This window comes from Borostomias antarcticus, assembly GCF_949987555.1.
Source record: "Borostomias antarcticus genome assembly, chromosome: 10".
Classification (NCBI taxonomy): domain Eukaryota; kingdom Metazoa; phylum Chordata; class Actinopteri; order Stomiiformes; family Stomiidae; genus Borostomias; species Borostomias antarcticus.
In genome coordinates this window covers 17,857,663-17,929,751 of record NC_140243.1, presented here as the reverse complement: position 1 = coordinate 17,929,751, position 72,089 = coordinate 17,857,663, and the positions used below count along the sequence as shown (strand labels likewise).

The 72,089-nt window shown below is 42.9% G+C and overlaps 1 protein-coding gene across 1 annotated transcript; it reads left to right on the top strand.

Moving 5' to 3' along the window:
- Positions 1 to 45,579: 45,579 nt before the first annotated feature.
- On the top strand, positions 45,580 to 57,791 carry rspo1 (R-spondin 1; the record flags this gene model as incomplete). Its single annotated transcript, XM_084444550.1, has 5 exons — positions 45,580 to 45,676; positions 48,354 to 48,545; positions 52,517 to 52,660; positions 53,376 to 53,585; positions 57,613 to 57,791. The coding sequence occupies 5 exons, from the start codon at positions 45,580 to 45,582 to the stop codon at positions 57,789 to 57,791; spliced, it is 822 nt and encodes a 273-aa protein (XP_084300676.1).
- Positions 57,792 to 72,089: the final 14,298 nt, after the last annotated feature.

Genomic DNA, 72,089 nt, shown 5'->3' with positions numbered 1-72,089 from the left:
TAAAATTGCATTTCTTCCTCCGAATTTCATTTTTGTTTCAAAAGTGTGTGAGCTATTGCTGGGACAAAAGGAACACATTTATCAAAGGGAAGTATTTTTCAGGCTGGATGTCCTCTGCTTCTGTTTAGCACACACACAAAAATGCTCGACTGAGCAGAAGGAAGCAAAGCGAAAACAGCATTTTTAGTTCAAGCTCATTTCATGTTTTCCTAACAATTTAGATAAGAGTGGGAATGCAATTGAAGTTAAATTGTTGCACGTCACGGCTCATACTCTATTCCTGTCTATCTGAAAACATTTAATGACTTATTTTTTTTGCACTACTGGAGTAATGTGGTAGGAGCATGCTTTTTCAGCTTGAGATCTCAAAATGGAACAAACTTGAGCTAGAACTGTCTATTATTTCAGTGGAATAAATCATAGTGTTGAATAGTTAATATACTTGATCCTTGGGGATGGGTTGGATGAGTGTAAATAATTTCACTCCGCTTGTGAGGTAAGGTAATTGAAGCTCCACCATCCGGGCAGGTTTACAAAGCAGTTTGTCAGCACTCCCAGTCTCTGCAGCATTTAAGTCATATCTGGGAAGGGAGTCAGGTCATTGCGCTCTTGAGCAAAGAGAATAGCAGCAGACCAAGCTAAATGAAATCACTGAAAAAAACAGCAGGAGTGCATTCTCATATGACAGTAGAGGATTCTGCATATATTCAGTTATTATAGAACTATATGAATATAAATGAGTCCGAGTGAGAAGTTCTGAAAAGATGAGATGTGGAACTAACCCATCTCTTTTCTTTTTGGGTCTTTGTGCTTTCAGTCTCGGAGAGAGGGAGGGAGGGAGAGAGAGAGAGAGAGAGCTTGTTTATTTCATTTCTGTCTCTGTGGAGGGTCAAGGAGTCAGGTCACAGCATCCTTCTCTCAGGTTGGTATTCCTTGGATGGGTTTGTCTCCCCCTGTGTGGAGTTGTCCGTGACTGGCATCCCTGAAGGAAGAGGAATCCAGGCAATCTCTGCTTCCCAGCAGCACTGTTGCGATAGTCTGTGTTCAATAAGGACGTTGTTGAACCTCATTCAGATGGCTATCAGAGTTACTGAAAGCAGTGCCTTGTGTAGATTCTGTGTATTCAAATTATGAACAGTTACGCCGGTGTGTCCTATATCGGATGCTTTTTACACTGATTCAAACCCCATGTCAAAGATGAAGGTCTTGAAGGTCAATTCAGATGTAGAGGCAGTTGTGGTATCATGGTACTGAAGAGGTGCTATCGTGTGTGATCAAAGATGGTAGTATGTGTGGTGCAGAGTTTACTTAGAGCTAATTGTCTGCAGTGGCCTGTCTACCTGTGGACCCTCCTGGGTGGTAAGAGACAGAGAAACCAGATCTGTTCTGTTTCTCCTGATGACAGCTACAGGTTAAGAGCAGGTCAGTAATGTTACCATTCAAAGACAACATTAAGGATTTGTCAAATCAACAGCTGGGCTAAGCAAAACAAATCACAGAACAATCAAAATCAAATGGCTCCAGTCTGTTAGGCCTACAGGGAGACGGTTTGTGGCCAACAGGAAAATGAAGTTCCAAAATACAGAAGGGAGGCATTAAAAAGACCCTTCTTCACAGCAAATATGAAAAATCTAAAAAGGCCACAGCAGTAACAAATTTAATCTGGTAGTAAAGCTACAATGCCTAACAAGCATGATGATTCGTCATAAACAATGCCATTACCCGTTAGTCCCTCGCTGTTGTTCGGCTAGGGCCCTAATACACTGTGGCAGGAATTATAAACATTTTCTTTTCATCGAAAACATTTGAGCTTCCCTCCACTGCTAGACAAATACCAGATGCAGAGGATTCTACAGGCTAAAAGGTGCTTGCCTTTTTGAAATTGACAACATGCAGAGAATGGAAAAGCAAAACTGGGTGAGCCGCATTAAAGCTCTTCATCTAATAATTGTGTGTGTGTGTGTGTAGGCTACATTTGTAGATAATTCTTCAACTGGGCTCATTAGCAGTGTCTCTGCTTTGAGTCAGAGTCGTAGCCGACCCTGTGAGAGAGCGCACAGCCTTCGACCGACCTGACTAAACACAGAGAGACGAATTGCAACGGTCTAAGCTCTCTCTCAGATAGCCGCGCTGCGAAGAGGTTGCAGTAGAAAAGCTCCTCTTATAACAAGGGTGTTTCGGGGCTTAACTGAAGTGCTGTTGAAGTGCTGACAAAGCCACAAATACCTCATGAGCCATTTCATCAAGGTAGGTGGAGGTTCGCCACACTCCGACAGGGTCACTAGCATGTTTGGATGTATGGAGAAAACAGTGGGATGAGATTCCATATTTGGGTGGTTGACACAAACTCTGATATCCACAGTAGCTATGGAATATGAAAACACTGAGCTGATCCAAACCCCACCAGTTCCACCACCTCAAACCTCTGCGTTGGCTTGCGAATGTGTCATTATGTAGCGTTTGAAGGTACCATATGCTATCATAGACTGGTTTTGCTACAGTATTAACCCCAAATCCACAAGATCGTTATCTCATCTCATTTCCTTTCCCATCTGTCCACACTGGGCTAACAGGCTGAAGCAACCACCCAGCCTCTGAGTCTGCCGATACCACCCCTCATTTATTTGAGGGCAGGCCGCTGCCAGTACAGAGGGACTAGACAGGTTTGGAATCCCATGGAAGTAGACGGGGGAAAGATTAGAACAAACAGTGAATCACTGAAAACAAAAGACATCCAAAGTTGGAACGACGCGGCAGAGATGGACTGTCTGCCACACGTATAAAAAGGGATTTATTTCGCTAATGTGTTTTACCCTCTGTTTATTTTGCCCCACCCTCCAAAATAACATCCAGTTGTTTAGCTCTCAGCTTGCATTGACCAAAATGTTCACACCGAATATATCACGGTATCTGTTGGCAAGAGATATGGGAGGGGTTGTCCGAGTCCACTCTCTTAATGAATGGTGTTTATGAGTGCTAATCTGTGGCATGTAAACCACCATTTTGAGCTGAGATAAGACACAATAATGTGGATATTTATGTATCCATCAATGGGGCCAGGCTATATGAGTGTCGTACACTTATTGAACCCTTGCCTTGTTTGCACATAGTCTGTGATCTACAGTTGTCCAGTGACCTCTGCGTTAGACCCCGTGGTGGGAGGAAAACGTTGTAGGCTCAGGAGGAAAAGCAGGCCTCATCCTGGATGCTGTGACATCATCGTAGTGAACCACTACATAAAAAAATGAATGGGCTCAAATTTACAGTCTGCATGCTCTCTCTTTGCCACAAATCACAAGTGAGTCTTTCCTATTTAGTGGAAATCCACGCACAGCCGTTTTTGCTCTCTAAATCAAAGGGACTTCCCTCATCATATAAGGATACAGACAGCTCTGGGCTGAGTAATTCAAACTGTCACCTCTGATGTAAGTGGAAAGAGGAAATTATGCCTTGACAACCCCCGTGATACTGATAGTCACAACATTTAGGCCATGATTGAATGTGGTTTATAGTGAGTAAGGGGGCTTTACAAGTCCTATTCTACTTTGAAAGGCATTTATTAGTTAGCCTAAAATAGTTTTCCACTTTTGGATAGTAATTCAACCAATCGGATAGGAATCTCCAATTAAACATATGTGAGTTATTAGGGAAATAATCCCAGCAAGTCTAAATAACCTTCCAAGTTTTTTTTTTTCATGGAACAATATCAAGGATAGCCTCAACGCCAGACCCATGAGAGTTCTTTCGCTGATACACTACGTAAGCTCCGCTAACCATGCTACTGCATGCTGCAGATCTCTCTATGAGTCTGGGACACTTCATGCAAAAAGCTGTTGTTCAAATCCTGACAATTCATTGGATGAGCCGGAATCCCAGCAACACCAACCAGTAACGGCTTTCGCGATCAGGCGTTCCCATCCATAGATATGCCCCGCCCATCTAACCTGGGCTATCGTCTCTCGTTTGCTGCTACGACCTGTCGCTCTTTCAATTTTGAACTGTCAATAAGCCCTCAGAACACCAGCTTGGGCGGCGAAGTGTATATGACTGTGTAAGTGTAGGAGTGCAGCGATTCAAAGTAATATTTGAGTCTGGAGAGAGACTATATCAAGGACCACTAAATCTGTAGGCTAAAACACTATGCATAACTGAACTAAAAGAGAGAGAATTGTGTCGTAGGGCTTCTATGGTGATAGGACATCCACGAAACAGCTTTCCCACAGTTCTCTTCCCGCGCTGTCTATTTTTTCTTTCACATGACTGAAAATAGGCCGACACTCATCAGTTTCTAGCAACCATGTACCCCATTATCAAATCCATCAAGGAAGGCACGTATGCAAGGTTTCCTGGAGTGTTTAAGGTACAAATAAAATAATAATCTGACTTCAAACAATAAAAATATGTCTGGTGGTGAGAGTTTCTTGGAAATCAAACGCAAATCTGTGGTTAAACGATTCGCCGCCCACAATCTCAATTTCCCAAGCCGTGCCAGCGCACTTGCTCAAAGAAGCTGGCAGATGTGGCTCTGTCTATAGTCGGTCCAAGACAAACGTGCTCTTCTCACTCCAGAGTCCATCGATGATGAGCTGTCATGGATTTCAGGCCTCCCTTCACACCACGTCCACGCATCTGGTGTACAGCACCCGTGACCTCACCGATGCGAACGCAGCTCGGACCCCCGCTATACTTTGAGCGTAACTGCGTAATTGCGGTCAGGCCGTGATGTTAAACTGGCGGGAGGGATAAAAATACGGTTCGTACGGTAAGTTTAAAGAGGGCCATGTGCCTTACCTCCCGGCCAACAATTCTCTCCACTTGAATCGAAACAGTGTTCACTCAAAAGGCACCTCCGCCTTTCTCCTCGTGTTTCTGTAAGGCATCCAGGCGTCTCGTAACCAGCTTTTATCTGGTTCCCTTTCCTTAAGATAGGGGCAACAGAGGAGGCTGTCTTGACCGCGGTCTGTGTCGCCCTGAAACTGTGGGTGCGACCACTGAGGTAATGCAGTGAGAGGGCCTGGACTATCGGCAGCGCCATAGATTAAACGGTCAGATCTCTCTTTAAAGGTCCTGGTTGGCGTAGATCAAAGAGAACCTAGAGACCACCTCTTGCTACGTTCTGCTGCCAGGAGACCTGGCGATAAGGTCTGGGCACAATCAATACAACAGCACTACACGGCTTCTCATTCCCATCCAGATTTGTGAGAACAATGTCTCCTTGATTATGGAATCTATTTCGGCTTTCCCATCATGCTATTTTCCAGCAGGACCAACATCATATCCAAGTACAGGGAGATGATACACCTCTTTGAGACAAGACATTGCAATGAGACAAGTATGTAGAAATTAAACACAATAGCAGGCCAGGCCATTGCGGTACACTTTGAAAGACGATATCCCCGACTACAGCGGGTTGTTGAACAGCCTGAAGGCTGGCCGTCACAAGTCATTAAGTAAGCGGAGGATTTGTTCTGGAACCGCACGGGAGGGTCAGGTTAGTAGGAAAATCGATTCCCCTGGCCCATCTCTGTCGGCTGTGCTGAGCCTCCAGAAGCCCAGAGAGAAATGGGAGTGTGAGAGGGCCAGTCATAATGGGGGCACCAGACAGACAGACTGCTCCCTCAGGGACTAGCCACCCACCTGTCCAGTCGTCGGCCGGCTCCCCAGTGCACCACACACACAGACTCCAGCACTTTCCCACACTTTCACGTTGCATTTGAAGGTTTTATTTAAATTGATTGTTGCTGCTGTTTTAATTGTACTATAAGCTGTTCACTGATGCCATTAATGTTTATGCTTTAGAGGACATTTTACAATGCTTTACCTTCAAATAATTGAATTGTATAATACTATGCATGGATAAAAGTGGCACTCAAATTTAAAGTGGTTTACACCAAAGTGTTAAGTCTGGGTTCAGACGTTCGGATCCACCCACTCACTGAAGTTGACTGATTCTCCAAGATATCAATGGAGTGAAACGAGTTGACATCCTGTCTGATATCAGGCTACCAAAGTGTATTTTAAGTCTATCACAGTGCATTAAAAACTGAAAAAAGAGGGTGAAGAATGGAAAAAGTCAGAAAATCGCAGAGGGACGTAGCAAGAGAGTAAAATGTTGGATCGTTTAGTTCCTGAATTCCGATCTGTGGGCCAGTAGTGTGGCTTGGCGAGCACTCGAGCCCTCTTCCTACCCCCTGACAAACATACCCAAATGTGTGCTCAGAGCCAGAGAGAAGAGACGGGATACCTTTGGTATTGAATCACACGGTGGCCTGTGCAAATTACCAAGTTCATCTCTTTACATAGAAGTTCACTGTCACAAAAAGGACAGGCGGACGGAGCCAGACACCAACAGCATTCCCAGAGGACTAAAAATATGTCCGCACTCCAGCTAATATTGCATGCAGACGGGCTATATGTTGTATATATGCTGTGGTGGGCACAGGCTACACGTGACCATGAAAAATCCATATGGTTGTGTTATACAGAGGCCAAATCAAACTACTAAACAACATATTATGGATTTGCTGTGAAACACTACCGAATTGTAATGGTTTGGGGTTCTGCATCCTTTCACCTAACCCTACCCCATGACCCAAACTTAAACTTGAACTTTAGCCATCAAAGCTATTTCAATTGTAAATTATATTAACAATATGATTGAATTTGGTGATTTGCTGTTTACGCGACGGGGTTCTAAGGTGGGGACTTTCACAGCCGTGCGTTCCAACAGAGTGTCACTAAGGTTCATACGCTGCCTTTAAAGGACAGATACGCCCAGACAGCTAAGTGTATTTCCACCTCGGCTCTCCAGACACAGGTCCCCTCTATCTAACCTGCAACGACCTGCGCCAGAGAATAAAAAGCAGCTCTGTTTTAACGACGTCCTTCTACAGAGCTCCGAGACATGTTTACCTAAGTGCTGTCATGGCCCTGCGACTCCTGTGAACCACGATGCTGTTGTTCTGACTTTGTTTAATGACCCTGGCAAAGGTGGTCATAAAGAAGTGAGAATCTTCCCCTGGTCCTGGTCTCCTTTGTGCAACGTCTCTCCTTTTCTCTCTCATGCTCCACTCTATGGCCTCTTCTTCCAGCTGATCAAATAACAAGATTTATTGTAGAGGTTGTTATTTCTCTTCCAGTCCCCCCCCAAAAAATGCTCGGTACACTTTGACCTCCTCTATGTCTATTTTCTCCCTCTCTTTTTGGCCAGATGTGTATCATGTGGAATGAGCACGGATCTCTTTGTGGAGGAAAGCTGCAAAGCGGACCAAATAGCACATTTTTGAAAACATGAGACTGCAGTCTATCAATTCTCACTATCTAGTTTGCAATGTGCACACACCGAAGCAAGTCCAGCAGAGAACACACAAGGCACGGAGTTTCAATACAGTAGAGAAAATGTGCCTGTCACATACTGTAGGCTACAGTCACAAAGCTTGTTTAAGGAGCTTTATACAGTATGTGCTGAAGCAATGGAGACAAAGTAGTCTAGGGGGAGACCTCATGCTGTGAGGTGGTCTTGTGTGCTATTTTCTGGCCCTATAGAGACAATCTGGTCCCTTCGCATGTGCAACGAACAGAAGCATGGCTGTAAATTACGTTTACACTTTGCTGCAATGGAATTCTCATACTAACCCCAGTCGGAGCGCAGCTGCGCAGAGCCTGCCGAAAGCATGGTAACCGGCCCTCCGCATGGAGGACACAGCCCTTCTGCTGCTCACACGCCAAGCTGCGAGAGGGAAGGTCGGCTCGAAATGTGAAGCATCATAAACAACTCTTGGCATGCTCCGGCTGAGCTTCAAGTATGTCCACAAAAATGCAAAAACTGTGATTTATACAGCCAGGGTCTCTGCATACCAAGAATAGGAACCGGGATCCAAAAAAGTACCTACTGGCATGAGACACTAAACTAGGAACATGTTCATCACGACAGAGCATTTACTGTTTCTGCTTGTGTGGCAGATTTTCTGTCTGTATAAATTAATTGTGGGATGAAAGTGATAAATATGACAGGCCGTCTCAGGCATGCCTATGAAACTCCAAAGCCCAAACTCTTACATAAAGTTGGATCCTAAAATACTAATTACAATGAGGTATTGAGGGACATAGATCAGATCCCTGCCTGGTGCTATATGGACATGGACACAGGGTGAAATTGGACATATTGGCTTCTGCAGGGGGGACTGGAACAAAGGAACACAACCTGCATCCTGTTTCCAGGAGGAACTAAACCTGGGTCTGCAAGAATGTTCCGGATTGCAGGGAGCCAATGTGAGGATCAGAAGCCTGACCACCAGGCCATTGTGTTAGGATTATTAGGTCTCATGTAGTTCCTCCTCTCTCCTCCCACTCTCTCTCACGCTGTTCTTTGTCCTTTTGTCTGCTCTCATGGCTTCCTGAGAGGTAAAATGATTTGGGGTTTATGAAATTCACATCATGGCTGATATGTGACTCAGCATCTAGACGAGGGGCACTGAAGTCTGGCCAACTAGGAGTGTTAAAGCTTGGTACCATCATGTACTGGTGGATTGACATTATTATGAAAACGGTCCACTTCATGAAAGCACCTTTCAAGAGTGTGTGTGTGTGTGCGTGTGTGTGTGTGAACAAACTTCCTGCCATAATTTAAAGTCCTAATCTGCGATGTGTAAAACAGCACCATGCAGCCCCAGCTAGTAGCCCAATGTCAGAGCTTTAGTGGTTTTAACTCCCCCTGCAATGGTTTCAATGTGAGCTCAAATGTTTGTAGTCTAAGGGTGCCGAGCTCAGGAAGCATATACAGTGAGAGAATAAGGACCCACACTCGGGAAATATTCATCTTTAAGTGTTTCTTTAAGTTCCGTTTTCTTGGCAGCAGGTCAACGGATGCAATAGTCTTTCTTTGTCGAAATGCACCTATTGACCTCTGCTGCTACCGAGGATATCTAAAACTGAAATTATTTCTGAGGGAGCGTTCTTCTTCTCTCTCTTCTGTCTGACCTGACCTGAAGAGAGCAGGGCTCTCTGCCATTGGCTGCGTTGCCAGAGCCAATGGCATGCCTGGCCAATCTCAACACTCCCTCAGTGGAAGGCCTGATCTGAGGACCTGTAAATTAGGAGGTAGGTTTCCCCCCACACCCCTGGTGATGAATGTTCTGAGGCAGGCTAATGGTGTTTTCTAACCGGGCAGGCATATGCAGAGTATTTGACATAACCAAGACTGGCTCGCAGCGCATGGGCCCATAAATTTTGCAGGGCGTTTTTTGGGTGTCATTGAGGTCGTTCTGCCTCTGCTCCTGTCTGTCCATCTATCTGGAGGACCAAAATTGAGCCCGAGACTCCCGTCTCACCCCGAGCTGTGCTTATTGCTCGAGAAGCTTCGCCACGCAGCCATACTGCGCTGAAACCCACCCAAACCCGGGGCCTGGTAGGCTATTCATGGGCTCTTTCATGCCTCACCTACTTTCTAAAACGCTCCATCATTTTTGCACCATTAAGTTTGGTGGAGGTGGACGTGAGATCACTTATATCACAATTTCCAGTCTCTCAGTCTTGGACGCCACTGGGTTGACACGTTTAACCCTCTCCACTCAGAGTTCTAATGGGTAGATGAAAGGTCGGTTGGGACAGTGCATGCTGGGACAGTGCATGCTTAAGACTGTGTGCCAAACTGTCAGTTCACCTCTCTGATACACAAATCAAAACTGCGTAGGGATGGTTCTCCTGTACTGGGGCTCTGAAGGTATTGGACCAGCATGCCCTGGTGCTCCATAGGTTCAAAATGCCTCCAACGGACTTATGGTAATCACTAGTAGCCATTTTCACATCTTCTGAAGAATGTTGTCCTTTATCTGTTATCCGTGCCCTTTTGTACTGTACTGTATGTTTCTATGCCTACTGTGCCTTTTTGTGATGTGTTTTGTATTGTTGTGTGTACTGTATTTGCTGCAACAAAATAATCTATATATCTATCTATCTATCTATTTATCTATCTATCTGGACAGTGATAGATAGACAGACAGACAGACAGACAGACAGACAGACAGACAGACAGACAGACAGACAGACAGACAGACAGATAGACAGATAGATAGATAGATAGATAAATAAATAGATAGATACTTTTTTTATCCCTTAGAGGAACTTGTTACATTTGTTGCAAATCATTAGGAAGTCAATTATTGTTTTCATGAAGCTGTAGAGACAGAAACCTTGTGGTTTAAGAAATATGGCTTCATCAGGTCATTTGTCTACATCAATGGTGCCTCCGAATCTCCACAAATGTTTTGCTAGTAGTCAACGCATCAAAGCATTTGCCACAAGCCAACTCATCAAATTATATCTCTCTAGCTATGTATTGCACCACAATACCCAAAGTAGAACATCCTCAATGCTTTATATTGTACCACATTGTCTTTGGCCCACTTTCACATGCAAAATTATCCACATGATGTTGTCCAAATTAAATACAGTAAATAGTTGGAATACTACTTGGAAGCCTGGGATTTGGACTGTAGCCTATAATGATTTGGTCTGTTTACTAAAGTTCTCACTATCCCGTGAACACTAAAAGGCCATTATTTGGATCAAAATGTTTTAGACCTCTGTTCTGCATTATCTTGGTGTTCTCTCAGTGGTTGGTCTAGATATGGCATGTCTGCAGTTGTCCAGACAGCGATTGGCCCAGTAGGCTGTGGTCTACAGTATTTCAAACCTTAAGAGACTTTTTTTTCTTTATTTCCATTTTGCGTGTTTTATCAAGTCCGTCTACGATTCCCAGAAAATTATGAGGAACACATTTGACATCAAATCGAATTACCGACCCAGAGCAAAAGAACATCTCATTTCAAATTATTTATACTTTTCCCACAACAATGCAGTGTTTCCTGTCATGCCTGGTATTTATTTGAAACATTTATGATCAATTGCTGTAGAACAAAGGAAGGGAAAGATTTTTTCCTGTGTGTGTGCGCGTGTGTGTGTATGTGCATGTGTGTATGTGTGTGTGTGTGCGTGCATGTGTGTGTGCATATGCGTGTGAGTGCGTGCATGTGAGTGAGTACATGAGTGAGTCTGTGAAGAGACTGTGGAAGAGAGAGAGAGAGAGAGAGAGAGAATGGGAGAGCAGCAACAAAGAGACAGCAAGAAAAAGAGAGAGGGGAGGGAGTCTCTCTGCCCCCACTGCCTCCTCACTCACCTCCTGGTTCAAACACATCTGGAATGCATCGGCCAGGAGGGCTGTGAAAAATTAAGAAGCACTTTAAACACAGCAAAATATGTAAATTGAGCTTGCAGATAGGATGTGTGAACTACACCTCCTTGCACTGCAGGAATGCAGCATGGGAGAGTGTCTGGAACATACATCCCTCCAGCTCTCTCTCTCTCTCCCTCTCTCCCTCTCTCCCTCTACTTCTCCCTCAATCTACCACCTTGGCACTCTTGTTGGAGGGGATGTATCTCTGGGTGGGTGTCCAGTTTCCTTAGGCTTTACTTTTGGGTTCTACTCCTTATTAGACCTAGAATACATTACTGTTGACCACCCAGAATGTGGCTGATAAGATGGCAATGTATTAGCAACTTAAAGAGATAAAGTACGAAAGTTTAAAATGCAGGTAGAACTGAGAAGATGGAGTCTGTATCCTTTCGCTTCCAACTCATCAAACACACACACACACACACACACACACACACACACACACACACACACACACACACACACACACACACACACACACACACACACAGCCCATCAAATTACCTGTTTTAAGAAAAGGAATTTAGAACTCTACTCCAAGCAATAATAAATAATAGTATAATAAATCAATTTTATTGCTTTCAATTAGTTTATGGGTCTAAGGAAAGGAGTAAGAGCCTTTGATGATGGAAGACAAAGTGGACACTAAGGAGTGGACTGAGATAACCTGCCCAGACCACCAGACCACCAACAGAGAGCATCATTTACATGCTGAAGCAATCGCCAAGCCAAAGTTTGGTTTTGCATGCAATGTTAAGAGTGCATTTGTAGTGTATCAAAACCACATACATATAACTGAGGATCTAATACCGTAGTCTCCAGAAACAGACTATTGTGGTGATTGGGACAGCTGGGATGCATTTTTAGCAAGGGCAAGATCACAGCCTTATTTGTTGTTCTTCCACTGTGTGCGAGTCTTGGTTTTCTGTGATACGGTCGTTGATTTAAAGTCTGCATCCCTCCTCTCCCCGAATGCTCTCCCCTTCGCACATCAACATGTTTTCTATACTACACAGTCGCAAAACGAAGGAGTTCTCCATGCATGAGAATTGTAATCTCTCTAAGAATACTGTAGGCCTCATATGCCCACTCCAGCAGATCATTGCTGAGGTTTCTTTCTATGCAAATCTTTGCATTCTGGTATGCATTTTCAACCACTATCACAGTATGCCGTTAAATCTAACTCCCTGATCCTGACATTTGGGTGGGCAGGGGGGTACTCCAGAAGTGTGTGTGTATGTGTGTGTGTCTGTGTGTGTCTGTGTGTGTGTGCATGTGTGTGTGGGAAATGGGTACCTAAGGATGTGTGCATGAGTTGAACAAATATATTGTATAAATAATTCATGTAAATAATGTAATTATACTAAACTACTGTTAATAATATCAATAATATTCAAGCAATGAGAGAGTGAATGACTTCAAAGTGACCTGAGGCTACAAGGTAATAATTCTCACAGCACGCAAAAGCTTATAAAACAGATAAATAAATAAATAAATAAATAAGAAACTAAAAAGTAACACATCTGACATGGTTTGAAACTGTGGACTAGCCATCCACAAAATAAAGTAAATATCCTCTCTGAATGATGATTGGGGTTGCGAGAGTAGAGTCGTGAGTCAGAAGAGTTGGTGGACCCCCGGTTAAATTGAAAAGGAATAATTATTGGTAATGTGCTCTTAGGTCTCCTTTCCAATGCATAGTACCGGCTCAACTTGATTCAACATGACTCAACTTACTTTCAATTTACTTTCACTGCACTTTCCACCGGAAATAGTATCCCTCTAAAAGTAACTGGTTGTCATGACGTCATATACAGTCGAGGGGTTTCTAAATATAGAGGGGTCTAGTTTGGTCTGGTTTGGGTCTGGTTCTAATTCTGGGTCTAATTCTGGTTCTGGATTTAGGTCTGGTCCAAGTTTATAACGAAAACTAAAAAATTAAAACTAGGTATGAAAAACCATTTTAGTTAACTGAAATAAAAATAAAAACTAGACTTGACAAAAAAAGATAACTAACTAAAACTGTATTTTGTGTTTACAAAACTAACTAAAATAATCTAAAATTATAGATAAAATGTCTTTAGTTTTAGTCTTTTTCATTTCATACATAAGCCTAGTATTTTGGGTGGATATTAAATCTATCCTTCAATTTTCTTTTAGCTGTGCCCCTGTGCAGAGGTAACCTGACGTGTGCCAGATGGCTTGTTTCAAACAGAGTGAAACAACATGAGCTCGCGAGATCAGGATGGTCTCACGAGGCTGCCGCAGATAAAAAAACTAATATTGAAACTAATAAAAACTAAACTAAAACTAAGCATTTTCAGAAAATAAAACCTAAACTAGCAAACCCACACCAAAACAAATTAAAACTAAACTGAAATTGAAAACAAAAAGTTAAAACGATTTAAACTAAAACGAAATAAAAGCTAATGAAAAAAGCAAAACTATTATAACCTTGGTCTGGTTCTGGTTCTGGGCCTGGCTTGGTTCTGGTCTGGTTAAAGTCCGGTCTGGGTCTGGGTCTAACAATTCTCTCTGACCAATCAGTGGTCTGCAGTGTTCACTCGCTACAGTTCACTTGGAACCTCGACGGAGCAGGTCCTAAAAAAATAACGGCTCACTTTGACTCTACTCACCTTTTTTGTGGTGGAAACCCCCAAAAAGCAAGTTAGAGTAGAGCTAGTTAGGGGAGAGTTGGTTACGTACTTTTTGATGTGGTGGAAATGGGGCATAGCTCACTCATCACTTGTTTAGAAAGGAGATGCACTTGTGAGTTCTGGCCAGTAGTGGAACACTGCCTACCCGTTAAATGCAATAATTGTAAGACACTTTGGACAAAAGCATCTGCTCATGTACTGTATGTATCATGACTGTAATGTAATGTAAATATAATGTAATGCTCTCTATCCTTTGGAACCTCCATGAGATTTCAATCAGACAGGTGCTGGGTTTCCTCAAGTTTCAAGGAGTTTGAATAACATAAGATGTGTATATTATGCTTTCCTGGAGGTGTGCAAATAAGCCTTCATGTATGATCGGTATAAATTTATACATGGTAAGAAGCCATATTTCCTGTCACACACTGGGAAGCACGATGACGGCAGGGGGGGGATTTGAATCATGATGTTTATCACCAAGTGACAGACTAATCACAAGCACATTCACATTTCCAATACACACTCTCTCATGTTGGATTCCTGCAGATGTGATACTAGTCTCATAAGCAATCTCTGCTACCAATGGACTTTTGACTTAAAGACACATGCATCTTCAAAGGGTTTCTCTGTAGTATAATGAGTTATTTTCTTCTGGAACACATGCAAACACACGCACACACACACACACACACACACACACACACACACACACACACACATACACACATACACACACACTCACACACTCACACACACACACTAACATCTATGCATGAATTAGGCAAACACACACACACCCATGCGCGCGCGCACACACACACATGCACACGCACACACACACACACACACACACGCACATGCACAGGGAACAGTAAATAATAAAATGGGAATGTGTAAGGTTGAGAAAGTACTTCAATTTCAACACTCCTTCATATTTACAGTGTTCTGAACTATAATTCTATAAATCATACTATTTCATCACAACAATCTAACATCTGCCTCTCTTGACTGCGCAATTTCTCTTTATTTGTGGTTGAGTGTAATTCTTGTTTGAAGATAACTAAAACAAACTAATGGCCTCACTCTCCTTGACACGATCTGTCATGTTCCAAATATAACCTTCTGTCTGCATGTCCAATGACATAGTGCTTGGAAGGAACACACAAATGTCAATGTGTCTTGTGTAAAAGAGCAGGGTCCTCAAACAATTGTATTAGAGCCTGTGTCCACATAGAGCCTTTTTCTGAGTGCCGTTTGTCAGTGCCTTTTTTCAATGGTTGCCAATGAGGAGAGAGTGTTGGCGCTGCCTAGAGTGTCTTTTTTTCAGAGTGCTCAGACTTTTTTGGGTAGCTGCTCTGAGTGCTTCAAGTTGAAAATATATGAACTTTTCAGAGAGCCGGTGGTCTTGTCACTGCTGCTCCTTTCAGGCAACCAATCATACTGTATATATTTTTTAAAGGGGGGTGGGAGGTCCCCCAAAACTACTAGTTCTGTCCCAGGGTGGGCATGTCATGGATACTGTACATGGTGTCGACAGTGTCTTACAACAGACGCGTGCAGTAAGCGTTTTAGTATTGGTGCTAAACTGAGCTAAAATTAAATGAGTGCACATAACTTAGATAAACAGATATCGTTTTATGGCTGTGTGCGCACAGTATTGCTGTATTCGTTAGGTTGACAGCTTTATGCCAGTCCAAAACCTGTGTCTCTGTGGCCTTCCCACATCGAGATATGGCCGTTTCAATCCCCCCCATTAACAATGAATGGGAGAATGTTCTGCTCCTGAGCCGAAGGCCAAAAAATGAATGGAGGTGAATGGGGGCTGTGTTTGGGCGGCTCTTTGTCACCACCCTCGGGGTGCAGTCAGCGGTGGGAGGTTCGGTGCACTCTGGGCTCTCCCCCTGTACCCTGTAGTCCAAATCCCGTGTTTTTGGTGCCCCCACATGGGGTGCTGGCTTTGCTCCAAGTTTTGTCTTAAGGTATTCTCACACCAAACGTGAATATTCTTGCGAAAAAAACAAAAATAAAATCAAAACCCATATTTCTCAATTAGTCTCTACACACCGAACACCGATTTTTTTTATCCGCAAATGTTTAGATTTTTCTGTGGATTTCTCTGGCCTGACAGGCACGTCACAATCAAATGACGGCAAGCAGAACATGCTGACAGCACAGCACGAGAACCTGTTGAAGAGCCCGTCTGCAGAAATCCTCTTTTTGGTAGTTATTAACGTCACATAAACTAATTTTCATGCATAGCCCACAAGAGGGCCTTACCCTACACACAACTATTATGTTGATCAATAAGCTCTGTCATAACCCTACCCTCGGCTCATATAAGTTGGCCTAGGCAAGTAAATGGGGTTAGAATAGCTATGATTAGGTCCCTACTGTAGTCTAATAAACCTGGACGGTCTAGATCTAACGTGCCCACTTGTAGACCACTCTGTAATAGGCTAGAGGCCAACTTGCAGTAGCCTACCGTTAGCGTAGCTATAGCAGCAGACAGCAGTGATTGGAATTAGCTAACCTACTTGATTTCACAATGACCACGAAGGTTTCTGATAACGTCATAGCCTATAGCGAAATCAGATTGTTACAACAACGTCAACAGCTAACATTAGGCCATTAACGTTAGCTATAGTTAATATTAGCTAAGTGGGTTAGTACATTTATCGCTACTCACCGTCATCTGTCCTAAGTTGTTCAGCAACCCTGCCCCAGATATTGTCCTTAATTTCAGTGTCATTGTAAGTGCTTAGCTTCTTATCATACAAGGATGGATATTACTCTACCAAATGGATAAGCTTGTCTGAAGAGATACGGATCGACATTTCCTTTACTGTAGAGAGTCGCTTGTAACTTGGTGATCAATGGAAAGTGATCAATGGAAAAAACGTTATTCTATCCTGCTTGAGGAATTGTCACGCGCGTTGCATGTAACCAGTCAATAGGCCTATGCAACTGCAGCTATTTCGTGTTGTGTTGGATGCAACATTGAAGCGCTGAATACAATTTGATTTGTGACACTTTGTAGCAAAAGTAGCCTAGGTGCAAAAGTGATCGGTGGAGCATCTGGCTTGTGATGACTGAATGAAAATGATTGACATGGAGTTTTTATTTTCAGCAAATTCTGTTTGGAATGCATTGAACGCTATTTTTCGTACCGCACTTGGTGTGAATGGTTTGGGCGCAGAAATTATTTAGCCGAAATTCTCGATTTATTTTCGCTTTTCGTTTTTGCTTTTTGGTCTGAAAACAATTTTAATTTGCGGAAGTACCCTGTGATTCGGATCCGCTCCAAAATGTGGTGGTTCTTAATTTGGGCCATGCTACACCCCTCAACCGAGTTTAATGAAAATCTGTCTGCTAGTTTTTTGCAACAAACCAACGAACGAACCAACGAACGAACCAACCAACGAACCAACCAACGAACCAACCAACGAACCAACCAACGAACCAACCAACGAACGAACCAACCAACGAACCAACCAACCAACCAATTGAACACGCCACCAAAAACATTACCTTCTGCTCTGTGCTGTAGATGGAGCAGAGGTAAAAATAGTCTCTTGCATCAGAGATCTTTTTTTCTGCTAATGTTTGCAAAAATGTTGCCGCTTTGGACATCACTGAGTCATGTTCAAGCATTTTTGATGAAGCACCGGGACGAAGCTCCTGTCAGCGGTTTTGTGCCAGAAAAGGGCCCCCTTAGACCATAATAGTGGAGCCACTGGGGATGAGCAGGTTTGTTTGACAGGTCTGTTTGACCCCTTCCTGGAGGGGGCAAGAGGGAGCTGCTCCTTGCAAACTCCACAGAGAGAGTGTGAAATTATCCAAATAAAAGAAAGCAGCTTTCACTTCTTGTCACAATCTTCCTTCCTTGAGGAAACAGTGTTCTAGCTTTCTATGTTATACACTGCCTGTGTTTAGCTGCTGGTGAGGAAATAACTCACTGCCATCATTCCTTATTTAGCTCCATGAACTGATCGGAGCATAGCATGTGGCTTTGTTTCAGCTATGCAGCAAAAATACGCAAAACTGATGTGACAAAATAATAACAAACCAAGAGATACCTTTTGCTCTAAGTCAAGATCAGAGTAGCCTACCTGCAATAGTCTGTAACAGGTTACATTGGGAGAACATGTGTCTTCTTCCACACCTTTTTCTGTTTAACAAACACTAAACGCGATGAAAGGTATATTTATTGAAGTAAGACTGTGAGAGTTGTTTCAGATGGTTTCGATTCATCAGCCAGATCGGACATCTGTTCCTGGCTCAGACAAGAAAAAAAGTAGCTTGACTTGAAAAAAAAAAATGTTTATTTTGGATTACTTTTTCAATGGCCCTTCCAATCCTAACAAGTTGTCAAGAATGCCCAACTGGCAGGTACAATGTAAAGGGCTGCAAGTTACCAGTTTAAAGATGTTATAACCCTTGACAGGAGTAAATTACTTTTTCATCTACTGTAGACCTTTGCTGAAATATGTAGAGCAATGCTAATATTATATTCATGTGGCTAAACAGGTAGGCCTATTAAATTAAACACTATGATTATTCACATTTTGGTGACCTCCACTTACAGTAAAGAGCTTTAAGCACTACATTTAAACTAATATGGGAAGAGAAGATACAATTTGACCCATATCTTTTCCCCCAAATTATGGCCAAGACAGAATTTTTGATTAATCTACAGTATCCAGAGAAGAATAAGACTCTTTCCAAATTCCACCATTATTCATCCATGAGCACTTTATTATCAACAAGAGCAGTCTGCGGGAAGTTTTTCTAATGATTAACTGCTTAGTTCATAAATTAAGAGATTTATCTCTTGCCCTTTTCCCAAAAACCCTGTACCAATATTTGTAAAATAAAGAAATAAAGAAATAAATTAAAAAAGTTTAAGGTGTTACTAATATTACACTGATTAGATTTTGTATTGTATTGGACTACATTTTAGATTTTTTCATATAATTTCATTGCAATAGCTGATCTTTGTTGATTGAATAAAGGAAGACAGTTTTCTACTGCAAATGGATAAGATATATTGCAATAGAAAGGAGAAAAGTAGTCAGTTGTCAGACGTTACTGTATATTGGGTGACACTTGTGCTCTTAAATGGGACTTGTTGAGATCAGCAAAAAATATCTGGGAATGTATTTTCAGACAAGCAAATATTTGTCTTTCTGTGGTCTCTAATATCTAATAATAATATATAATATCAAATACTGTAATTTAACTTAGACACAGTTGAGAGTTACAACATTTGAGATCATTCTTAATTATTTCAATAACTGATATTGATAGGTGAACTCATGGTGGGCATTGGGCAAGTAATAATTTTCACCAAATAATCTCTTTGTGAAAGGTGAATCCCTGCCAAAGTCTAAACCAGCTATGTGCCCTGAAAACTGATTTTCTATTACAATTCCTAACAAGCTACAAAGTGGAGCTTAAGGAACTCCAGCTCCTTCTGCAGTTACTTACTGTGTGGGATGCAAACACAATTGGGGACATTTTGGAACATTTCTATTTACCCAGACCATTGGGTTGTCCTTCAGAAGCGGGTTGACTAAGGATACAATTCCACAGGGAAGTCACAAGGCTCAGGACTAACAGCAGTCAGTGTTCTCACAGATGTATATTTAGATGATTCCACCCGAGCCATTCAGCTTCTCTATCAGAAAAATACCTGAGACCAAACTGGTAATACTTGCCCTGTTTCATTGATAACTCAAACAAGTTTGGACAAGATTATACCCATACAGGCAGACCAACAAATGGATATTCACCAATAATTCACTTGTTTTGTTTTGGTAACCTTGCACCAACCTCCCAGCTGCTAAAGACATGTGCATTAGCTAGTGTGCATTGTGTGATCTAGCAGGAATGGTTAGGTCCTAGATTCATTGATTCTCATAGCAGGTGCTGTCATTAGATTGCCTTTGATATGCAGAAATATATTGACATTGTGTGATTGTGAGTCCATCAGGCCTTTGATAATGTGCAGCCTGATTTATTCGCCCCATCTGGATGATCTATTAACAAGTAACTGAGTGCCAACAGCTTTTAAGGATTTGATGACGGGTAAAAATGTGCTTAACATGCACCACAGCTGGCTTCAAAGGATCCAATGCTTTCAAAGTTCATCCTCGAGAACAATAAACAGTGTTAATAGCTGTGAAATAATGCATCTCATTTTCAGATCGCAAAAGCATCAGACAACTGCGACCTTTCTGAACTGCAATTAGTAAACATCTGGAGAAGTTATGCTACCCGTCAACATGGAAGGAACAAGTGTCTGTCTCTTCTTCTACTCAGCGTGAATATAAAACATCAGAGGGATTGCCCATGGCCACATACTGTGCAGTGTGTGTGTTGGGGGGGGGGGGGGGGGCTGTAAGGCGGTCAATATATTTGTCTCTCACACAAGTGATTTTTTTGCATTCAACAGCTCAAAAAGGCAAAAAGTGCTGTGTATTCTCTACTGTCTTGTTATCTGAACTGACCCACTGAATAAACTCATGAATGGCAGTCCACATGTCTTGGCATGGAGCTTATAAGACAACCCAGAAGAAGCTGTGATGTGATGAAAATATAGTACAATAACAGAAAAACAACAGTGCTGTGTTTTACCTTGGCCTCGGTATAATGCCAGCGTGTTACGAGAGACAACTCCGAACGAGCATCATAAAAGATTGTGTCAGGACTATGACATTTTTATTTGTGACAAGTACCTTTTCTTGTCTCTTTCAGTTATATAATACATTTGGTGTATCTAGTGCTTCTTGTCTGGGATGGTGTTTTCAGAAACACAATCTGATGCCAGAGCTATGTCCTCAATTTTCCAAAACTCAGTTAAAACCCAATCAGAACATCTCTCCAAAATGCCTCCCAAAACCACGGTGAGCATAAGATCTGTGGCTTCTGGTTGCCATTCAAGCTAACAGTTGGAGTTCATATAATTGAAGACAATTTCATATAGTCACGCAAAGAAATCCAATGTCCTTGCTCTGACATTGAGGAGCCGTAGGGGATTGAAAGTAAGCTATTTTTCCACAACTTCTTGTTTTTTTGCTAGTGTCTGTTTCTAGTCAAGTTGCATTCTAAATGTGTTGTTCCGACCATTTCTGGCAACAGCAGGTGTCTCAATTAAATCACAAGGTTGTATAACGAAAATAACATGGTTGTATAAAGCAAACCAATGGAAGTGGTTTCAAAACAATGTTCAGTGCTCACACATTATATGTGGTATGTGGTGTAACTTTTTACACCACATACCACCTCAGAAAATATTTGATTCTCCAAGTACTGTACCAGCATTATGACCGATGGTAAAATACAGCAGCATAGGCCTACCCATTCAGCTACGCACAGTTCACGCAAGATGCAAATGTATTCGTAAAATGAACAAGAATATTATTTATTGTTGACTGTTGTCAGGCCACAGCCACGCTGTACAACAGGGTAGCGCTACAACCAACACTCAAAAACTTGTCCACACAATTCTCATACAATGCAATATAAAATAAATAGAATATGCACACGCTGTCCACCAGTTTGAAAATGTTTAGGCTAAATACAAAAGGTAAAGGTTGGCCAGCATGTTCGTGTGTGTGTGAAGTCGTAGGGCATTTTAGAAGTTTCGAAGCTGAACCGGTTTCTAGCTTCGGCTGTCATTGGGAAGTGTTGTCAGAGCGAGACGAGGTGTGCAACAACGTTGTCCCTGACTCCATCATCAAGGGTCAAATCGTTGTCAGGATGTTGTCCCTGTCCCCCGTACCGCGACCTGGCCTACACCATTGACGACACAGTGGTGACGCCAATTTGCACTGCAAAGAATCTGGGTGTGACCCTGGATGGTCAACTGTTGTTCTCGGCACAAATCACATCCATTACACACTCTTACAGATTCCTGATGTTCAACATTAGGAAAATTTGCCCTTTCCTCACTGACGAAACGTTGCAGGTGCTCATCCAGGCTCTCATCATCTCCCCCTCGACTACTGCAACTCCCTCCTTGCTGGGGCCCTGGTGTCAGCCATTAAACCTCTGGAGCTTGTCCAGAAAGCTGCCGCTTGCTCAACTACCCCACGTTCTCCCACACAACTTCCCTACACTGGCTCCTTGTAGCAGCTTGCATCCATTTTAAAATTCTGGTACTAGCCTACAGGGCAATGAGAGGAACAACTCCCTCCTACCTCCAGGCCATGGTCAAGCCCGACACCCCATCCCGACCACTACGCTCTGCTACCTCAGGGCGAGTGGTTGCCCCATCAATCTGAGGCCCCTGCAGTTGATCGACACGGTCACGGCTCTCAGCAGAGTGGCTGCCCATCTTAAGCCGCAGGCTCAAAACTCACCTTTTCAAGAAGTACTACCCGGATCCTCCCTCTTAAGCACCTACTGTTTTTATATGTGTTTTTATGTATTTTATATTTTGCTACTATTGCAATTATTATTATTGGCTTTAGCACTAGATCATGTTCTTAGTCAATTGTTTACAAAGGAGATTTCTGTCAGGATGTTGTCCCTGACCCAATCATCACAGGTCAGGTCGTTGTCAAGATGTTGTCAGGTTGTTGTCAGGATGTTGTCAGGTCTTTTTCAGGATGTTGTCCCTGACTACATCATTAAAGGTCAGGTCATTGTCATGATGTTGTCAGGTCGTTGTCAGGTCGTTGTCAGGATGTTGTCAGGTCGTTGTCAGGTCGTTGTCAGGATGTTGTCAGGTCGTTGTCAGGTCGTTGTCAGGTCGTTGTCAGGATGTTGTCAGGTCATTGTCAGAATGTTGTCCCTGACTCCATCATTAAAGGTCAGGTCATTGTCAGGATGTTGTCCCTGACTCCATCATTAAAGGTCAGGTCACTATCATGATGTTGTCAGGTCATTGTCAGGTCGTTGTCAGGTCGTTGTCAGGATGTTGTCAGGTCGTTGTCAGGTCGTTGTCAGGTCGTTGTCAGGATGTTGTCAGGTCATTGTCAGAATGTTGTCCCTGACTCCATCATTAAAGGTCAGGTCATTGTCAGGATGTTGTCCCTGACTCCATCATTAAAGGTCAGGTCACTATCATGATGTTGTCAGGTCATTGTCAGGATGTTGTCAGGTCTTTGTCAGGATGTTGTCAGGTCATTGTCAGGATGTTGTCAGGTCATTGTCAGGATATTGTCAGGTCTTTGTCAGGATGTTGTCAGGTCATTGTCAGGATGTTGTCAGGTCATTGTCAGGATGTTGTCAGGTCATTGTCAGGATGTTGTCAGGTCATTGTCAGGATGTTGTCAGGTCATTGTCAGGATGTTGTCAGGTCATTGTCAGGATGTTGTCCCTGACTTCATCATCACGGGACCGGTCGTTGTCAGACAAACTTTCCAATGCAGTGAAAGCTGAAACATCTTCAAAAACGTCTTATAAGGGGAAGCTTTTGTCCTGTAAGAGCATTTGGACCAATCTGTGCAATTCGAAAAGTCTCGGAAGCACCTTCCAACTCGAAAGTCACCTTACTCCCATATGAAGCAAAAGTTTAACATGCTCGCTGCCCATCTCGCAGAGCACCTGGAATAGGTGAGAATGCAACCATCACAGTTCAGTTTTCACAGCCGAGTCCATATTCTCCTGATCCGCACTCTTCCCAAAAGTTCCCGGGCAACGATACCTGATGGCGTAATAGGCTGATATAGAAATAACTAGAAAGGACTATCGGAGAGCACATACCTCCGCCCGTGAATGCATGTCGTCAGAATATACAGTGACATTCGAGTATCGATACTTAAAGGCGACAAATGTCAAAAATATACTGATGGTTTTATTGATCATATTATATCCATTGATTTGTATTGACAACAAAGCCAGAGATGTTTAGATTCATCCGCACTATATCTCGAGAGTACACTGTTTCATGAAACTTTGATATTGGCCACTGTATATGTCAAGTTATGTTTATCTGTGCTGTCCCTGAACTTGAAAAGGGCTAAACTGTCTGCCCAGAGTCCCACAGGATTCCACTCTCAATGATCAGACAGAAATTATCTTTCTCCTTTTATTTAGGATTTTGTTTTATTTTTGTTGTCGTTTCATTGGTGGTAGCAGTGAAAAACCAGCAGCCACTCTGGTCATTTAGCAGGCAGTTACTGTAAAAGCACAACAGTTCTTCCCCACCAGTGTTTGTTCCAGCTCCAATTGCCTTCTCACTGGAGTTTCCTAGTTAAAAGGGTGAACACCTCTGTTGAGCAGCTATGGCCTTAATTGCACATTTCCCTCAGCTGGTAATAGTTTGACAAGACACCTCCCACTCGATCTTCACATGGAAACATCGGGAAGATCGCCGGCTTTAAGGGCAAACTGTGTGGTCATGGTTTGGTGGCTCTGTACTGACTGGACTCCATTTGTTCTTCAACAGAGAGCAAGACAACCAACCGTCTAACATCCCTGTGCAAAATGGTGGCTTGGAGCTTCTCCTTTTTCACGTTAGAGTTGGGATGGTTGGTCTTTGCTTTTGGGGCCTTTGTCAGGGGAACGCAGTAGCTTGGGAAAACCCTAACGTGAACATCTCTAACAATGCCTTTGCTGTCTGGATTAGTGCTGACAACTCTGCCAAGCTTGAAGTGACCTCTCAGTGCGTTTTGGTCACCTAACCAGACAATTCTCCCCACGGCGACATTTCTCTCTGCTGTGTGCCATTTGCTCCTTACAACGAGGTTGGGACCAGCAAGTTGACTCCAGGACTTCCAAAACTTAGTCACCTCCGATTGCATTGCTCTGAGTCTTTTGTAGGGGTAGCTGGAAAAGTCAAAGGTTTTAAAGTCTCCACTTTGAGATGCTCGACCAAGTAGGAGGCTATTTGGTGTAACATACTGGATACTATCTTCCCGGCTCTGTACTCTAGCGTCAATCGGGCGCCCGTTTGCAAGGTTGGCTGCCATGTAGAGAGTTGTCTGGAACTCTGAGTAACTGAGCCCGGACTCCTTTCCAAGACTCTGGAGTGCCCTCTTTGCAACACGCACAGCAGCTTCTGCAGCACCATTCCTGTGTGGAGAATCGGCTGGGTGAATTTTCCACATCCACTCTGTTCCATTCTTGGCTGCAGTGTCCTCCAGGACTGTTTTATTCAGGCTGTCCAAGAACCTGTACAACTCCTCCAAGACAGGTTTTGCCCCAATTATTGGTTCCTGGATCTGACCAGATCTTTCTTGGATGCCCTCTGAGTGCGGTAAACATTTGGTAAGCCATCAGAAAGCCTTCAGTTGATGGGGCATTTACTAGTTCTGTGTGGATAGCTCTGCTCGCCATGCAGCAAAAGACAACTCCCCAGGCTTTTAGTGTTATTCTCTTCTTGACATCATCTCTTACTTGGTATGGTCCGAAGAGGTCTACTGTTGTAAACTCAAAGGGTGCAGCTGGTTCAGTCCTTTCTGGTGGCACGTCACCCATCCCTTGTCGACACTTCCTCGCTCTTGACCTCTTGCAGGTCATGCAGCCATCAACAACTTTTTGGGCAATTCTCCTTCCTCTTATGACCCATGCCTTCCTTCTCATTTTGAGCAATGTTCCGGCCACTCCATCATGGTACTCATTGTGGGCCTCCCGAGCTAGCAGTGTGGACACCCAGGCATCATAGGGCAGGATTGGGACACAACATTGATCTTCTTTGAAGTTTTGCACTCGGCCACCACAAACCAACAGGCCAGAGTCCTGGTCCTTGTAGACCACCAACCTGTCTGTGGTGGAGCTTGGAAAGATTGTGCCCTCTTGTGCTGCGAGAAAAATGTCCCTTAGGGCATCTTTTCTTTCTCTTACTGAGATGACTCCTTCTGAGGAGACTGCCTCCCACTTTGGGCTGTCCATGGCCTGATGATCTCGCCCAAGGAACTTTTTTGCTGCCCTCCAGACCATCGCAACTGTTTTGACTAGTCTGGTTAGAACACTGAACCGCTTAACATCCACAAGGCTTTGGACAACTGACCCTCCTGGTGGTCTTTTATGTCCAGGATCCTAGGTTGTTGCTCCTGCTGTTTCAGTTTGCAAGACCCCGTTTCAGTATCCTGGTCTTCCTGTCTCCGTTTCCTGGTTTTCCAGTGGTGACACGGTTTTTCACTGTCAAGTTATGTTTATCTGTGCTGTCCCCGAATTTGAAAAGGGCTAAACTGTCTGCCCAGAGTCCCACAGGATTCCACTCTCAATGATCAGACAGAAATTATCTTTCTCCTTTTATTTAGGATTTTGTTTTCTTTTTGTTGTCGTTTCATTGGTGGTAGCAGTGAAAAACCGGCAGCCACTCTGGTCATTTAGCAGGCAGTTAAAAGCACAACAGTTCTTTGTAGTGGGCAATCTGCCCCACCAGTGTTTGTTCCAGCTCCAATTGCCTTCTCACTGGAGTTTCCTTGTTAAAAGGGTGAACACCTCTCTTGAGCAGCTATGGCCTTAATTGCACATTGCCCTCAGCTGGTAATAGTTGACCAGCCGCAATGACTGTTTTCCCCTCTAGGGGGGAGAAATTGGAACTTTCCCTGAATTGTGATATTGATGTTTGTGGTTTCCCAGTTTGACAAGACAGTATATGATTGTAAATAACCTTTTAACATGGCTTATAATGCTAAATTCCAGACATGTCCTTTAAACTCTTATTGAAGGACTAAAGTGTGATATTAAAGGACGGATTTCCTACATAAACAGGCAGTTCCTTGGCCATCTATATAAAATAATGACCTTGACCTTTAAAAATTATTCTTGCCTTTCATATTTAATATGGATTTTATAAAATATTAACATTAAAAGTATGCTTTCTGTGTAAGGACATGCATTTTTGTTCCAAAGGTTACTAGAAGGTGAAATGGTGAAATCATAAAATATTTCAGGAGAGATTTTCTCACCACAGGACATTGATAGAGGCTCTTCAAGGGTTCTTCTTTGAGATACCATCATGTTATATGCTTTAAAATAGTGTTTTACCTTTGTTATACTGAATAACAATGATGAAGTGCAAAAGTCGGGACAAAAGTTATTCAAGTATTTTTGGGGGGATAAAGTATGTCTTCCATGTTTCTTATATTGGTAAATAATAATGGTAAATTGACTGCACTTATATAGAGCTTTTATCCAAAGCACTTTACAATGGCCTCTCATTCACCCATGCATTCACACACCAGTGTTGGCAGTTGCCATACAAGGTGCTAGCCTGCTCATTGGGAGCAATTTTACTGTTGTGTAAACACGTAATTACACATCATTTATATGTTTAGGATTAATTTCTACATTTTAAAATCACTTTTGTCATATTGTTTTTTACCTGAACAGTTATACTGAATGACACTTGAGAGCTCAATAGCTCCCTTCATTTAATACTTTGCAACACACATATTGCTGGGTCAAAAGAAGGGCAAGAGTTGAGTGATTTAATATTATATTTATACATATGTATCTTTTTATGCTAAATTGATGGCCTTGGGACACCAAATTTACACGTCACGTCTTTGACCCTTGTATGTGCTATACAGTATAAAGTTATATTATTTTTACTATATAGTTGGGTAAGTTACTTAATAAAAGTAATCAAGTAAAGTTACTGATTACTTTCTCTAAATTGTAATATGATTAGCCTACTTTATTAATTACTCTTTGTAAAAAAATATCAGATTACTAATTACTTTTGAGTTACTTTCTAAAACCAGATTATCAAAACATAATTTCTTACCCAAATCATAGAAGTGATGATCTAGGATCAGTTTTGCATCTTAGATCATAATAGACACTAGAAAATCTGATCCTATAGCAGCACTCTTGACACATCTTGACCCTGGTGACATAAACAGTCCAAATGAAAGAGAGCAGGCACGTGTGTAAGTAACTCAAAAGTAATCACATTTTTATTAGGTCAGTAACTGTAATCTGATTACTGAAATTTCAAATGTAATCCATTACATTACAAGTTACTTGGGAAAGTAATCTGATTACATTACTCAGTTACTCCCAACACTGGCTACATAAAGTAAATAAACCTGACTGACTTTTGTCACTGAATTGTAAGGAATGCTTGTATTTTATTGTGAGGTTGCATGCTTCAGTTGGTATGAAGAATGAAATAACAGCAACAATCTGACCTTTTGTCTGCCCAATAATTTCTTCCTGGAGGGAGGCCATGGTATTTAAGAGGGTAGAGGATGAGCATTCATTAGTAGGAATGCTCCAGCAGAGTTTTCCATAATAACTAAATTATCTATTATTTTATTATGGTTCAGTATGAAAATAGAACATAATGGAAATCCTACACGAATGTGGGACCACACACAGTCCTAAAATACCTTTGTGTAATATTTATCACTACCAGTGTAAACGCATGTGATTTCTCTACCACTGAAAATACACATTCAGCATTTTAAATTTTACGTTACCACTTAACAGACTAAACAGATACTTCATTGAGGACAAGAGTTTTGCCATGTTAAAGGCATGAAAGATGGGGTATAATAGCCAAGTGCAAGACAACCAAAATTGCAATGCACCTGCAGTGTTCATGGTCACAAACCCCAAACAACCAATGACTCAACACTTTGAGTTCACTGTATGGGGAATAATTCATTTTCTTTACAGGATATGCACTATTTGGAGCACGCAACAACAGGCAAATTAAACACTACTCCCAAAAACTCAAAGCAGAAAAATTGTTTAAAAAGTCAAGCCAGAAGCTATGCATTGTGAGGCGCCAAAAGAAGCCAGCATGGTAACGTCAGGGCCCCCTGTCTGTGATAAGTGTTGATGAACTCATTAGCCTCACAATGAGAAAAACACACCAGATCTATGGACATAGAATTGGGAAAATATTGAAAAGAGGGTCAGGCTCCTTTACACCATGGAGAACATTACCTGTGATTAATACCCTAGCCAGTTCCAGAACATCTGTGGGAGGAGTACGCTTGAACGAAACATAAACAACGTGGGTCAGAGGAACAGCTAGCGTTGCGTAATCCATACGCCATGGTGGGCAAGAGAGGAGAGAGAGGAGAGACGGGGAAATGTGAGGCTGCAAAGTACTTTGGTTTCTAATGGATGGCTCTTACTAAGCAACCATTAAGATATGACTGTTTGAGACCTTAATTAATTTATGCATCTCACTGGGCTATTAAAACAGCGCTGTGGGGTTAAGATCATCATATGGCAAAGCACTCTGAAGAAAGCTATTCTCCGTGCCTCTGTTTCCCACATTGCGGCTGATATAATTGACCACAGTTGGCTTACAGTTGTTTGGACAGCAGGCTCATTTACACATTAATGAATAAAATATTGATACTGATGTCTCCTTGCATAGCATCTGGGTCCCTGAGCTGAAGTAAATTGAGAGTTTTAGTAATCTTGGGGATTGCCACAAGTTATCAAACACACAGCTAGCTTTGACAGGGTTGTAAAATAGCATAACTCATGACTTGTCGGCCATCCTGTAGTTAATCATGTTCTTACTATGTACTGCATACTGATTGATCATTAACATACATTAAGTTAGAATAACACTCACACAAGTGATAATCATCTCCACCGATCCACCTCCCCCCCCCCCACTGAATGCTGTGATGTTTGGAATTTGTTGTAGGCTAAATTGCTGTTCTGGAAATCAACACGTCAAGTATTGTTGCCCATAAATCATATCGGATAGCATTTGCTGATTGCAACTCTGACTGATACTGATATAGTCATTACTTTACATGTTTCTTTATTCTTTTTCATGCAATCTAATCTTCAATGATTTTTATTTCCTTCTTGTTACTGCAATGCATGCAAACTTTCCATGGACTTTGTAGCAATACAATGGCCTAGAAACTGAACTGCAACCTTTGGGTATCACCAAGGGTCTAGCCAAAGAGATTTGAATGTAAAGCAAAATGAAAGAAGACTGACAATAAGACTGAATTGACATTTCATTTCACTTATTATTATTATTATTATTATTATTATTATTTATTCATTCTGAACGTGCTCCCATTGCAGCCGTTTTCTGAGATGGGTGTTGCCGAATAGGGAGTCCTCAGCGATTAGTTCATCCCCTAACCAATCACATCACTGTATAATTACGTCAACAAATTCAATTCCAACTGAGAAATCAGTCTGGAAGGGGTGGAGCCAAGCTTTCTCGTGGAGAAAGAGACATGGACCTCAGAGAAGAAAAACCTTAAAAGCATGGATGTCAATGCTAATGATTGTATTCTGTATAATATTCTACTCCTTAAAAGGGACTGAAAAAGTAGTTGTGGAGGATCATACAGTAAAAGTTTCAACATTAGAACTTCAGGTTGAACGTTATCATTCACTCTCTCTGCTTTGGTCCGTCTTTCTGGCATTTAGATCACCATGCCACATTGGTTATGCACAATAAATATTTATCAGACCCGAGCTGTCTTCGGATACACCTGACAAGCGTTAAGCTGCCCTCTGAAGTCAGCTGCCCTCTGAAGTCTCCAGAGTGGTTTCAGAAAGAGCCATGGATGAGGGGTAGATCAACCAGTTTAGACCTCTGCTGACATTCGACACTGGGAAGCCCAGTCAATATGCTGAACCCGTAGACATCTAGGCTGCATATCCTCCTCTCCACATTTTTTTTTTGCTCTAGGTAAATCTGCCATGTGTAAGAATTGTGCATACTGTACTGTAGCATTGAGGGTTTTTGATTGACAGGGAGACGGGGGTTACATCCTTGGTGCTGCCATGACATTGATGTATAAGAGCAAAGTGATCTAGGGCATAGTTCTTCTTAGTATACTTATAGTGTACTGAAGTGTATGTACCATGAAATAAAAACAAGTGCAAATTTGCAATAGCTGCAACCACAGAAGCACAGACCCAATTTTTGTGGAAGCACCAACCGAACCAACCAACCGACAGAGCAAGCTATAGAGCCCATTCATGCTCAACGCAAGCTACGCTAACGCAAGCTACACAAGCTATGTCAGGCTACGTGAGGTGACATTGACACGTCCTTGCATAGTAATGTAGGTCTCAGTTAAAATTGTAACTTCACACAAGTGCTTGCGTAGATCCTGCATTCACTGTGGCGTCAGCGTAGCTTGCGTAGAGACGATGAATCAGGCCATAGAGCCGCTGGTCGCAGCTAATAAAACATCTGACAATTTCAGACAGGCATGCTGGATGTTACACCATTTCCTTTTCATACAGTCTTGAGAAGTCCGGGGTGAATATACAGTTAGAGTAAAATAAACACATTCATAACAGCCTTGGATTGTTGCTTCTTACTCTTCTCTGGAGGGTAGCTTAAAATGAAAAGGAGAGATTTAGGGAGATCAGACCATGTTGGAATCTTGGCAGCAGCCAACGTGTTAGTTCCCCAGCCGTATGGAGTTTTTTCAATTATGATCAATGGAGTCTTACCTGATGATGATGATAGTTGTCTGTGCCTTTGTAAAGTTGGCATACGGTCCTAGAAAAAAAACATTATTTTATGTTCTACCAAATAAAATAGATCATCCTCCTTTGCCTGTGCCAGACACTAGTGCAGGATTGTGGCAGATGTTCCCATTGCTATTTTCACCTTAGACTACCTTTGCCCTTGCAATGAAGACACCGGGGCAATCGTCCTTGTAAGCTCCCTGTCATACCATCTCTTTCTTTCTCAACTGCCTAGGCGGTTGAACGTGTTAGAGGAGAAACTGAGAGGGCATCAAAATTGAAAAGACCAAATCCGGCAGGTTTTTTTTTTTTCAGCAAAAAAAACCAGACACTTTGAAACATTAACCACCACTTCATAACTCCTACAGTGAATATTGACAGCATATCTAGCCAACTGCTCTATGAAGCAAAAAAATCAGCAGAGGTCAGGCATAGGCCACATACAGTGTCTAACTTACTTCACCCTATGCACATCAGCCCTGGTTAGGTTCTCTGCCTCTGTTTACATTTGCTGGCATTTTATACCCGCTGGCTCAGACACCTGTTCCAAGATTATGGGTTACTACCTCTGTCTGCACGGTGCTGTCTTTCACCTGGTCTTGGCTTTAACATCAGCCTCAAAATCTGAAATCTTAACTCAATTCGAATGATACAGATTTAATTACTGTAAAGTATTTAGAATCCTTTGTTGAGAGAAAATGTAATTTGTGTACTTTTTCCCCTCAACTCTTACTTTCTCCAAGTTTGAAACCTTAGAACATTTCGCTCACCTGTTTTATATTGTCTGACAATAAAACATGATATGTCTCAACAATAAACACGATATGTTTTATATCCAAAGACGACAAAAAAAGAAGCTCAACTATTTTCTGTACAACAAAATTGAGTTTTTTTTTTTTGTTTACATCACGTTCTGAGAATTTTTCTCAAGGGAGTCCTCTGAGAATTTCTCAAGGGAGTCCTAAATCTTTTGCCATTTGAAGCTGCCTTCTAGAGTGATGCTTTTGCATATTGGGCCTCTGTCTTTCCTCTTCTTGATTTAACCTTGAGACCAAATCACTGACCTGCGTGTCTGAAATTAAGTTGTGAATCTGTCTAGTTTGAGGGCCAATATGGCAAACACATTTTGGCTTCTGTAAACAGCCTGGGCACGAAGTTTCAAAGAAAAAAGCTTCCCATAACATTCTTGTGTCCCACATACATCTGTTCAGATGACAGGATTTTATTTAAGTATTTTCAGTATAAGTTTTACTGATCAGTAAATTGAGTTATCGCCACTCCCTGTCCAATAAACCATGCAAGACATTTACTGTTGCATAAAGTTCAGCAGTTATTAAACAAAATCAAACGAGTAAAAATGTTGGTAGACAGAAGTTTGGTACACATGGTTGTGAGCCTGTGGTTCTGTTATTGGTGCTCAGGAGCCAAAAAGGGGACTGGAAACATGTTAGGTGTAGGCTGTACGTGGGATATCTACTCCACGTCACTCAACCTTATTGGACTGAAACACTTTTCAATTGGCTGTAATTGGACATTATAATAAACATTCAAGATTATCCAATGTCTGCTATGCACAAGTGTGCAGATCCTGGGGGTTTGGGGGTGGGGTGGGGGGGTTAGAGGGGACAAGCTGCCACTGCGACTATCATGTCGCCTACTCACAGCGCGGTGCAGCACTGGAGAAAGTGGGAATGGGTGAATGAGAGGCCATTGTAAAGCGCTTTAGATAAAAGTGCTTTATAATTGCAGTCCATATACGATTTAGATACACGCACAAAAAAGTCGGAGGTAACTATGTCCCCCCCCCTAACTTGTCATGAGATCTGCACGCCTAGCTACAGTAGGCTATATAGGAAACATGCCCATGAGAGGCTGTGAAAACATATGCACAGCAGAAAGAAGCAAAGGAATTCCTGTCTGAACCCAACAAGGTCAACCACAAATTTACTGAATAAACATGGCCGGCAATAACATTGTTAATTATAGGTTTCAGAATGATAATCTGGGCTACTTTCGGTACTGAAAATACCAACAAAGATTTGGACCACATTGAGGAAACCGTGAACAGGTTTAGTAGCCTAGTCATCAGCTGTGATTGACAGAATGTCAACATTGATAATATCAACTTTTCAAAACGCTATAGTATTGGCAACTGCACTTCCCACATTAAATATAGATTAAACAATGTTAACATTTAATTCTATAAATTTGAATGTCTATGGCGCTGTTGTCTCTTTCCGTCTGAGACCTGAAATATATATGCATCAGCATGTGATCTTTGATGACAGTCCAAACGCAGGAACAATACACCATCCATCACCTGAGGTTGGGTGGGGGGGTACTTCTCTTCACCTCCCACCCTCACCCGGCATCACTGAGCACAACTTGTCTCTGGTCTGGTTCACGTCTGCCTAGGTTTTGAATTAGGTAATGTTTAGATAAATGTTCCTCTTTTGGGAAAGGGGGGGGAGGGGGTAGGAGAAGCAAAAAGAAGATTAACATTTTTGCCAATGCGGCAGAGCTCCGTTGATCTACTAACACCGCGGCAGACAATGTGTGTGCCTCCGGAGGATTAGTGTGTCTGCGTTGCACCCTGTTTGGAACGTCACAGCCTTCGAGCCAGGACCACCGGGCCACAGAGGAGGGGACGTCACCCAGCGGGACTGAAGGAAAAGGTCATACCATGGATGACAAGCAAACCAGCACACATAAATGTCCTCTGTATTCAATTATATGGGTACGCTATGTATGCCTAGCGGCCATTATCCCCACCACTGTGTCAAGTTTAGATATCAAAGCTTTCAGAGTAAGTTGTTCGAAAATACTTTAATTCAATAACTGTTTCATTTTTGGAAAATCCATAAATGCCAGTGGTACATAAAGAGATAAATATAGGTCTTGAATGAGCCATTATTCATTTTTCATTTGCCACAAAGTGTTCTAAACATAAGCACAATGATTTTTGTATTATACAAAAAGTACAAACTATCCTACCATAGCATTGTTATATTTTCTCTGATAGCCCTCCCTGTGGCCAAATGTGGTATTGGCATTCCAATGAATCATTACAAGAGAAAGCAGACAGGATAAAACATATCCCAGACATTAACTTTCCAGTGCAGTCACTTACCTGAAACTGGAAGCATGTGGTATGACATGTATTGAGAACTTGCAGTGAACTTTCAGTTGCACACATGGAGACACACTGTAGTCTATAGTACAGAAAAGCACATATCCAGAGATGAAGGAACCAATAGTGACTGAAGTCAAAATGGTAAAGTGCTCACTCAGAGCTAATAATTGTCTGACACATACAGGTACTGATACTTCACAACTGTAGATCACTGTGTTTGCACTAACAAACAATACCATGTATTTATGTCCATTTATGTTGGTAGTTTAATCATACTAATCATGGCACTAATCATACCCATCAAGATGTTTATGGTTGTTCATAGCTAGAACAACAACACTTTCACCACAAAACCAGTTGCATTAGTTGGACTCTTGAGAACAAAAATGTCTCCTCTGAGGAAAACTCATGTCTGAATTGGCATGTCCAGTGCAAAGAGGTGAAGCCCTCCGTTAGCATCTAATCCAGCTAGATCAGCACTGCATCCGTGTAATTCAAAGTGATGGTGGAAACTGAGCTACACTCTGGATATGATAACAGGGGGTCGTGAGGATTTTGTATACAGATGACTGAATAGATAGCTGCCTAGCCAGTTAGACTCAGCTGTGGTTTTGACTGTGAGCACCACACACAAAAATAGAATGCTGGAAAAGAGAATTGAATTCTGGGAAGAAGGCTATTGCCAAATTACTTTAAAAAAACAACAACATGCAAATACAAGAATCTACTGCTATCAGTCACAATTTCACAAAGAGACAAGCCGCATTAGATAACATAGTTTATAATGTTGAAATAGTGTCTGATCTGATAGTGTGATAATGTATACCGTTGGGTTGGACTGGTCATTACTGAATATAGTTGTAGCCAAAATAAGCTTACAATTATTGGTCATTATGTGCTTAATGTTTTAGGCATTTAATATGAAAAGCAAGCTTCTATAAAATATCAACTACAACAAGTGAGGGTTGTTCAGCCTGAACTGTCTGTGTTTCAAATGTTGTTTTTTTAATCTCATGTGATTCCCTATCTGTTTCATCTGAAGGGATTCACACCAATCAGTCAGCAACATATATTTATGATAAACCACTCCTGTGATTTGCATACTGGGAACTGGACAGATTTTTTTTCTATTAGGCGTCAAATGACCTTTTCTAATTCTTTTTTGGCAACTGAGTTGCTATTATTTTTAGTTTTTGTGAGATGGATTTAAAGAACACCCATATATTTCACTCTGACGTTCGTATCCTGCTGTTCTGAACAGTCCGATGTTGGAGTCATAAACCTATCATTAGGCCTCGTTCATCCCCAGACCCCTCGTTTAACTGGCTCTGATACAGTCTTCCCTGGAGGTATTGCATCAACCTTAACTGCTGTTGGCGGATAGACTATGACAGAAATTATGACCTTAATAAAGTCTATTTTGTAATATTTGCATGCATAAGCATCTTATATCTGACACCAAAACGACTGTCTGCCTGGGTTTTAGGACCCCCTCGGGAGCCCTCTTGGCAGGCGGAGGGGAGCGTGGCACTTCCATTTAGAGTGGGATTACAGTGGATACACACATGACTAGTGGCCACCATGGCCATTTACAGACACTTAAAGTGCTTTGGTCTAACTGGTCAAATCTTTTGTGCTACTTGTCATGAAGCTCTATACTGTACTTTCTCTCCAAATGTGAAAATAACTAACAGTGTTGAAAATGAGATAGCATTCTATTGCTTCAGAAAAGATCATAAATATATTTAGGCATTATGTGCAGTCATCAAATTAAAGGTTCAAGAGGTCACGAGGAATTGTTGGATATTCAGGTACATATGCACTGTAACTACTTCTGACCTCTGACATACAGCTTCTTGATGAGACTACCAGATAATGTCTAATGATGACAGTTCATTGACAAACTTATTGCCTATTTCTAAATAAAGATACTTTTATTATCAATGAGAAAGGAATGAGGAATTCATCTTACTGCGAACAAGGTCGGACAATGCATGGGCATTCCCTTTCTAGGAACTTATGATAACAGCAGCCTACAGCATATATCATCTTTGGTCATAACATTTAGCTCCTAACATTTGCCCACTGTTGTTTTTAGAATGTGTTAAGTTCTCTCACTGTCCATGTGTAGAAGATTAACAGCAAGCATGTGAAGCAAGGATAACAATAAAGTTAGAAAAAAACCTGTATAATAAAACAGTGTTGTTAAACTTCAGGGTGTCCCATACCTATTCTGCAGATACACAAATGTAAGGGCAATTAAAGTTGACTAGCAAGCAAAATCAACACAAAAACAAATAAGTTTTTGTAACAGTAAATCTTATACACCAAATTTTGAAATGATCCCTTTGATCTGTCAAACAATGTTGTAGTATTATTTCCGGTTGTGCTAAAATGTTTGTCCTGTATATTTATACAACAATGCTATACAGAACCATTTTCACAGTACAGTAGGTGCTGTTTCAAACCTAAAAGGGTTCTGTCTGAATTGAGAAAAGTTTTATCTGGAACACGGGTTTGTATTTCTATACAATTGGGCATAACTCTTTTTTTTTTCCGAAAGAGTGAGATCACTATTATCCTGCTAATCTCTTGCATCTTGAAAACAACACTTCTCTCATCATAGAATGTTGTCCACATCCAAAACCATTTTAAATTTCCAACTAAAAGCAAATGCATCAATCTTCAAGTATCCATTGGTTACAGCCACGATGCAGTGACCAAACCGCATAATGATCACTTTAGTAATTAGACCATAGCTTGTTATGGTTTACATTGAGGGCAGGGAGACTGGCCAAGCAGCAGCCTGAAGGAAAACATAGGTGTTCCCCTTACAACAGACCGATCTCGCTGTAGCTCACAAACTTAAACCACATGTTGCAAGTCACGAATAGTGAGTTAGGCTCGATTCACTAAAAACCACTTTGGTGGCTCAATGTCTTCACTTTTACCGAAAGACATTATAATTTGCAAACTAGATTACGGCAAAGTACAGCCTTTGTCTTATCAACTTACCCCTTAATTTTTATTCTCTATCAAAGCTTTTGCTGGTTGAAAATGTAAGAATTACTGAAAAGCTGTGGCTTAAAGGAACACTTCCCTGATTAGCATTCAGCTTCGTTCAAAAATGTGCAGTACAGTATCTTACAGTTAATGTGTTTTTCCTTCCCTCAATGTTCCCTGTAGCTATTTTTCACACTTTCAAAAAACAAAAATTACACAAATGATGTAAAATGATGCGTTAGTCAATTGTGTAGATTTGATCCTACCTGCCCTAGTTGTGCATTTTCTACGCCCGCCCACACGTAAAAAGTGGGGCGGCACCCCAAAGAAAACATCAACACAGCGGGGACAAAAACAGACAGGACCCATAAGTTATTCTTTGTGGTATTTTACTATTTTATTAGGATATAATTTAGTATTTTTTATGTAGTATAGGCCTACCACTTACACACCGACAAGTACCTTTTGCAATAAAATTATGGCCAACACAAAGTTATGAAAACGGGGATGTTTGACCTGATGTTTGATATAAACCATATAATTAAGAAACAAGAGACGACTTTGGAAGCGGGACCGAGAGGCTGCATGAACGTGCCTGGGAGGGACTCGGACGAGCCAGAGAGACGGAGCGTGGCTATGGAAGAGAGCCTTGCGCTCGACAGTCCTACAATCACACTCTGAGCTATAAATGATGTTCCGTGTTTATGTTATTCAAAACACCCCCATTCTGCCGGTCGATAATGATTAGATTACTGTTGTTGACCCCAGCAGCGAATGGGTCGTGGCCGTGCTGGTCCGTGGCCCGGTGGTTGGGGACCGCTGCACTACAGTATCAAACCAAATCATTTTGACTTGGGGGAAAAGGTTGGGGACAAACACTTGAGATGCTGAACTACTGTCACAAAATAGCAATATGTTTTTTTGCCCGTATACTAGACTACCAATATATAAATGAGACCTAAAGTACTTCAGGATATTTAGCATATGTTGCCCAAAGTAAATTGAAAGCTGTTTTTGAACCATTTGGAATACATTCATGGGGGTGGTTTGCCTGCAGATGACTATCTGGGAGTTAGCTTTAAAACACAATGGGACCAAAGCATGAAGCCTTATCTAGTCCAAGTTCAAAGTTAGATGCTAGAACTAGAGAAAAAGAACAGGCCTGCAGGCGGGATGTGGGTTTTTAGATAAACTTTTATTGTTTCCAAAGCAAATTCTAGTGTCATTATACCCAATGCAAAATAATGTAGAATACTTGACTGAAACGTGCATCACCTACAAAGGACAGGAAAAACAATGATTGACAAAATCTGAGAAAAACATGACTGCTATGCAGTTTTGAAAACTCTAAGTTTAATAATTGTGGCACTCTATTACAACAGAGGCGACTGGAAGCTGTTGCAATCGGATTCTGAAATGACACCATAAATATACAGTTAGGCTATTATAAGCATAACTTTAGATTGTAGCACTCATTGAAATTGATAGCGCTGCTGTCGGGTGAAAACATTTTCTTTGCCTCAAGAGTTTATCTCAGTATTCTCTTTATAGCCTACAGCTATCTGTGGACTACTTGGAGTTTCAAAGAGAGATATTTCACACTCAAAATTCAGTTTGGAAGGATGACTGACGAATCTAAAAATTGCTGTTGATGGCCCCCTGTTGGATTAAGAGGAGACAGGTCTGAGTTTTATGTTAACTTCATTAGATCAAACGTCTATCATGATAAACCCAGAGCTGTGTGCAGAGTGATTATCATCAATCCTAAACTGATAGGCTACTTTAAACTAGCCTGGATGGCGTTTTTCCAAAAGAGTTTTAACTAAACTATTTTAAGAAGACACATTAAGCCTTGTTTATAACTATATGTCAATTCTACAGGTTTTCTGTCAAAATCCCTGCCAAAAAGACAAGCCTCGTCTTCATGACAAGCCAGGAGATGGACTCACCGTTTATGTTTCCCAAACCAAGCGGTTCATTCTACAGACCAAAAACACATGATAGGCATATTATAACTATTTTAAACATGGGACACGTTTGCGCAGCAATGCTGTAGTTCTGCATTCTGCATATTCCTGTCCTGCAAAACCTACCTCGCCGCGATCTTGCCTACTTGCAGAAGCATATGTAGGACAGTGCCAGCAGCCATGCCAACAGCATTAGGTAGCTAAAACAATTTGAAGGTTTACAAAACACTGTTATTTCTTGTTCCAAACAAAATGGTTGTCTAACCTGTGCAAATGCGCGGCTGTCTAGGTCCAGCATTTGGGTGCCACCAAGAAAGATGGCTAATCGTTTAGGCCTATCTTAATATCAAAAATAAAAATCATTGTGCACATATGCAAATATACAATGCCCATATTTTATTAATCGTTTGCTGGATTTTGTCAGCTGTGTAGGATTGTTTCTCCACACTAATTTCTATCTACTTGTTCTGCTGGCACTAGGCCTATACGAAAATATTTGCACATATGATTAGCTTGTGGTATAGCCAGAGGCAGTCTACACTCCAAACGAACTCCATCACAGGTTTTTCGTCTCTCTGCAGGCTTGACTCGTCTATGAGGGTTTAATGGGTGGGGCCAGCTCAACTAAATGCACGCTGTGAGACTGCACAAGGGGCTGGATGCAAATATCCCGGGTGACTTGTCGGGTTGGATGCCCTCCGACGCTTATAAGTGGATTTATGTGGAAATTAATTTCAAGAGCATCTTTATGAATAAGTGCTCTGACTATAAAATCGAACTGAAAGAGAGACAAAAGCATTAGGCATCGGGATTCTCATCTGCTTCATTTTTAGTTATATTGCATTTGGTATTGTCATATTGCACTCGGATGGTTGTTTATTCCCAATATTATCTTGGCAACAGCCAATAGGAAAGGAAGTTTATATCTGTTAACAATGATGCTAGAGAACATTTATTTATTTCCCTCCTCATGTGGAGGTGTCATGTAGGAAGAACAAGTTGAGGATTTCCTTTATAAAAAAGAAAAGAACATTGAGACCCGACAACTCACATGGACGCAGGATATTGAGATTGGCAATGAACAGGTGAGTTGGAAACATGCTCTCATTCTGTGCTTATTTACTTGATTATATAATTATCTGGAATTATGAATAATTTCCTTGAAATTTGGGCTATGTCAACCCATTAACACATTATTTAGCCTATGCTAGGTATTCATGTTGATAATTCCTATTAGCCTATATGACAAAGCTCCCCCACCCGCCCCAAAACATGAAGGCCTATTATAACATGTTATCCAAGAGGTGATAACAGTCCCTTATTTAGCCTAATCTATGAAATTAGGACCCATTTTAAGAGTTTTTCAAATATTTGTACATAGGCTATTTTGCCATACTGAATTCAAGTCTTAGTACGCCTAGTTCAATAATTAAACTTTATCTATTAAACACTATCAACTTGTTGTTGATATGTATTAAGCTAATGCCAAATTATTGTTGATTAACTTAGATTTTATGCATCCTAAATGAGTAGTAGTAGTAGTAGTAGAAGTTGTTGTAGTAGTAGTAGGGGAAATTGCATAAATGTGTCAGTTTGTGTCCATAAGAGATGCCCAGGTTGTAGGAATGTGGTTTTCAGGCATCATACTGAGGTGTCATTACTGTATAGATGAGAGAGAGAGAGAGAGAGAGAGAGAGAAGAAGAAGAAGAAGAAGCATACTGTACACTTGGCACTCTTGTCTTTGAAACACGTGTGCTATGCTCTTTCCCCTTTCCCATCTTCACCTTTACTTTTCAGAGTTTTTCCCCTCTGAACACATACTTGGACCGGGGACGGCCCTCACTGTTGGAACTCAGCTTAGACTCTCACTAGATTCTATATAAGAGCTTGGAGAAACAGGGTGGTGCGCGGGACAGAAGAAACACTCTTGTCTGTAAGGAAGAGAGCAGAGGAAGAGGAGATCGATGCTCTGTATCTCTAGCAGGGAGGTTTACATCTGTAGCACATTTTACCCAGCTTTCCACAGCCTCCGTGGTGTTGAACAGCACAGGAAATGATTACCCAAATGTCTGTGGCTCCCGTAGCACGCCAGTCAGTGGCTGGGCCAGGTGTTTTTCTGCACACATCTGTGCAGACGTTGATCTTGAGCCGTGTGGCTGCTACCTGCTGCTTTGCATTAGAGCATGGAAGGAGTAGTCTAAAGGGTAAAGAGCATCAAGAAGACTCCTACCTCCCATCTATTTTCTTATCATCCCCTTCTCTATTCCCCCCTCTCTCTCTCTCTCTCTCTGCCTGCTTTTGCTCGACTGTTGTCTCAAGGCAGCTGGCGATGGTGTTCGTCTCCTCTATCGTCGACCTGCGGGTGGGTTTGGCCGATGCGATGAGAGCTTACGGCTCGGTCACAAAGATAAGAGAGTGTACGAAAATAAAAGTAAATCAAACATGGATGTACTTCATGCCTGGGCGAAAGTGCACATAACTGCTGAAGCGATGGGAGGTTATGTTGCTGAACCAAGTCAAAGCCCTCGCTTGAACCAAGCCAGTCTCACAATATGGTAGGTGCGCACATGGCAGGCACCGCTTAGCAGTGATTTCATTACAGAAACAGAAGGACTGAAGGTTAGTTTGAGGGCACATGTGGCAACAGGCGGGCCATGTGTTGGCCTTCACAGTTTCGTTACTCCCAGTTCCAAGCACGAAGGCATATTGTGGTAGCTGTGCTGGGAAGAACAGATTTGAAATGTGGCAGTGGAGTAAACAGTTCTGTATACTCAACTTTTTTTCTCCTTGCTTTATCACCACAGTTAATGGTCCTTTTACTACTTGGCTCTTTTCACTGTCCCGTTCACACTTGTTAACCAAAATGGTTCCTGCTCCTTTCAATCATAAAGTATACTTTCTAGGGGGGGGGAGGGGGGGGTTATGTCAAAACTTTGCTTCGCCCAAAGGAAGCTGGCTGAGCTGTTGATACTTTTTAATGTTCAGACAAGGATGTTGAGGTATTCTGTTTATATAAGAAATCTAGCTCGAGTTATACACAATCACTATCAAACTTCATTCGGCTCACATCCCGGCACCGACAAAAAATACCCCGGCAGCATCGGGACGGGTTCATGGGCAGGCCAGGTTTGCAAGATCGGAGTTGTGGCACCTTCTCAGGTTCAACAAATTCCCAGAGTGGGAGCTCCCTTTCACTGCAACCTGCCTGAATAATTGATAAATCAAACAGACTTACAAAGCGGGCAATTTAATCTCCTGACTATTTGATGAGGGGGTGAGAGTTTCATTTGGTGGTTCAGGTGAATGGAGCCAATGGTTAGGAACGGGACACAGTGCTTGTGCCTGTTTAATGGATGAGGGAGCAAACCCTCAAAGCATCCAGAGGTTCCACCGTGGTCAATCAGACGATCTAGTGTCCACAGTAACAAACTAATGACAGTAGAAGGGAAGATCAGGTGAGTCTTGAGTCTTGCTTCGCTCCTATCCTCTGTCCACATCACTTTTGTATCGCTGGCACTCCACTTATCCCATCCCCTCCCTTTCACTCTCCCCCTTTTCTCCTCCCATGGCTTTCTCTCTCTGTCAGACCACAGCTTGATCGTGTCGTTCGCGTCCGTGCCGTGAGAGCAGACGCGGATGGATTTGGGTAGCAGGTGGGCCCTTTGGCAGGTTGGGAGAAGTGGGAGGTGGAGAAAGTGTCTCCTGAGTGACTCAGCCCTGAAAAGCTTGTGTTGGTTCGTTCCCCTGGTCGGGGGCCACGGCATGTCGCTTTACTCTCACGCACTTTCTCAGGTTCCCTCTACGTTAACAATCCTGACAGGTGCTGCAGAAGACAGGCACTCCACATTTTTGGCTCTTGCCGGTAAATATAGATGAAGGTGTTGAAGAAATGTGGTCTCATTTTCACCTCCAAAGGCAAATAAACGTCCCGTAACAGTTCCCGGCACAGCCCTGGGACTAGGAGAGTGTGTGAGTGTTTTATTGGATAAGATAAAACAATCCACTCGTTCTATTTGTTATCTGGTAAATCATGTTGATGGAGATTTTGGGGAGATTTTGGGGATGTGTCAGGGAAGTGAGTTAGAAGTTGATGGATTGTGTTTCAGTTGTGTTTCATGCATGCAAATGTACTATACACTGTATAGCATGTGTACTGTATACTATGAATGTGTGTCACATTTGAATGACGATGTGTGTGTGTGTGTGTGTGTGTGTGGTCACTCTTTAGACTTGTTGCACTACTGTAGCTGGCCATAGCAGAGTAGTGCCAGACGGCCATCTAGCCGTTAAACTCTGAGAGCCTCTCCTCTGAGATATGCTCCTAATGGAGATGATGAACGAGACCCTGTAATTAAGTACTGTCCAAGCTCACATTAATATTGTTTCACAATAGAGCAAGACACTTCTGCACATGGGGCCCCTATTCCCTCACAAAATAAACTGTATTTTCCGCCTCATTTCAGAGAGGTTGTCTGGTTGATATCATCCGCACAAGCAATCAATCTGGATTCATTTTGTGCTGTGGTTAATGATGTGTGCAAAGTGAATGAATTCCCTGCTATTTTTCATTCCAGTTTTGTTTCATGATCCTTTTTGGATTCATCTGGATTCTCACAGAGCATCTTGTGTTTAAGGTCAAATGCCTGGCATGTTTGTGTGGTTATGGGAGATGTCAGACATCTTTGGTCATTTGATTAACGCCTACATAAAGCACATCACAGTGCTTTTCTGAAATGTCAGAAGCTACCAAATGGTGTTCAGTATGATTCAGAAGCCACAAGTCCAACACCCAAATATGGCCATGTTCTGCCGTGTTGCCCGTAAGGAAGGACCTTGTGTTGCTCATGTTCCAAGTTACAGTCTTCCACACACCATATATGTAAATAAAGTTTGACAATTTATCTGAAAAATATCTCAGCAGCAAATATATTATCGTTCAATGTGATTCCTTCCATGTGTTTCTCTGGTCCGGAGAGAGTTGACCAGTTTGTTTTCTTTATTTTTGTGGAAGAATAAAGTAAACATCAATCTATCTAAAATGCAAATTGAAGAGTTGCAACCAAAAAACTATTTGTGGCATTTTGTTTCCTTGTGGCTATGGCTGCTGGTGTTTTACATTATTCACCACAGATTTTGAATGACTTGAAATGACAGATCGGATGATGATGTGCATCATACAAACTTGTCTCAATATTGTTTGGCATTAACAAGTCAAACAGTCCTGTGTGGTATATGTATTCAGTATATACAGTATACTGTATCTATTCCTTTTTATGGTGTATAATTTCATTCATGTTTCAAAACCGTTTCAGTCTTTCAGGCCAATAACTGGATTTTAATTTGACATGTCAACTTAATGGCTTTGTGTTTTAGAGCTCATGTCTCTGTTTTTTCCCTCTTTCCTTCTCTCTCTCCCTCCCTCCCCCTTCTCTCTCCCCAGCAGGTCCTGGCACAGACTGATGTGTTATCACGCGTAGGAGTCGTCCAGAACCTTTTCTCCAACACATTTTTTTTTACTCGACCTCCCTCTCCTCTCCCTCCCGGCCCTCCCTCTAGCGCATCCTCTGCGCTCCCCTAATAAGACGCATGCCCCTGGGCTCCAGGGCTCTCACTCCCAGCCAACGTTCCCCCGGTGTTCCCCGGCCGGCCGCCTGCTCCCCCGCCTTCCCGCGACGAGCTTCATGGGTTGAACCGACGGAGGCGCCACGCTCTCCTCTCCTCCTCCGCTCCTCTCCTCTCGTCCGCCGTCCGGCTCTACGCGTCGTCTGACCCCACGCTCGCTACCGCCGCCGCCCTCACCTCCCATCGACCCCACCCCCGACCCGCCCGCCCCCCCTCCCCCCTCCCTCCCCTTTCCCACCGCCACAAGCCCCACTGTCACCGTGCTGCGTTATGGCTCGTGCCCCGGGCATGTTTGGACTTGCAGCTGCGCCATCGTCCTCCGCTGAAGGGAGTTGCGGACGCAGCAGCCAGTAGAGAGAGAGAGAGAGAGCTACAGAGTGAGTAACAGAAAAGAGAGAGAGATAGAAAGAGAGAGAGAGAGGCAGGGAGCAGAGGGAACACAGGGGAGCAGCAGGCAGAAGGCAGCGGCTGCGGCAGAGGTAGCAGCAGTGACCCACCTGTCCCAGAGTGGAAGGGGGCCCCCCTGCCTGACCCATCTGCCTGCTGGGGGGACCCCGCGCGGCCGGGCAGCAGGGACTATGCAGCTGGGACTGGTGGCGCTGGCTATGGTCTTCCTCGGCTCCATGGGTCACGGCGACGGCCTCAAGCTCTCCAAGGGAAGGAGGCAGAGACGGAGTGAGTCCCCCCCCCCCTCTTCCCCCTATGGATCCTTCTCTCCTCTCTTTCACTCTGGCTCTCTTGGCCTCCTTATTCCGCAGTGTGCCTCTCTGACCCTAGTTTTTTCCTCACATTTAACGGCCACGGTTGAGATTACATTTTTGTTTATGTTCTCCGTTCTTGTCATTTGTTTTGTAAAAAAAAGGTTCTGGTCGCTGTACAGCTTCCTCTGAATTGACTCAACTGTCTTCCTTTTTGATGATGATGTTTCTGTGGTTTATGCTTTTATGGGTTTTAAGTTTGGGTTATAAGGAAGTTATATAATATATGTTTAGAGTAGGGTTTTAGAAGTCCCTGCATAGTGGAGCCTGATTTGGTGGCACTGCTCTTGGTGCCTGGCTCTGTGGGCACGTAGTGGACTGAGCAGCTTACTCTCCTCAAGTTCTTGTTTGGGCCATGTGACTTCTGGTGTTATTAGCAGTGTTCTGACCCCACGCAAAACAAAGACAATGCTCACTCTCAGCCTGAAGTAGGCTGATAAATAGATTTGCAGACCTGGGTCAAAATAACATTTGAAATCCTAAAAATTACTGAAATTCTTGCTTGAATCTGCCTGGAGTGTCAGGTGGGTGTTTTATTTTAGTTTTTGGGAACAGTCCGTTAGTTCTATTGTGCTGGGCAAAAACTATTAAGCACAGATAATTAACTGAAATTTTTATTTCAAATACTATTTTGACCCAGGTCCACTCTCAGCCTATTAAGTGTGAAACTAGTGAGAGTCTCAGTCAGTTGGTAGGTGGGTGGGTGGGTAGGTAGGAAGGTATAGTAGGTAATGTACTGTAGGTAGTGTCCAATCCAAAGCTCTTATCCCTGGTAATGTCTTCTCCACAAACAAGCTTTCAGGGGCCGCCAGGTTCAACCCTCTCTGAGAACCAGGCATGCCGGCAGGAAAGGAAGTTAGTAAATCTAGACTGGCTTCAGAGATTGATGTTTCTCAACATGTTTTTTTTTATGGCACCTGCACCTTGTTAGAAATGACTAATGGCTTCTATGATGCATCAATTCTCTAATTTTCAGCAGGGAATATCAGTGGCCGTTATTCCTAAATGTTGATATTGTGTGAAGGGTCTTTGCCTTGCAGAAGCCCTTAGGTTGAGTATGGTATACTAGAGCGCCCTCTAGGGAAGCTAAGCCACAATATAAGACTGGGAGTATGGGCTTTTATGCAATGGTTGCACCTGTGACCAGCAAGGCTACTGATACTAATTGAAAGTCATAGCGTGTCTTAGAGCGCCGGTACTGAATTCAAAAGTATCTTTACTGTATGTGCACGGTGGTCTGTCCTGCACTGCTTTTATATTTCTCTATGGAAATATATTCTCCTGCTGTAAGGGCTTCCCGCCTCTCCATGCTCTCGAAGAGAATGCGGAGGAATGCAGAGAACATCCCATCCAGGAGAGAGACACTATTATTGCCTCTCATGCTTCAGCATCACCACTATCAGCAGGGGGGTTACAAACCGTTACAACACCGCTTTCCCAAACGAATCCGCCAAATCCAAACCAGCGCGCTCGCACACCCTCTCCCTGGGTTAAATATTACACGGTTTATTATACACAGTGCAATGTGTATTTTTATCACTATAACCCGAGATAAAAGCCTGTCAGTAACGGCCGTACCCAGCTGCATCTCTGCCGTGAGGTTACCATGACTCACGAGTTTGTGTGATCGATTCACATTTTTAATGCTTTTACCGTCCGACTTATCTGGATGAGACAGGCAGGCAGATTGATTGCTGTGTGAGTGTGTATAGCCTATATTTAGGGCTAATACCACTAGGACTGTAAATCCAGTGACCAGAGTTTCGGCACCAAACGGCCCCTAGAAACAGGATGTGCACTTTGACACACTTTTCCAAGCAATAATTTAAAGTACTGACTGGCTGCCGAGTCTTGGACTTCTTTGGGACACGAGGAAATAGGGATAGACAGCATGATCATGGTCCTACATGAGGGATACGTGTTAATTCGGATGTGGCATCTTTCCAGAGTTTTGTGGGTCAGCGAGTTGATCCGCTGAGCTTCGGGGCTCATTCTTGTGTGTGTTGCATATTTTTAGGGCTCCTTTGTACAGAAGCATTGGGAAAAGCTTTGCGAGCATGTCGGCCACGCTCACTGATAATTGGCAAGTTCCTGGTTCCCTATTCACGCTTGGTCTTGGTTGACCCCCCCCCCCCCCCCCGACCCCCCTTCCCCCCACAACACCACCCCCGGTGTCAACCAAGAGTGATATCACCGCTTGATTTGGAATACACCTCCGCGGACTATCATTCCAAAACACCCAGGCTTCTCCGACCAAAATCTGTTTAGGATCACCGGCAAGCAGTTTCGAGTAAACAGAACAGTTCAAACAAAGATGTTTTGCATGCCCCCTGGTTAGATTAGCAAACATTAACCCCTCTAGCTCTGAGATAAAGTGCTACCAGGTTTATGCCTGTGTGCTGCAACAAATACAAAGTACCATGGTTTTCTCACAGACACTACAGAAGCTAACGTGCTCTTTATTTTCTCTATAAACTTTGATATCAGGGTAAAGATGTATACAATTTGTGTTGACAGTGCCTCATGCTGGTTTGTAATGGTTATGCCCCCCCCCTCTCTCTCTTTCTGTCTCTCCCTTCTTATCTTTTCCACAGTTAGCACTGAGGGGCCGCCATCTTGCTCCAGTGGATGTGAACGCTGCTCTGAATACAACGGCTGTTTTAAATGTAGGCCCAGGCTCTTCATGCTCCTGGAGCGAAACGACATCCGTCAGATAGGAGTGTGTCTCGCCTCCTGCCCCATGGGATATTACGGCATGAGAAACCCCGACACCAATATATGCATCCGTGAGTTTTTTGTTTTGTTGTTGTTGCTGTTTTCCGGTATAAAGCAGCACTCCCAGGGTTTTTCCTACATAGAGATTTTCTGGCGCCCCCCCCAAAGAGATTTTAGCCAGAGCCAAAGGAAAATCACCAGTGCCAAAATGCTAAACATTGAGAATAAAAATAGCAATTCAAATCCTCTCCAAATGTGTTTGATAGCTTGTTTCAAGTGCAGCCCATCCCTCTTTCTTGCATTGTCCATGGTTTGGACCACTAGTAATCAAGATAATTAATAGACAGATTATCAGTATCTTATCCATTTTGTGTCATGTCGGGAGATTTCCTGCGACTGTGAAAAGTGAGCTCAGTCAGAACGACGGCGAAGAATATAGGCCTATATACTGTATGCTGGTAGGCTACTCGGCATAAAACTGAGGTTTCCCCCAAAATTGTGTGCGCATCACCCCCCAAAGACCCATTCTGAGCCAGGAAAAACCCTGACTCCCTAACATCAGTAACCTCCTGATGTTCAGAACTATTAGAGGTGACAGAGGAAAGGAAGTAACCACAATTTTAAGAGTGTTGGTTTACTTTAAGCCCATAATGAGATGGGCACAGGTTAGTAAGGAATGTCACTCACCACTCAAAAAGTAAGTCTGTGTTGCCGTGCCCTAGGATTATGGATGCATTATGTAACTACAGTAGGGGACAGGAGGGGCTCAGTGATGATATAAAACACACAAAGGACCACCAAATAGTGGATGTCACCAAATGTCAAGCTGGAGATAAGCTAGTAGACTTAACTGGAGGATGGCTTCAGGGGTTGGGTTCAGACAGTGAGGAAAGGTGATACATCTTCAGTGTGCATATGCACTGTTTATAAAACTTCCATTTTAGAGGTGGCACAAACCCTGTGTTTCTGGCCCAGGGGTGCCAACAGCCTGCCTCCAAATCTGGTTTCTCTTACTTGTGGGCGGAAAACAGGATTGGAAGAAAATCCAAACAAAAACATTTCTAATGCGCTCGTGTTTGTCTGTTTTTGCAAGGATGTTTATGTTTTTTTTTGGTTTTGGCTCTCAAGTACAGGGTTCATGCCAGCTCACAGTCTTTTTGTCCTTTTTGCTTCACTATTTAGATATCCAATGTAAACCTCTCCCTCGTAACAGCCAAAATCAAGTATTCTATTTCTTATCCAACTGGGTTATCCAACGTCCAAGGTCCCAGACAGCCTCATCTAGCTATCAAAGATAATTTTGTAATAAAGAGTCAAGTTAAATTTATTGATGAAAGAGAATCCTAAAGCTATTATAAAATAGCTCAACAGCCCTTTCCAGTGGTACAGTAAGTTAAATCAGTGGCTTTTTTTTGTGGGCAATATCAACATTTTGCTAGGCAATTAGAGAGCTCTTCAGTTTGTATTATATTTAATTACAGCAGGAACTTTCTGCTTGTTTTTTGTATGCGTGATGTCTTGTTTGATATCCCATGATGCATCAGGTAATACATTTCAGATGTCTCTGTCAGGTGTACTCCAATCAGGTCATCTCAAGTCATAATGTAGATTATGTAGTACCAATTGGTCTATTTGGAGACTGAAGACAAAAGGTTTCATTTTTAAATATATATTTAAAAATCATATTCATATTTTTTACCCCCAGAAGTCTCTGTCCTCTCCATCCACCCCCTGAGTAGTTAGCAGCACTTGACAGTTGCCCTTTCCTTTAACCTCTGTATTTTACAGCCCTTATATTGAGAAGAAGATTAGATACCATTCGGATTTACACAGCCCCTCCCGGAATGTCTACAACTGTCTAAATGGCACCTGAGCAGGAAACTGCTGTAAATCAGAACAAACTGTCTCTTTTGTTCCTCATTTGAACGAATAAGCGGGATGTAGAGACTTACAGCAGACATGAGGAGTAAGAGAGCTATCAACTAATATCGGCATACACTTATTCGTACACAAAGTATTGCAGCCTGCCTGGAGGCCCAGAACAGTGTATTGTGCCAACTGACAAAGAGTTCATTTTGGAGCCAAATAAAATGTTAAGTTCACCTCCTTCCCCCGAACCAATCATGTGTTATGGTCACTTGTGCTTAATTGAACCGTTCCTACTGTATTATAATTGAAATGTATGATCCGTAGATCTTGCAGAGCATGCCGTTTTTGCTCTTCAACTTCCTATTTAAGATCTTCTGCGGCTAACCTCCTATAATTATCCAATCAACTGCCACCATCTGAGTCATTCCAAGATGTCCTGTCAACAACATTTGTCTTACATTAGGGATACATTTTGTAAATGGTTGACAGCAAGTAATCGTCCCAACCTTCATTAATGTCAAATTAAGTTGTCAAAAATATAAGATATACTTTGATAATCCCTGTGGGAACATTTTGGGGTTTCAGCAGTGGAAAAGGTACAGTAGCAGTGTTGCATAGTGTACAGTGTACAGTAGCAAATTACAAGATGCAGTACTGTACATACATACAGTCTGTATACAGTAGACATATGTATAATAACACTCATTTGTATAGTAATACTCAAACATATATACACACATATACATACATTCATACTCAAATACATACATACATGCAACCATACATACAGTACACGCATGCACACGTTCACAACACTGTCTGATGGCCGCTGGCACAAAGGAGCGTCTGAACCATTCTGTATTGCTCCAAGGTGGGATGAGCCTGTGGCTGAAGGTGCTCCCCCCCATCTGCCATAGCTCGTCATGGAGAGGATGGGAGGGGTTGTCTAGGATAGACTTAAGTTTGTCCCTCCTCTCCATCACAGCCTCCAGGCTGTCCAGCTGTTGCCCCAGGACAGAGCCGGCCCTCCTCACCAGCTTGTTTGACTCCCCAGCCTTGATGCCACCTCCCCATCCGGCGATGGCAAAGAACAGTGTTCTGGCTACAACAGACTGGTAGAACATCCTCAGTAGCCTGCTACACACATCAAAGGACCTGGGCCTCCTAAGGAAGACCAGTCTGCCCTGTCACTTCCTGTAGAGGGCTTCAGTGTTAGTTGTCAGCCCAGTCCAGTTTGTTGTTCCGGTACACTCCCAGGAACTTGTATGAGTCCAACATCTCAACTCCTTCCCCCTGGATGGTTGGAGGTCTCTTGTTCCTTCTGAAGTCCACCACCAGTTCCTTGGTCTTGCTGGTTCTCCTCAGACAATTCAACAAATCAAGAGCTCCCAGAGAGAGCCCAAAGATGATTTATGCTAGCTCATTCCTGGCTATAATGTCTGGAATGTGAAAGACGGGTATCTGCCATCAAATGGGGCCTCATGTCTACTGTTCTCCCATTCTAAGACATCCACATGCATTATACCCTTGTCCTTCTGTACGGTGCTTGGTACCAACAGCATTCCTCAGATCTGGTATAGATCAATGTTATTTAAAAATATGATTAAGGGTTTTCTGGTAATGCTGCAGGTGCTAGGTTTTCCTTATCTCATACCCATAATCGCCCCCAATTTTATGTAGGTTTGACTGGGGAAGCTGAGGTTTTAATGAAGCAGAGGTTCATGGAGCCCTCTTAAAATCCTACTGACGTGCTTTAGTCTTGGCCTGGACTCATTCAACTCTCAGAAATACGAGGATGGTGTGCTAAGCTTTTAAGAGACGGGTGTTATTCATGAAAAAATCTCCTTAATAGTCGCTTTCATTGTTTTTACACTAGTAAATCTCTCATAGGTAATAAAAACCGAGTAACATTCTTGTTCTCCCTGAGGAAAGTGGATCCCGGTTTGGAGCAACAGAGTAGCTATTTATACTGACTACTTTGTTGGTTTGGTACTATTATTATTAACATACTGTAAAACTGCACTAGAGGGACGACTGATAGTGTCTGCAAATGTGTGTTGATACAGATACATGTCCTTCTGTATATGAATATGATAAAACATTCTATTGACCTTTTCGTTATCTCCTCTCCACCTCCACTCACGTTCTGTTTTCTTTCCCCTCTTCCTTTCAGAATGTAGAATAGACAATTGTGAGGCGTGTTTCAATCGCAATTTTTGCACAAAATGTAAGGAGGGCTTGTATTCACACAGAGGGCGGTGTCACCTCAGCTGCCCTGAGGGCTTCAGCACCACCAATGGGACCATGGAGTGTGTAGGTGAGTGACCTTTCACCTCCCAGGACTTACTGTCGACTCCAGGCCAGTTTCACTTCTGTTTTTATGTTGTGTCGTAAATGCCTCTCCGGCATGGGTTGCATATTTGACCCATATAGCCATCTCACTCTTACACATCATCTGTATCATACTAAATACACATCAACGCGCATTAGCCAAGTACTGTATGTTCTGTTTGTCAGAAGTGGACTTTGGATGGAGGCCTGCTGGCCGATAAGACTTTTATAACTTGCTTTAGAAAATATTTCAGTCATAAGTATGCAAACATAGAGACACTGAGGGTCAGCACTGCTCCCTCAGGCTACTTGGCTCATGAGGGGAGGACCTCCACGGTGTCCCCTCCTCACCAAGTACTCATTCCAGCTCCTCCTATCATTATCGTGTTCTAGTCATTTTGTTTCTGCACCACACCTGTGCAAAAAAGTCTAAATATGTACAATAAAAGAAGGAAAAAAATACTGAAATTCTCTTCAGGATTGGAAACAGCCATGACTTAAGCACAACAGCATGTCACAGGGCTAAAGTTCAGTTGAGAACAACCATCAGCTCTCAGCTGGAGAGGCGAAGAGTTCATGTTTATGTTTAACTGGCACCGTTTCCTTCTCGCTGCTGCTCCAGACCTGTTGAGACCTACGGCGTGTGATGAACACCTATATGCGCTTGTACTGACGCTGTACTGTGTCTCCCCCTCGCGCAGAATGTGAGCTGGGCGAATGGAGCCCGTGGGGTCCCTGTATGAAGAACGAAAAAACGTGTGGCTTCAAGAAAGGCACACAGACCAGAGTGCGAGAGCTCGTCCAGGGCCCCAGCCCAGAGACCCCCTCCATCCCGCTGGCCTTGCAACCCTGCTCTCCGCAGTCAGAGACGCAGAAGTGCGTCGTTCAGAGGACCCCTTGCGGAAAAGGAGGTGGGGACTGACGCACGCCTTCACACCCCAAACACACACATCACCATAGGAAGGGAGCGGACCAGAGAAGGCAGATAGAGAGGGAGAGAGAACCGTGACGAAGGATACATGTTTATGCAGGGTTCATTAGTACTGCAGCGCAGTGAGCTGACATGCGTTTGTGAAGATATGCAATGGTTAATCTTTGTCTGATAGACCCAAAATATCCACTGGAAAGCCCCTTCACCAAATATAAACCCAGACACCATTATGAATGATGAATGAATGGAACTGCTACACAACACCAAAAGCCCCAGGGTACAGTAAATGTAACCTGACTCCTGGATGTTGATTAGTTCTGGCTCTGTTCAAATCATAGAAGGACGCCGCATATCTGACTGCTAAACATGACAACAGAATCTCAGTGTCCCAAACAAGGCAAGCAGATGAGGAGAGGGTGCCATGGACCTGGATCAGAGCAGCTCGGAGGACTGTTTGTTTTGAAACTTACTGAGGCGTGAGGCTTACAGTACACAGCTGTGACATGTTTGCTCTAGTGCATATCATATCATAGCATGTTTTACAGCTGCTGAACAGAGAAAACAACATGTGTACCCAGTAACATGGAGGTTATTGGCATGTTTCACACCTCTTCACTGACCGCGCTGACCTCTTCGTCTGTGCCACATGGTCGTTCTTTGACCAGGGCTTTTGTTGTCTAAGCTATTAAAAGATTTGAATCTCTGGTCAAGAGACTGAGAAACTGAGAAAACATTAAAACCTATTGTATATGGTCAGATACGATTATGCTGATCTGTTTTTAATAAGGTTAAAGATGTTGTAATAAAATGAACCAGGGAGAACTTTGTTGACCAGTATTGGGAGGCTATTGTGGGTGTAGTGAGAAACCCATTAAGAGCAGAGAAGTTTTAAATCCCTGTTATGGTAAGGTAACTGTTTATTTACTACTGGGTATAGTATATCTATGCCCCCTAGTTTAATCTCCTAGCTACAACGTCATGTGCAGTGCTTAATGTTCCAACCAAAGTTCTTTACAAGTGTTTATCGAGTTGTAAACAAGCAATCCTCCAAAACTTTATTAGAGGGTGGCACGCTTAGGCGCCCTGCACCAGCACTAGTATTAGCTTCTTGGAGACTAGGGTCTGCCCAGAAATACTACGTGCAGAATTATCCAGAGACAGAGAGGCTGGAAGAATGACAGCTTGTAATTCCTCAATAAGGAGGGGGCTACACCCGGCAGGGCGCGACAACGCTGTTTGGAAATGAGAGACAAATTTGCACTGCGTGACGCATCGAATGGTTTGGAAAGAATTTCCACCACGGATTCAGAAGAACAATTAACGGTGAAATATTATAAACTAGCCTACCCCATAAAAGTGCTGTGCCGACTGCTAAATCTCTAAATTTAGTGCTGTTGGGTCAGGAGGACAAATGAGATGCCATATAAGAATGACTGGGTATGGCAAGTGAGGAGTCAGATTGAGATTTATGAAATGACTCCTGGCTTGTTCCTGTATCTGGCAGTTTGACATGCTCTCCAGCCAGTGCGTGCAGAAATTAATGTTTTTCTCGAGTGAATTAACTCATACGGTAGGTGATGGGTATCATGACCAAACACTTATGGCGTACCGCCGTGTGCTTAATTAGCGCGGCTGCGAATGCGAACCCCGTCCGCAGAAGTTGGCCGACGGGGCGGCTGTTAAAACACGGGGGGCAGAGCTTGTATAACAACAGTGATTTACTGGTCTGCAGGTCGCACACTTTGTGTTGATTTGGCTGCGCTCTCCCTTCTTTCCTTCGGCTTTTCAAACGGGCTCGCACGAAAACAGAATTTGCTAAACGTATGGTTGCCTTTGTCACGCAACGGAGTTTAGCTCGGATGGAGTGGAAGTGCAGTCATGAGTGTCGTAGCTGATGGAAGCCCCCCCAGCCCCCCCCCCCCTCACCATCAGCGGTTTGTCAGAGAGCTCATTTAGTCCTTACACATTGACCACATTAGCCGGCTCAGCTCTCAGCTTGTGGAGGGGCACTTAACTCATTCACCCTGTCATTATAAACAGAAACAAACCTCTCCAAATATACTCCATTCTTTCTGTTGGGGGAAATAACTCCCCCCAAAAAGTTTATTTATTCAGGACATCACATCCAGACAGTACACGTACGCCATCATCACTCCATGTGGACGGGTCTAATGTCTACACTGTAGAGTGACATGCTTTAATGACTTTGGCCCCTGTGCCATTTGAAAAGGAACCTCAGGTACTCCCAGATAGAGGACAGGACTACTGTTGGGTCGACTTTGGCAAGCAGAGGGAAAGCAACGACGCTCCTCTGATGGTGCCAGGTCCACCTTAAATAAATGACAGGGATGCTATTTCAAACTAATTTTGTTTCAGGGGTCTGTTTGCTCATAATACTGTATGAGCTTCCAAACAATATTTTTTTTGGTTGGTTTATCAAAATGCATTTCTGTTGTATTTGGGATATATTGAACTTGTATGTACTTTACAGTACAATTGCGAACAAAGGGAAAGGTTTAGTACACATACAACCGTAGACAAATACATTGGCGCCATCAGGCCTCCTGTTGTCAAACGCCTAGGGAATGCTGTCCAGCCCTTGGCGAGTGTTGATTCTGTTTCCAGGGAACGCCAAGACTCAACACAAAGTTCATAGCAAACATCCTTCAACGTATCTGGTACTCATCAGCCCTGCATAAACAATCACTGTCTGACACCTGACACAAACATCCATTTCCATTTACCAACTGTTCTTCACATGATCCGCATATAGACCATCATTAGCACTCTAAAATGTTTACCTCATTTTGGTAGTGGTTTGGTACAATTTATATCAAAGAGAGCAATGTCAACATAATGTCAATGGGTACTCATTCAATAGTAAGGTACGCTACACAACTCCTCTTCAACAGTGTTGAACTTTTTTTTTTTTTTTCCCAGAGTGCCTGGAAAGCTCTTCTGTGTTTGTATTTAGAGGGCAATTATGCACTTAAATTGTATGACAGGTTGGAGTTCAGACACTAGAGCAGCAGCAGAGTGTGTGTGTGCGTGCGCGCGTGTGAGAGTGAGTGAGTGAGAGAAAGAGAGTGAGTAAGACAGAGAGAGCAGGAGAGAGGGGGAATTGTTTAAAGAGGAGCTCATCTCGACCAGCTCCCAGTGTTTATATGGACTATAATGTTCCATCAGCTGGTGTCTCTTCGAGTGTTAAGACGTGTCCGTTTCAGGGCTGTGCTCCTCAAAGACTTGAATATTATTTTCCGGCCTAGCTACAGTGCCCTGAGCACTGCTGTGTGTCGGCTGTCGACGTGTCGCGGCGCTGCGTTGCGTCATGGTGGCATTTATGAATGGCTCTGGATCCTGCGCTCCCATGTCCGAGGCTCGGCTCAGATTAGCCTGTGCTCTCCTATGAGGGGGCTGCTATCGGAGCAGGAGTTCAACACTAGGGCCTTGTCTCCCACTCTCGTTCCACAGCACCCTATGTTGGGAACCTCCTAAAGTCAAGTGTAAGGTCAAGCTTTGGGCTAATAATACGGTGTTCAACTTGATTCATAACGCCAGAGTCAGGTTTAGAACTTTTGTAAAATGTGTTGTTGCTGTTTGGAATAGATATTGTCCCCAATAGTTTTAAGAATGTGAATGTACCATTACACATTAAAGACATTGTCACAACTAGTCATTTTAAAGGAGCAGTGTTGAGCCACTTAATAATTTAGTAAGGGAAGCAGTCGTTTATCTTTTGTATGTGTGTTGTTGTGTCACACTGTAAGTGTTGCTAGTGTCTTACGTGTTTATATGGGAATGTATTCGGTATTTTGGTACTTTGAGGCCTGCCTGTGCAGACCATTGCTGTAACAGACGAGAACCACAATGGAAAAAAAAACCTCAAACTTTATTGTGTTTAATTCCCCAACAATGTGATACATGATGGTTGTGGCCAAATATGCTTTTTAAACTGTGTATTTAAACATCTGTTAAATAAATCCATCCCGTTCTGTTTCTTTAATCAGACAGGAAGGGTAAGGGAGAACGACGAGAGGAGCAGAGGAAGAGAGACAAGGAGAACGGGGGGAGAGGGCGGGGCCGCGAGGGAAAGGACGGCGGAAAAGGAGGCGCCAGGAGGAGAAAGGGCCAGAACCGGGCCACCACGGCCCCCAGCCTCACATCCAGACCCAGCACTGTCACCTAGTTCACCTCCACGTGGACAGGGTGGGACGCAGATGGACACAGACCAGGCCGAAACCACCCGCACTGGCCGTTCGTAGACAGGGACTGACAATATCAAACTGATGAAGAAAAAGGAATGATGCTGCTATGCATTCTAGAAGATGCTCTGAGAGAACTGGAGGATTGCTGCGATAAACGAGGAAACCAAACTTTAAACCGAACTCGGAGGAAAGAGCGTTGCTGATTTGACCAGTTGGAGGTACTCAAGAGTCAAGTGGAGGGTCGTTCCACTGGGAGCCTTCACTGAAGGACATTTTGAATCACTTTGGGAGAACATTGTGGGCGAATGTTTAATGTCAAGCCACATTTGTTTTGTCATCGACCTATCATGAAACCCCAGTCTGAATTTGGTAGACACTGAAGAGGAGGAAATCCATCGGGAGACCCCAAAATAATCCATTGATCTCATTCAGTCCATTAGAATCCCTGAAGTTTATACATCTGATTTTAATCACAAGGTTTGTCACTGTTTGTCTGCCCAGTGATCATGAAAGGTAGCAAGCATATAGTTTTTGAAGATATGTTGTATGTGAACATGAACAGTATTAAGATCCTTTCAACTTTGTCTGTTTAAGAGTAAAACAAAAGAAAGGCACTGGAACTCATTTGTGGTTGTAGAGAAAAAATGTATTCTAATGGATATTTTGGTTTGTAAAGAATCCATTCCAAAACAAACCAGCAAAGACAAGAAGATTTTGACAGAGCTTAGTTCAAATACCGAACTGGTGTTTGATCCAAGTTACCCATTAAATATAAGTCATTTGTTCAAATGAAATATTGTTTTTTAACAGAAAATATCTTGTGCACAGAAAGTTAGAATGAAATGCGTGTGTGTGTGTTTGTGTGTGTGTATGTTTACAAAAATGTCTACAATTCCCAAGTAGTGTTCACACTTTTGACTGTATATATTTGTGTGTATGTGTGTATATTGTATGGGTTTCTGCACGGAAGCTCGCTGTTTGTACGTGTGCGTTATCGGCCTGGTAGAAGGGACAAGAGACACCATTGTTAAGGCACAGTGATATATGGAGGGCATCAATAAGAAGTAATCCATACGGCTCTGATTATTATATAAACCATCAACAGCTGCTCTGTAACCATGTATGTTTGCAACAGGGTCCGAAATATTGCACAGCCTTCATGTTTTGTACGACACAACTTCAGTCTAAATAATCATTGCATTAATACAATGACTGCAAAATCTGGCTTAGTGACGTCACCACCGTGAAACTTTTGTACCGTTTGACACTAATCTTTTGAGCAATCATTGTCACACGTTTTGTTGAATTTCCCTGGGTCTGTTTGCTTTACACAAAATATTAGCTTCATGTGAAGGTATACATTACATATGCGTTCATATTGTAGAATTGTAATACTGAACATGTCAACATCAATTTATCATCAATCATAATGATTATTAGTGTCACTATGATATTACTTCCGTGAAAGCTTAAATAAAATTCAGATGCAGTTAACATCAGATCACTCTCTTGTACAGTATATCATTTTCAGTCTCCCTTATTACAATGAAATGACCCATCACATCACAGCCATCTCCATGTCTTGAACTGCCATGTGCATCTGATACAGCCCCCCATCCACCATTTATCCAATGTATTGTAAAACAGGGAATTTATGGCATTAAAGGAGTAGTAAAGGGAAAATGCCTGTTTTAAGGTTACTTATGATTATATACAATGGTTCAGATCAAAACGTTGACAAAACTAGCACTTTTGAGAAAGTCTGATAATTGCTCTACCACCGTTTTGGTCATACAATGGATGTGGGTGGGCACTGTGAAAAATCATTAAAAAAAACATGTTATACTCTTAATTTCTAAGACAAGAAACTCACCAAGGTGTTAGTTGTTGTTCTGACATATAATTCGCCATAAAGTAAGATTCTAGTTCATCTGGAAAGGCTTTTTTAAAATATTTAGCATAGAACTATTTAGTCGCAGCACATATGTGTGTAAACTTCCGCAAACTAGGTAGCCTAGCAACATAAACAATAACAATAGCTACCATAAGTAATTCCGCTTCCTGAATCCCCTCTGCGGATTGATCTACACATCTACAACGGTCGCTTCAATACAAGTCAATGGATTTCATTAAATGATCAATAAAACCCTACAGGATTCATACTTTGCAACAAATTTGATGTCAGAACACCAACGGACACCAATTACCCCCTTGGTGAACTTCTTGTCTTTGAAATCGAGAGTTTAACATGTTTTTGAAAGATTTTTCAAGGTACCCACCCACATCCATTGTATGACCAAAACGGTGGTAGAGCAATTATCAGACTTTCTAAAAGGAATAGTTTTGTCAACGTTTTGATCTGAACCATTGTATATCATCATAAGTAACCTTAAAACAGGGCTAAACATGATTTTCCCCTTTACTACTCCTTTAAGAGACAATCCTCGACTCCACAACCATCTCTTTATCAGAGCATGGGAAAAAAAATAAGCTTGGAGCGTGGGTATGCCAACACATGAAGTTGATGATACTTGGTGGAAATGGTGGGGGGCTTCCCATGTTACGCCATCTAGGGAGGTGGAATAGACCAGCCAGTGCAGCCGAGGCCGTGTTTCCGAATACTGGCTAAATGCTGGTTGGCGCCTGGGGTAGTGGCCGTAAAAGCAGAGAGAAACAAAACTAATGATGTTGTGTCGGCCAGGGGGAGGACTCTACAAGAAAAACAGCAGTTTCTCATTACCAAAGGGGGGGCAGGGGAACGGTAGAGTGTGGACTGTAAATTACACTTTCATCCCTCTTCCTGACCATAAATCCCCCCCCCCCCCCCGCCACTCCATGGGACGGGGCTCTCCGTCACATTCACTCTCTCCCTCTCTTTTACTCTCTCACTCTCCGCTCCCCTCTTTTTCAGGAAGACTTGATAGTGGGTACTCTCACTTTGCCAGGATCATCAACATCTGTTGGTCTCATAACTTCTGCATGGCTTTTGGGTAGAGGTCTCTGGGAGTTTGGCGCCTCTATAGGCCGCAGTCAGTCATGCCCATGGTTTGTCCATGGGCCGGTGTTCTGTCGATATGTGCTGCCTATCAAGGTGTGCTACCTGCCAGGTTCTGCATATGCACGCATATAACTCTCACAGTACACTAATAATTGGAGTGGATCCAAATCACTATGCGGGTCCACGTTTCTTGGTTTGTACATTCATTTTTGGACTAGGATTACGCAAAACCTACCAGACCGAATTTCATATAACTCGGCGGAGGGGTGTAGCATGGGCCAATTTAGAACCCATTTAATTTTGGAGAGGATCCAAATGAGGCAGTGGGTCCACTAGCTGCCCAAATATGGCCGGCCATTCACCTCCATTCATTTTTTGAAAGATTCCCCTCATTCATTGTCAATGAGGGAAATTGAAATGGCCATATGTCTACATGGGATGGTCAACGGGTTTTAGACTGGTATAAAGCCCTCCACCCAACAAATGCAGGAATACCAAACATGTGCTGCTCACACGCACAGAGCCATGAAATCCTGCCATGGATTAGCCCTGGTCCTCTTCCTAAATCATGTGTGTGGGCCCTAACTCTGACCTGAAATAGAAACATAAAACATAAAGTTCGGAAATTTGTGTTTGGTAGATGATTACTCTGTTGTAACAATGCTTCTTGGCAATACATTTTATACCTTTGGAAAGCCTGTTTATTTCCCTTTTAAATGGTGCTCCATTTGTAAGGAACATGCATTTGTGGGATGAGCAGCACAGCTGCGTATGTGGGTTGCGCCCATGAAAAATGTGACAAATCTCTGCCAATGCCAAACATCTTATTCTGCTGATACTATTGACTCTTGTTTGGTGGATTAGATGATTGGAGTCTATCAGTAACAAGGACAACGGTCTGGGACCGAACTCCATCCTCCAAGATAGGGACAACTTGGACAACTTTCGTCCTATTTCCAAACTACCTTGTTTGGCTAAGGCTCTAGAGACCCTAGCTAATAACCAATTGAAACATTTCCTCTCTAGTTACTGTCTTAAGCACACACAACAAAAAACATTGTGCAGCTCTATTTGTTGACTTATCAAAAGCCTTTTGTTACAGAGGCAAGCCTGCATAGGTCTAGCTGGGGGTGCCTGTGCCTCGTTTCAGGACTATTTGTCCGGAAGACGACAATGTGTGAAGTCGGGTAGCTTTCAATCAGACTTCCTGCCCTTGACTAAGGGGGTGCCTCAGTGATCGGTGCTGGGCCCTGTCCTCTTCACCATTTATATTAATGCTATTGTATCCTCTTTAAGTGGTAGTACGGCTCATCTATATGATGACACTGTTGTCTATAGTATTGCAGATTCTGTACAGAAAGTCTTCGAGAACCTACAGCTATCTCTCAATATGCTCCAAGAAGCTCTCACCAATCTCCAACTTGTCCTTAATCCCAGCAAAACCAAGTTCATGCTCTTCTCTAAATCTAGAGCTATTGATTATGGTAGGCTCCAACTACTAACGGCTAATGGTTCACTTATTGAGAGAGTCACAGAATATAAATATCTCGGTCTGTGGCTGGATGATAAACTCTCTTTCAAGTTTCATGTCAACACTCTAGCTTGCAAACTACGACAAAAAATTGGCTTCCTGTACAGAAACCATTCCAGCTTCCCTTCTGTAGGAAGAGAATTGTCTATTTGGACTAATTGGACTATTGTGACACAATTTATAGACATGCCTCTGTGACAACATTGAAACCCCTCGACACTGTTTACCATTCCGCTCTGAGATTTATTACAGGCGATAGTTTTGACACTCACCATTGCATTCTTTATGATAAAGTTGGCTGGCCATCTCTGTCTTCAAGGCGTAACTATCACTGGTTTATGTTCATTTATAAAAGCATTGCTGGCAAACTTCCACTGTACCTGTCATCTCTACTGGTTCGGAATGTCGGCATTCATCAGACTCGATCGAATGATCGTCTTGTTTTTAAGGTCCCTCGTTCTCGTACAGAACTTGGACGGGCTGCATTCACTTATGATGCTCCGTATACCTGGAACTCTCTCCAACAGACATTGAAGCTAGAGCTGCTTCCCTCCGATACGGAGTTCAGAGCCATGGCTCTAGACATTTGTTCATCAACTTGTCACTGTTTTAGATCTTAATTGTATTATTGTTGTAAATTGCTTATGTTTTGTTGATGTTTGTGTTTGCTTATGAGCTTGTCGGCATTGGAAATGGACCCTACGAGTCTAAATAAAGGTTTGGAATGAAAGATGACAACGCTCGCCTCCACAGAGTTCATTAGAGACTACCTCCAGAATCTGGGAGTAGAGCGAATGGAATGTCCTGCCAACAATCCTGACCTAAACCCAACTGAACACTTGTGGGATCAGCTTGGGTGGGGCTGTTCGTGCTAGAGTCACCAACACAACCACATTGGCTAACCTGCGACAAATCCTGGTTGAGGAATGGCATGCCATCCCACAGCCACATGTCACCAGGCTGGTGACCAATATGAGGAAGAGGTGCCAGGCTGTTGTGGCTACGTATGGTTCTTCCCCATACAAATGAAGCTCCTGACGATATGTTAATTGAATAAATCATAAATTAAAATTGACAATATGTCTTGTTTCTTCCTAATAGGCTTCAATCATCCAATCCACCAAACAAGAGTCAATAGCAACAGCAGAATAAGCTGTTTGGCATTGGCAGAGAAGATTTGTCACATTTTTGCGGTTTGCAGCCGCACTCTTTTCAGGACCAGGCAGGGTCCCTCCCAGTCGATGTCCAGCTTTGGCGATCGTCCCTTCCTCCACTGTGGGTTGTATACCCACACCTTGTCTCCCTGTTGATACTCTCACCGGCTGGACTGGGTGTCGGAAGCTCTCTTCTGCCTTTCCCCTGTAGAGGCCATGTGCTTCTGAGCCAGTTGGTGAGTGGCTTCCATCCTTTCCTGCAGTGCGTTGGTGTAGTCTCTCCCCGGGGACCCTTGCTCCCGCAAGCCCTGGTGTCTGCCAAAGACAAGGTCTACTGGCGTCCGCAGCTCCCGATCAAGCTTTAGGGCAGCGGAGGAGCAGCCGGTGGACTCCTGGGTGGCGGACTGGTAGGCCATGAGGACCAGGGGTAGGTGGCAGTCCCAGTCCCTCTGATGTCTCGCTGTCAGCATGGCTAGTTGGGTGACCAAGGTCCGGTTGAAGCGTTCAACCAGGCCATAACTCTGTGGGTGCAGGGGGGTGGTGCGGGTCTTCCATGCCCCAAGGTGACTGCACACCTCCCCCTACAGCTGGGACACGAAGTTCCGCCCCTGGTCACTGTGGATCTCTTCCGGGACTCCAAACCGCGCGAACATCCCCTCGATGAGGCAGTCCGCCACCGCTGTGGTGGTTTGATCAGGGATGGCATAGGCCTCCGGCCACTTCGTGAAGTAGTCCATCAGGGTGAGGATGTACCCGTTGCCATCCTCTGTCTCGGGGAATGGTCCAACCATATCCACTCTTTCCATGGGTGCCCCCACCCTGTATTGGTGCAACGAGACATGGGTCTGTCCAGCCGGCCCCTTCTTCGCATTGCAGGTGGGGCAGCTCCGACAGAATCGCTCAACGTCTTGCTGGCATCTACCCCAGTAGAATTGCCTATTGTACTGCCTTGACCTTGGCGGGATCTGTGGAAATTTCCTCGGGCCTCAAGATATGTCCCAGGAACTGCACCTCCCGCCACAGTAGGTTGCATTTCTTTGGGTTCAACTGTAGGTTGGCCGCCTTGATGCACTCTAGCACCAGTCTGAGATTGGAGAGGGATCCCTACACACTAGGAGAGGGGGATGGGGTGCAGGACACACTCCATGAGGCGCTCAAAGGTGTTTTAAGTTTTTTAGATGGCCAGCCAAATGGGTTATAGGTATATAAGGACATTGCACTAATTGTTGCTAATTTGACCTTGAACCAAAAATGTAGTTACTGCAGTTAGCCTTTGGAGGGCGTCATTGTTGCTTCCATTTCCGAGACATCCTCCTCTATTTCTGGTTAATTTTGTATCTCCTAATTTGGTCCAAAATGGTCCAGTCTGTCTGACAGACATTTGCCTACTCAGTCGCCTATTCATTGTGTTCAGAGTAAAATGAGAGCAAGGCATAAAGAGAACTGCATTTATGGGGTCTGTGAGAAAATATGATACATTGTTAAGTCTGGACGTTATGAATCACATGTGTGTGTGTGTGTGTGTGTGTGTGTGTGTGTGTGTGTGTGTGGGGAGGGGGGGTGGGAGGGGTGGTGGCACATAAGCACAAGAAGGAGGAAGGCTCCAGTAACTTACACTAAATAGTTTTGTCAGGAGGGTGTCGTTCACATATGGGATGAGCACATAAGCACAAGAAAGATGTGTGGGTGTGTGTATGGGGATGTTTTCCATCTGCTGGATGCATAATACAGTAGTCTTACCCATTAATTTCCCATGGCTGTCATTTTAGACCCAGAACCATTTTAGACCCAGACGCAGAACACAAAGTTAAATAAACAACTCAAAATTCAATGAAAGAGGTAATCATCAATTGTATATGTTCAAATGCCTAGTGTGGCGTATAACATAAGGTCTTGAAGCATTCAGATGAAAAACACAATACAGGAGGAAGGGAAGAACCATAAAAATATCTGCTAAAACTCAACTCAGAAGTTTAAAGTCAAAGACAATTTTATTTATATTAGCACATGTCCATACAAGCAAATATAGCACACAGCGCTTTACAGAATATGAAAAGATAGATAAAAACAGTTTATTAGTAAATGGTACAATTAAAGCAGACATATAATATATGATAAAAAAAAACGAATAGAAAATAAGAAAGTGAAAATATAAAAATCAAGACTAAAAAAAATTAATTGAGAAGATTTAATAACACAGGTATAACTTCAAGATGATATGTCTTAAGATCTTGCTTAAAAGTTCCCACAGTTTCAGCCATTGTTCGTCTTTTCTGGCAGGCTATCGTAGAGGCTGAGGCCATAAAAACTGAAGGCTGCCTCCCCATGTCTCTTGGTCCAGGCTCTAGGAACTGTTAAAAGTTCAGTGCCATTGCAGGGACCTACTTGGTGTATATCATAAAAGCATGCCGGACATGTATTCAGGTGCATGCCTATGGAATGCTTTGTAAACTAATAAAATAATCTTAAAATCTATTCTAAAACTGACAGGTAACGAGTGTAGTGATAAGACGGGTGTGAGACTCCTTCTGGTCTTAGTGAGGACATGTGCTGCAGCATTTTGTATCACTTGAAACTGATTAATAACTTTGCTTGTTAGACCAGATAGGAGAGTGTTACAGTAATCCAGCCTACTACTGATAAAAGCAAGCATTAGTCTTTCAGTGCCAGTTTCAGAGAAAAGGTTTCACCTTAGCAATGTTTCTCTATTATGGCCCATTTTAGCTTAAATTAATGGCCCATTTTATCTAACACATTAAGGTAAATTGGGCCAGTCAACAAAAAATGTTTTTATATCAAAATATCAGCATTTTATCTGAGGCCGTCAAAACATGGATTAGGCTATGAAGCAATATTCTAGATTTTCATTTGTTTATTGATTTATCAAAAAGTCAGATAGTCTCAACGCCAGACCCATGAGTTATTTCGCTGATACACAACGTAAGCTACCCTAACTATGTTACTGCATGCTGCAGATCGCTCTATGGGTCTGGGACACTTCATACAAAAATCTGGTGCTCAAATCCTGGCAATTCATTGGTTTCGCAGGAATCCCTGCAAAATCAATCAGTAACGACTTTTGCAATCAGACGTTCCCACCCATATTCCCTGCCCATCTAACCTGGGCTAGCGTCTCTTATTTGCTGCTACGACCTGTCACTCCTTCAATTTTGAACCATCGATACGCGCTCAGGATACCAGCTTGGGTGGCAAAGTGACAGACTCTACTATGTAGTATGCGGAGTGCAGCGTTTCAACACAATATTTGAGTCTGAAGAGAGACCAGATTTGGTATGTCAAGCCACTCACCCATGCAGTTTTCTTAAGCAGCCTTGGTATGAAGCATTGCCATGCCAACCTTAGCTTAACGTTTAAAAAGCAGAACCTTAAAGTCGCACCGAAAGGGAATTTGGAGAATATCTTGCTTCCGTACTTTGACGTATTTCTGTGAGACTTTAAATGGCCCATTTACCTGATTGCCCAATTTTGCTGCACTATTCTGTCTTGTCCTTATAGGATACTTTGTTTATTGTTATGCCTATTGTCAACTGTCCGGGATCTACAGGTGGAAATTATTCCGCTGTAGGCTAAAGCTGCTCCATTTACTATTACTGTCATTCAGGGATTGTCCACAACACTAAACTAATAAACTATACTAAACTAAAACACAAACAGTCCTAAGCATATTCCTAGTAAGTGAAAACCTTACTTGGCAATACACCTCTTTTTGATTCAGATATATGAATGTATTTACAATTGAGTCTAAAGGACCACTTGGGCTGAATTGTCATTCACTAAGATGTGTTGAAGCTTATTCACATACTGTAGGTATACCGCCCCCCAATGGAGAGTGTTGAGAATGTGAGAATCAGTGTAGGCTGTCAGAGTCATCATCATGTTTATCCAAAATTGTAATACATCATAGCTACTGTCTGGAGCTATTGATGGTCTGATAACCTGGCCTAATGTTGGTCTGATTTAACCAAGCCTGTAGGATATCTGTAAAGCATTTAATCAAGTAGGCAATTCTCAAATTGTTTGTCATTCATTTAATAAATGATATTCATTTGAATGTGCTTAAATCCAATATAGTCCAGGCAAAATAAGGTCTGAACCAATGGAAACAGAATTTATCGTCACTGTTTTATATTTATATTGATGGCCATAACACCATAGTAAAAGTCCATGAGAATCCAGTAGGTGGAAGTAAGTTAAAATTATGTTGTTGTTGTGTTTTTTTTTAATGGCTGTCATTATTCAATTTTTGCCATTCAAATAGACTTAGAATTGCAAGTTTTGCATTTTGGGGCGCAAGAAATCCACAGAAATGGTTGAGTCTCTAAATGTAATATATTTCCATTTTCTCTTCTTTTTAGTAGCAGTAAAATGGCATTTCTCACAGTGCTAGTTACAACTTCATATCTTCATGTATCTACGGATTAATCTTTTTTTAGTCAAGAGATGTTTCAAATGACATTTAAAATAATCTGATAATCTGACCCCGCTACGGTACAAAGGGTCTGTGCGTCTCCAGTTGGCTCTCTCTTCTGATGTGCCCACAACAAAAAGCGGAGCGGTAGCTCTGAGTAATCAGTAGCCCACAAATGTGTGTGTGTGTTATTATGTGTGTTGTTAAATAAACTGCAAACGTGAGAACTTTCAATGTCTTCCGAAGTGTTTGTCAGAAGAAAACATCAAATTGACGAGGAACAAGGGTCCTGATGGGAGCTAGCTATCTTATACTGAAAGTGAGTGAGCTAGCCGGCTAGCTAGCTCGAGGCATGGGCGTTTCGGACGTTTTGGTAGGGAGTTTAGAGCGAATGAGGAGGTGAGAGACAGGGAGGAAGGAGTACGCGGATGGTGGAAGGATGAGTTTGAGAGGGTTTCACGGGAGGCAAAGTCCGCCTGAGGTAGTTTGCTGTAAGGATGGCCGTTGAGGAGTGGACACAAGACACGTCCACAGCTGCATCACATGCAGGTTCTCTTCCCGTTAGTTTGTAGGCCGCCTTGGAGATGGCTAAAGAGGGAGATAGAGACTGTGTCGTGGGGCTCACCTGTGTTGGGGACTCTTGCTGTATCGTTAGGGATACGACCGCTATGACGGATCGCTGCGGTGACTGGAAATGGATCAGTGCTCGATAGATAAACCTGCCTGCCGTAGCAGCTGATTCTACGACGGCAAAACCCCCTGTTCCGCGTAGTGGCTACAACGTCTCGGAGACGCTTCGCCGTAGGGACCAGTCGGCTGTTTGCTTAACGATTTTGACCGCTACGGCGATAGCATCATAGCAGATCTATTTCTGGCCACCGTAGCAGTCCTGAAAACCGTCGTTGCTTAAAGTCCCTATTGTCTCAGTGAAGAGGGTGTTCTGCTCTGCCCTGGCGGACACAAAGTCAACAGTGTCTTCGGAACAGCGTACAGTCACGAGCACCGCTGAAAGGCAAAGGGGACATGTTGACTGTGTCTGCCGGGCAACAGGGAGAGGTGTTCAGCTGCCGAGAGCTTCAGACAGTGGATGCAGTGGAGTGGAGACAGTGGCCCATTCTCCAGTGGCGAGAGGGACAGCGGCGACCGCTGTGGGAAGAGGTGGCGGTGCTCTCCACAGCGACCATGGGGCTGTGGTCCAAGTTTGGGGCTCTGCGTCTGTGTGAGGGCGCATGGGAGGAGCCAGCAACGTGGGTGGAGAGGTGGCAGGTGGTGATCCCCAGGGGTCTGTAGGAGGGTGCTTAAGGCCATGCATGGAGCAGCAGGGTCTGGGCATTTTGGCGTCTCAAAGGCACTCCACCGTCATTGCCAGAGATTCTACTGGGGCCACTTCAAGAGAGATGCTGAGGACTTTTTATGCCGCTGTGAACCCTGCTAGGAACATTTAGGGTTCCCACGGTCTTGTGTACGCCAGGTTTCGGGACCGGCGGAGTGCCAGCGGGAGACAAGAGACGCGGCTACAATGGTACCGCACAAACACGGTGAACATGGAGAGACTCAGGAAGAGCTTTTTCCCACAGGCCATCCAGCACTTGAATGATCCTATCTACAGTGTCACCATATGTAGTGTACACACCTACCACACATGTAAATGCAAATGTTAATGCAGATGACAGTATTTCTCACCCCTGGATTATTTATTGATCTATCCATAGCATGTACCCATGCCCCCCCACTTCCCAGGTCATTTATTTATATCCATATTTATAACATCTACAGGTACATAATACACGCACACTGGCACATTTTATTTAGCTTTATATTATATACTAATTACCTCTTCGGTGGCCATTGTCTTCAAAACACCCGGCTCAGGTTGCTAAGGTTTACGACAGTGTGCAGGGACCCTCATGGGAAATGTGGTCTTTTTGGGCGGAAAACACTTCCGCTTCCCGAAACTCCTCGTAGGGCCTTTAATAACTGAGTCAGGGTGAAGGCTGGTAGACATGTTGCCCAGGTTGTCAAGAACAGTGTTTGGAGTAACTGATTACAAAGTAACGGATTTCTGTAATCAGACTACTTTTTCCAGTAACTTGGAATGTAAGTAATTTGAATTTGAATTTCAGTAATCAGATTACAGTTACTGACCTAATAAAAATGTGATTACTTTGAGTTACTTATGCACGCGCCTTCTCCCTTTTATTTGGTTTATATGCGTATGTGGCCTCTGCAGTCATGGCAGAACTGATTGTTTATGTCATCAGGGTCGAGATGTGCCAAGAGTGCTGCTATATGATCAGATTTTCTTGTTTTTATCATGATCTAAGATGCCAAACTGATCCTAGATCATCACTTCTATGATCCGGGTAAGGAATCATAGAAAATGCTCACTTTCTTAGCTATGGGGCTTACAGTAACGTTATCATTATCAACGGGCGAAACGGGATCATTTTGAAGTACATAAACACGGAAGCTCATTTTATAGCTCAGTGTGATTGTGCATACCCGTGCTCCATCACTCTGGCTCCCTCTCAGGCGCGTTCATGCAGCCTCTCGGTCCCGCTTCCAAAGTCGTCTCTTGTTTCCTAATTATATGGTTTATCAGACATCAGGTCAAACATCCCCGTTTTCATAACTTTGTGTTGGCCGTAATTTTATTGCAGAAGGCACTCGCGCCATTTTCATAGACGACAGAATGAAGCACAGCACGAGAATGTCCGTAGTGCATTCTCACAAATTGAAAATATATCGTTCTTGTAATCTTCTGTAATCTTACGTTGTTTTTGGTTCTATTTATTTAAAGGATAAACATGGTGGTTCTATGTAACACTTTCCAGATATCTTTAGGCAACAACAAAGCAAATGTGTATAACTATTTCAGAATTCATCCATAAAAAATATTTTAAAACATGTTTTTCTAGGTCTGAATCTGCCACTCCAAAAGTTCACTCATGCAAAACTGGGCGTGATCCATAACAACTGATTGACAGTTCTCTGAGCAAATGACCAACTGGAATCATTATGATTGACAGACGTGTGCCTCGTTACCATAGCTACCACCATGACCGTAGACCGCATAAGAGCTTGATCGCGCAATAGCTAGATCATAGACATCACACAGAATGTTTTTTGCTATCTAGCTGCTAACCTGGAGAAAGCACAACTATTGTCTTTATGAAAGTAACTGGCTTAGCTAGCTAGCTAACTTCATGATGAATGTATGGGGAATATAAAATGTTGTACTAGCGGGACTAGATCCAAAATTTCTACCAGCCAGAAAATCATTATTGATCGCAGAAGGGCTCTCCGTTCATAGATAACATGTTAGCCATGAACATTCACCTCTGTTCACTGAATTCGGACTGAGCCCAGTAGTGCTATTATATAAAATGACTTCTACATTGCCATGTTAATATAATAAGACGTTTACTTCATGCTTAGTCGTCCATTTCTCCCGGGTGGCTTGGCGTTTCCATGTTTTTCACCTTCTTGATCCTAAAATAGGTCTTGAGGACACATCTGTCCATACCTGTAAGTGCCACAAAGCTTGGATGTTATGCGGCTACGGCTGCGTTGGCATCCACTTTCTCAATATGATTCAACTCTTCCTCGCTGTATTCCGGTTCGTACGGATAGCCACGTATGTCCAATTCCAGCAGTAGACTTTCAAAATCCTCTTTGTGCATATCAGCTGTGCCATCTGCCATGGTCGTAGCGGGTCCTGTCTGATTTCATCCACCGGGTGTTGTGGTTTTCTTTCCGGAGGGTGGGTGCCGTCCCAGTTTTTACGTGTGGGTGGGCTTAGAAAAATGTGGAACTAGAAATTCTAGTTCCGGGCAGGAAGGACCAAATCTTGGCAATTGATGTAAAACGCGTCATTTCACATCATCTGGTCAATTTTTGTTTTTTTGAAAGTGTGAAAAAATAGTCACAGGGAACATTGAGGGAAGGAAAACCATTACATACTGCACATTTTGGAACGATACAAAGCTGAATGCTAATCGGGGAAGTGGCCCTTTAAGCATTTTTGCCTATGTCTCTCCTCCACTCCTGTGCTGCCACCAGGGTTGGGAAGGTTACTTTTAAAAAGCAATCCCTTACAGTTACAAATTACTTGTTAAAAATTGCAATAAGTAACATAATCCAATTACCACAATTTAAAAGTAAATT